The 60,948-nt window shown below is 40.0% G+C and overlaps 2 protein-coding genes and 1 pseudogene across 2 annotated transcripts; 2 read left to right on the top strand and 1 right to left on the bottom strand.

Moving 5' to 3' along the window:
• Positions 1-12,777: 12,777 nt before the first annotated feature.
• On the top strand, positions 12,778-17,586 carry LOC143438729 (prostate and testis expressed protein 14-like). Its single transcript, XM_076924453.1, has 3 exons — positions 12,778-12,895; positions 16,902-17,015; positions 17,462-17,586. Exons 1-3 carry the CDS (start codon positions 12,778-12,780, stop codon positions 17,584-17,586), a joined length of 357 nt encoding a protein of 118 aa, XP_076780568.1.
• A 22,547-nt stretch (positions 17,587-40,133) lies between these two features.
• LOC143438784 (trafficking protein particle complex subunit 2-like) lies at positions 40,134-40,570 on the bottom strand (annotated as a pseudogene).
• A 6,001-nt stretch (positions 40,571-46,571) lies between these two features.
• Positions 46,572-47,992, top strand: LOC143438783 (prostate and testis expressed protein 14-like). The gene is made up of 3 exons (XM_076924473.1): positions 46,572-46,632; positions 47,287-47,400; positions 47,868-47,992. The coding sequence occupies exons 1-3, from the start codon at positions 46,572-46,574 to the stop codon at positions 47,990-47,992; spliced, it is 300 nt and encodes a 99-aa protein (XP_076780588.1).
• Positions 47,993-60,948: the final 12,956 nt, after the last annotated feature.

Raw genomic sequence — 60,948 nt, 5'->3', positions numbered from 1 at the left:
ATGAAGACTGAGCTGCATATCTGCTGCATATGTGCTGGGAGCCTTCGTCTAGCCTGTGCATACTCTGGTTGATGGCTCAGTCTTGGAGGGCCCCCAAGGTTCCAGGTTAGTTGAATCTGCTGGTCTTCCTGTAGAGTTCCTAATCCCTTTGGGGCCCATAGTCCTTCACCCCTTCCCAGCTCTTCTAACTCTCTGCTTTTTTCCCCTTGTAGTTTTCAGTAGTCTTTTTTGGTGTATGTTTAGTGTTTTAATTATTGTGTGGTGAGAGGACTTTTCTTTTTTTAAATTATTTTTTATGTTTTTATGCTTATTTGGTTTTCCCCATTTTTTTCCTGTTTTTTTGAGATAGGATTTCTCTGTATAGCCCTGGCTACTCCTGGAACTCACTCTGTAGACTAGGCTGGCCTTGAACTCAGAAATCTGCCAGCCTCTGCCTTCCAAGTGCTGGGATTAAAGGTGTGCACCCCACTGCCCGGCTGTCCCCATTTTTATTGGTTATTTTATTTATTTACATTTCAAATGTTACCCCCTTCCTGGTTTCCCCTCTGCAAACCCCCTATCTCATCACCCCTTCCCCTTGCTTCTATAAGGGAACTTACCTACCCACTCACCCACTCCTGACTCATGGCCCTAGCATTCTGCTACATTGGGTCATTGAGCTTCCACAGGACCAAGGGCCTCTCCTCCCATTGATGCCAGATCAGGCAATCCTCTGCTACATATCCAACTGGAGCTGTGGGTCCCTCCATGTGTACTTTTTTGTTGGTGGTTTAGTCCCTGGGAGCTCTGAGGAGTCTGGTTGGTTGATGTTGTTGTTCTTCCTATGGGGCTGCAAATCCCTTTAGCTCCTCCAGTCTTTCCCCTAACTCCTATATTGGGGTCCTGTGCTCAGTCAGATGGTTGACTGCGAGCATCTGCGTTTGTATTGGTCAAACTCTGGCAGAGCCTCTCAGGGGACAGCCATACCAGGCTACTGTCAGCAAGTGCTTCTTGGCATCAGCAATAGTGTCTGGCTTTGGTGTCTACATACGGGATGGATCCCTAGGTGGGGCAATCTCTGGTCTACTCTTTGTCTCTGCATTTCCTTTAGATAGGAGCAATTCTGGGTTAATATTTCTGAGATGAGTGGGTAGACCCATCCCTCAACCTGGGCTGTGCTTAACCTCTGAATATAGGCTCTGCAGGTTCTCTCTCACCTTTGTTGGGTATTTCAGCTAATGTTATCCCCATTGTGTCCTAGGAGTCTCTTGCTTTCCTGGCATCTGGGACTTTCTAGTGGCTACCCCCAGTTCCCTACTCCCTACTGATACACACCACTGTTCAATTGCCTGGCCCTCTGTACATCTCCCCAGTCTCCTTCCACACCTGATCCTGCTGCCTGCTTTTTCCTCTTTCTCTTCTCTCTATCTCAGGTCCCTACCTTCCATGATTATTTTGTTTCCACTTCTAAGTAAGAATGAAGCATCCACGTTTTGGTCTTCATTCTTCTTAAGCTTCACATGGTCTGTGAGTTGTATCTTGGGTATTCTGAACTTTTTGCCTAATATCCACTTATCAGTGAGTACATACCATGTGTGTTCTTTTGTGACTGGGTTACCTCACTCAGGATGATATTTTCTAATTCCATCCATTTGTCTGTGAGTTTAATAAAGTCATTGTTTTTAAATAGGTGAGGAGTACTCCCCTGTGCAAATGTAACACATTTTCTGTATCCATTCCTCTGTTGAGGAACATCTGGGTTATTTCCAGCATCTGGCTATTATAAATAAGGCTGCTATGAACATAGTGGAGAAAGTATATTCTTTTGTATTAGGGTGAAATATCCTATAACAGATATATATATATATATATATATATATATATATATATATATATCTGTTAAATCCATTCAGTTCATAGCTTCTGTTAGTTTCACTGTGTCTCTGTTTAGTTTCTGTTTCTATGATTTGTTCATTGGTGAGAGTGGGGTGTTGAAGTCTTCCACTATTATTGTGTGAAGTTCAATGTGTGCTCTGAGCTTTAGTAACATTTCTCTTACAAATGTGGGTGCCTTTGCATTTGGGGGCATAGATGTTCGTAATTAAGAGTTCATCTTGGTAGATTTTTCATTTAATGAGTATGAAGTGCCCTTCCTCATCTTTTTTTGATAACTTTTGGTTGAAAGTTGATTTTTATTCGATACTAGAATGGCTACTTTAGCTTGTTTCTTGGAATTTTTTCCAGCCTTTTTCTTTGAGGTACATTTCCTGTTTGCAGCAAAAGGCTGGGTCCTATTTACGTATACAATTAGTCTATGTCTTGGATTTTTGTGTTTCTGCTCTAAGGGCTTCTATGTGTTCACATACTTCTTAAAGTTCTGTATCATCATCATAAGATGTGATTTTAGTTCGAAATCTTGCTTCTTAGATGTTTTGGTGTATTCAGGGCTTGCTGTGGTGGGAGAACTGGGTTCAGATGATGTCAAATAGCATTGGTTTCAGTTGCTTATGTTCTTTCACTTGCCTCTCACCATCTGATTCGTCTATGGTGTTAGCTGGTCTTGCTGCCTTTGACTGGAGTTTGTCCTTCCTGTGAGCCTGGATGTGTCAGCACTCCTGGGGTGGGGGATGTCAAACTTTGTCCCTGTGGGATTGGGTTACAGAGGGCTGTAGCTCAGGTTCAGCTCCCTGGGTCAGATGGAAGCAGCAAGAAATATATCCTTGGCTTCGCTGCTGTTCCGGCATCCACTGAGCCCCAGGTGGGTCCCATTTGGGTCATATATTGGGGCAGTAGTGGTGGTCTCACCTGTGAGCTTGGGTGTGTCAATACTCTTGGGGGACAAGATTTCTATGGGTAGGATTGGTGTGTGAAGGGCTGGAGCACAAGGTCAGCTCCCAGGCACAGAAGAAAACCAAATGAGGACTTTATGTTCTGGCCAGCTTGGTTTTGTTCTTCTGGATGACTGGCTAGTACCAGACCAGGGGATGTTCATTCTAGTTGGGGGAATGACCATGGCAGTAGGGTGTGGAAGAGTGGGAAGATATGGCAACAGATGAGGTCTTTGGAAACTGCACTGAGGGAATGGAAGAATTCTGGAGAGCAGGTAGGCAGTGTACTTGTTCTTCTGACTCTTACATATCCTTCTTAAATTCAAATGAAACATACACCAAGTCAGACCATATTTTATTTCATAAATACGTGCTAAACAAAAGAAAAACTATATAATGTTCTAAGGAAATTACACTCAAAATAATAACTGAGAAATTACACACACATCTATGTATCTCTCTCTCTCTCTCTCTCTCTCTCTCTCTCTCTCTCTCTCTCTCTCTCTCTCTGTTTCCTATTAGGAAAACACAAATCAAGTTAATAACATGACATAACTCTTTTTTTTTTTTTATCATTTTCAAGTTTCACCTTATTAACTGGGAAGTCAAATGATCTATCTTAACCCTGTAAGCTAATCTGGTTACATCCCAGTCAACATCCCTATAATACTTGCATTTGGGGTCTCTCATTCTTCAGCTGAACTCTCATAAACTCCTTCCTTCCTTCTTGTGGTTCAGTCTAATGACATAACTTTAACATTCATAAAACGACAACAATCTACGACATTGGCCATACTAAATGTCTATATAGATGTGGAGAGACAGGAACACTGGAGTTAGAAATGCAGACTTTTAATTCTTATTATATGCCAACAATCATGCTCTTTGGCAAAGGGATTTATTATTTAAGCCATCCAAACACAATGGTTTTATTGATAATCATTCTCTAAAATAACAATATGTAGGTAAAAAATGGCTGGCTGGGGAACCCAGGTTTCCTCAGCCATGCTGTGTGTAGTCAGCTGGGAACGCCCTGGGTTCCTCCAGCTGGAAGTTAGGCCAGGCAGCTCACTAAAGGCCTCTCCAGGGTTTCTCACAGCATGGCCCCAACACAAGAGGAAGTCCTTGGGTTTCCAAAAGCGGTTTATTGGCATGGTGGATGGTGGATGGATCTGGATGTATACCCCCCTAAAACCCAGGGAGGACCTGAGTTAAATAGGGAGGGGAAGAGGGGGGAGGGGTTGGGGAGGAATGCTTAATTGACTCCACCCTCTGGCCTTCAGGTATCTCATTAGTATGTCAATCTCTCTAGGGCCTGGGGCCTGTCTATCATGCCCACCATGTACTTGACTGAAGGGTGAAGGTTGTATGGAGATCAGACCTCATATCAGGCCTGACAACAATGTCCTTCAGTGGATGACTGGAAAAACAACATCAGATAATGGAATATAGTGTCACCATTCTATGGAGAAAGAGAGAGACAGAGAGAGAGAGAGAGAGAGAGAGAGAGAGAGAGAGAGAGAGAGAACTATTTGTGGATAGAATGAAAAATGTGATATAATGATAAAGGCAGATTTTGAAGTTATATACTTTGAAGATGGAGAAATGTGTCATAAATTAAGGCATATTGAAGGCAGAACAAAGAGCCAATGAAACACCTTCTCCTTCAGTGAAGAGGAACCAGCAAGCTGCTGATGTCTTTATTATAGCCCCAGGAAATATGTCTGTCCTCCGCAATTTTAAGATCGTAATCTCTGTTATATTCTAATACGCATAAATAAATAAACTACAGTTAATTTTTTTTGCCATAGGAATAGGAAACTGATAAAAGTATGAAACTCAAGAAACTTGTGCAATCATGGGAACTTAATCTGTTTCTCAAGGCTTGAGAAATATACAAAAGTGTCACTAATTAGAAAATATTATAATTTCTAAACAGGACAAAATCTCAAATATGAGTCTGTTGCAGACAATCATGGGCTCACATCTGGGCTCACATCCCTAGCAAATTGTTACCTGCTATGTGATCTTGGATATATTTCCAAACCTTTCTGAGATTATTATTTCATTTGAAAAAATGCCAATTATAATTCATACTTCCTAGAGTTGTTAGCATCCAATGTGTGAATAGTATGCAGAAGGAAAGGAAGAATCTTGTCTGTTATGGTCTTAGAACAAGCCACACATCTAATCCCTACAGAGGACAATGCCAACAATGCCAATGTGTGAATAGTATGCAGAAGGAAAGGAAGAATCCTGTCTGTTAAGGTCTTAGAACAAGCCACACATCTAATCCCTACAGAGGACAATGCCAACAAGGAGACAGAAAATACCTTAATGGTTAGTTATTGGTTTTGAACGAAGCTTAGACAATGGAGATGGAAAAAGACAAGATTACCTGGAAAACAAAAGTAATAGGACCTGGTACCACCTAGAATAGGGGTGCGGAGAATGTACCCCACTAGACATGGAACATTAATATGGAAGCAAATCTCCCTTAGAAGTTCATGTGGCTACACAGGTAACAGGCATGAAAATTCTTCCAGAAGTTTGTACTAGAATGGAGCTGAATGGCTCAGAGGGAGGTTGGGACCAGCCTATTTCATTTCCCTAGAGTAAACAGCAGGATGTTATGTGAGACAAGACTGAGTGTGGTGGGGACATGGTTCTAGCTTTAATCCCAGAAAGGGCATGACAGGAAATATCCAGAAACCACTCAGATCCCAAGAAGGAGCTCACTGGTAATGTCTCTGAAAAAGCATTTCCATTTCTTCCTCCACCCTTGAACTGTCCAACTGTAAGATTTGCTGGGAACCTCCAGATATCCCAGACATCCAGCATGATAAGGGGTAGAACTTCCTAAGGAGGGAAAATGGAGGTGTTGGGAGTCAGGAGCCCGGGGAGTTGCACACAGATGATTAGGTTTAAAACTCTTTCTTTCCTGTGACTCAAACTGGAGAATTTTCCAGCATTGGAATAAGCTGTGCAGGAAACCTTCATGTTACCTGTTCCTTCTCTGGAGCCCTTTCGGTTCAGAGTCACATTTCTCATTTCTGAATCCTAGAGTGAGCAGACATTTCCCACTTAGTATAGAGAAAGAAGTTTCTGAAGGACAAGAAAACTACCCCCTACTCCCCCACACACACCCCACTTACAGAGGGAGAGAGAGAGAGAGAGAGAGAGAGAGAGAGAGAGTGAGAGAGAGAGAGAGAGAGAGGGGAGGGAAGTTATCTGACTCAGCTATAGCTAGATAGCTGGGCAGCTTGTACTTCCCACATTATCATACATCTGGTTTCTTGATAAAGAAAAGGGCACTTCCTCCTTGTGCCTATGTTGGAGATTCCTTCCTGTTCTCCAGCTTTATATAGAGAACAAGTGGCCATCCTTTACCTCAAGCCACCTTCTAACATCTAACATGAATCCAGTGATGAAAATCGGTACAGTGCTCATCATGACTTTATCTTTTCTCTGCTATATGGAGGGTAAGTGTCCGCAAAGGGTAGTGGAGGGAGATCTTAGTGTGCTAGTCTCTAAACCACTGTCCTCCAGTCTCACTCGGGCATTGCAGCTCAAATCTGAAGACTGAGGTTCTGGGTATTAGAGAAATCATATGTAATACAGTAATAAAGAAAGAAAACCCAGTAATTGCAATAAATAGGACAGCAATTTTTAGACCTTCAGTTTCTGAGGTTTTAGTTATAGGTTTCCATTTAATTTACCCCTTTTCTTGAAACACTGTTATGCTGTATTATACACAGTGCTCCCTTCCCCACTTTTTCCTCTAGTCGCTTCTTCCCTGGGTGAGAGAGGGGACAGGGAGGGGAAATGATCAGGTATTGGGATGGGGGGGGGACAGGAGTGAAGCCCTGAGGGCCAACAGAAAGAATGGAAACGGGAAACCTCAAGAGGTAAGAGGTGGTGGGGGGGGACTCTCTAGAATGTACCAGAGATCTGGGAGGTGAGAGACTCTCAAGACTCAAAGGGAGAGAGACCTTAGATGAAATGCCCTACAGTGAAAAGAGAGAACTTGTAGAGTCCACCTCCAGTAGAAAGACAGGGCATCAAGTGTAGGAATGGGCTTGCCATCTCACGGTCAAAAACTCTGACCCCGAATTGTCCCTGTCTAAAAGGATTGCATGGACACAAATGGAGAAGAGACTGAAGGAAAGTAGGTTCAATGCCAGCCCAAATTGGGATCCAGTTTAAGGGGAGGCTCCTAGGCCTGACCCTATTACTGATGTTATGGTGCGCTTACAGACAGAAGCCCAGCATGGCTGCCCTCTGAGAGGCCCAGTAAGCAGAAATGATGATTTAGGATCTAGATCTCTGTCTATCAGACTATCTTATGAGTGCATAGCTCGGTATCCCATTGAATGCTCTTCCCAGTGTGGGGTTTCGTATAAAGTGAGTCATGCTGAGGTTGGGCTCTGAATGTTCTGTCCTCTCTCACTGTCTCTAGTGTAGAAGAAATTTAAAGTAATAAAACTGATGTTAATAGATTTGCTTAGGAGACCTTAAACCATATAAGGCAGAATTTAGGTAATGGATCATTGCCACCCCCAGACTCCCCCCAATACCTCCAAAATAAGCATCATGTGAAGCTGGCCTGTTATAGGTGAATGAAATTTAGGATGCTAAAATATGTTTATTTATTGACCATTATGTCTATTCCTATAAAAAAAGACATCATCTAAAGGGCAGTTGAGGAAGATGCCTTAGGTTCACAACCATTATTAAGTTCTAGTCTATCATTAAGTCCCCCTTGTTCTAATGAGGTCTTTCACATGGGCAAGATGATCCTAGATAAAAACTCATCATGAAAGAACAAGATTGGAGTACTTAAGAAATAATTCTGGAAATATCTTTCATGTGTAAGCCTCCCATCCGCACATGTGGCCAGATTTGCAGCCTCCTGTCTCAGTTTAAACTTTTCCAAGTAAAACCTGGGTCCAGGATCTAACAGAGATTTAAAGATAATGGCACAGGTAAGATGCCTAAGCCAAGGTATATGTAAGCTAGTGAGATCTTCCACTCAAGGCTGACTCTTTATTTTGTTTAATTAACATACAAAAGGTAGTTTGTTCTAATTGGCCATAGTTATCTTCTTAAAAAAACCTTTTTATTGATTCTTTGTGAGTTTCACATCATGCACTGTAGTAGTCCCACTCATCTCCCTGGCCCTTTGCCCTTGCAAAGAACATTTGCAAATGGAGATGTGTGGGCAGAGTGGTATGGTGTGGGATACACTGTGACACACTACAGCTTCCACCATGAGATGTATTCGAGGTTGACCTTTATTTGGCCTTAGCCACAGCCAGCCAGGCATTTAAGTAAAGAGCTTTTCCTTCATGTCTAAGTCATGAGGAGTGATTGTTCACTGAGAAGATGTATTATTTCTATAGCTCCAGGACTTTGCTACAACAAGATGGCGCCTCCTTTTACTCCTGCTGTCCCTGCTTGCTGGTGGGCTTCTTTAAAAGTGAGAGATTCTGGCAGTTAGTGGGGCTGGTGCTGACAGACAGATTTTCTGATTGTCACAGATTGCTGTGCTTGAAGTGGTGAAGAACAACAATTAGGACCCTACTGCATTCAGAGGTGATCCCTAAATCCCTCATCCTCGTGTCCTCACATCTCCCCACCTTGCCTCTGCTGTGCCTCATACAATTTTCCTTCCTCTTCACTCTCTGGTGTCGTTCCTCAATTCCTTGTCTTCCTTACTCTTCTTTATTCTTTACCATACTCCATTCATTCAACTTCTCTCTTAAGACTAATCCCTAGCATCCTCAGTTATTCTGGTTTATTTTTGCATGATCTTAGAAGATTCTTCTTCTTCTTCTTCTTCTTCTTCTTCTTCTTCTTCTTCTTCTTCTTCTTCTTCTTCTTCTTCCTCTTCCTCTTCCTCTTCCTCTTCTTCCTCCTCCTCCTCCTCTTCCTCCTCCTTCTTCCTCCTCTTCTTCCACTTCTTCTTGTTCTTGTTCTTGTTCTTGTTCTTGTTCTTGTTCTTGTTCTTGTTCTTCTTCTTCTTCTTCTTCTTCTTCTTCTTCTTCTTCTTCTTCTTCTTCTTCTTCTTCTTCTTCTTCCTCTCTCTCTCTCTCTCTCTCTCTCTCTCTCTCTCTCTCTCTCTCTCTCTCTCTCTCTCTCTCTCCAGTTTGAAGATATAACAACACAGGCTATGATTTGAGAACCATCCTTGCTCTCTTTTTTAAAAAAATTATTTTATTTATTAACATTTCAAATGTTGCCCCTTTAACAGTTTCCCTTCTGCAACCACCCACCCCATCCACCCTCTCCTTTGCCTTTAAGAGGGTGCTCTCTCACTCATTCACCCACTCCCACTTCACCAGTCCAGCATTCCCCTTTGTTGGGCAACAAGCCTTCAACAGGACCAAGTGCCTCCCCTCCCACTGATGTCAGACAAGGCAGTCCTCTGCTACATATGTATTGGGAGCCATGGACCCACCCATGTATACTTTTTGGTTGGTGGTTTAGTCCCTGGGATCTCTGTGGAGTCTGGTTAGTTGATATGGTTGTTCTTCCTATGGGATTATAATCCCCTTCAGCTCTTTCAGTCTTTCTCCTAACTCTTCCCTTGGGGTCCCCAGGCTCAGTCCAATGGGTGGCTGTGAGTATCTGTGTCTGTCTTATTCAGATTCTGGCAGAATCTCTCAGAGGAGAGCCATACCACTCTCCTGTCTGCAAGCACTTCATGGCATCAGCAATAGTGTCAGGGTTTGGTGTCTGTGGATGGGATGGACCCCAGTTGACACAACACTCAAAGAAAATACAAAGGACAAAGATGAAGCTAGTGAAAGCATGTGAAGTATTTTTCAGTCCTATATTGTCAGCTCAGGCACCCTGCATGGCAATTTTGATTTTCCTCTTCACTGCCTTGTCCACTCTCAACATTTCGGCTGAGCAAACATTCCTGCCTGCCTCAGATCATTCCCTTCAGGACTCTAAGGTCATGGCTTCCCTAGAAGGGTCAGCAAAACATTCATGTATTGTATCTCTAGTCTTGCCATTGTTTCTTATTCATGGATCGGAACAATTGGCTCACCTCCTGCCAGAAGCTAAAATCTTGGCTCTGAACAAGATTCTTATGCACTTGCTTTTGATTTCACCTCTGATATATGTTCAATGTTCATTTCAATTCTTAGGGAATTTGTGATAAAGGAGGAAACTCCTGTGAGTATAAAAGTGGCTAAGATGTGATGTGTGGGTAATCTCGCAGGTGTATAAGACCTGGGATATCTCAGGGTGATCCTCTTAATCTGTCAATCACTTCCAGATTCCTGCATTAAAGTAGAGAATGTGGGAGGATATGTTTCCCTGAAAAAAATAGATATTTTAGATATTCTGTATATTGGTTCCTACTGGCTCTTGGTCAGACTGACAAACCACGAAGAGAAACAGAATGCCTTTTGAGGAGTCTCTGGAAGTTCCTCTGAGGATTTTTAGATGAACATACATAGAGATAACAGGATGTGAATTCTAAAGTTCCATTTAGCCTTTTTAGGATGTCAAACCATGCCTGTTGAGAAGACTAGGAAATTGAGGAATGAGGGTTCACAGAGGTGATTTTAGTCATCTCATAGTGGCTGATGGACCTTCTACCTAGGAGCCTTGATCCTACACATTTACTGAGTTACCAAATCTTTCCACAGGTATTTGTATTCTTCTTGTCCTACTTCTCTAGGTGACAGGATGTGGTTTGTGTTGCGGAATTGTACTGGTGGATGATTCAGTCAGGCTGACACTAAGTGAAATGTGACAAAGGAATGTGTGTACTTCCAAGACAAATCTTTCTGTCAAGCTTCGGAAGTCTTGTAATTTTCCCGTTTTACTTTAGGTAAGCCCCCAGCACACTGTCCTCCTATAGCTTGCAAATACTTGACTATCTGGTCCTAAGCCCTGACATCTGACTGTGCTCATCCTCAAAATGCATTAATGTTTCTATGGCTTACCTGGGGATGTCTCAACCAGAGAGATGCTCTATGCTTTCCATCCTTGATGCTCTCTGCTTTCTCAGATTCTGTCTCCCTTTCTACTCTCCATCTATCTCTCCAACATCGACTAACATATAGCATGCTCTCCATCTTGTCTCTTTATTCTTACCTATTTTCAACAAATGTGTTCTGACTAATAAAGACTGAAGTTAGGTGTACACTCTCCAACAGACCTGACCACCTTTCAGTGTAGTGATGCATTGCTTTTGTGGGGGCAGACTGACCAGCAAACAATAGCTTCAATATCTTTTTTCCTAGTTATATAGAATCCACGGCATATGTTAGATAGTTTCTCGTTGCTATGATCTTAGAAAATGCTATGACCTTAGAAAAGCAATAAAATGCAAAGGAGAAAGAACTTATTTTAGCTAATAAATCGAGAAATATGGGTCATCATGATGACAAAATTTATTTATTTTATGTATGTGAGCACACTGTCACTGACACACAAGAAGAGGGCATTGGGTCAAATTACAGATGGTTGTGAGGCACCATGTGGTTGCTGGGAATTGAACTCATGACCTCTGGAAGAGCAGTCAGTGCTCTTAACCTCTGAGCCATCTGGTATATTCAAACTGTTCAACACATCTCATGCAGGTAGCCTAGCTGAACGGAACAGGAAGGAAACAATGCAAGCTATCACTCCCCAATCACCCATTTCCTGAAACCAGGCTTTACTTGCCATAGTCCTGCAACCTGGTAATAATCTGTCCAAACTGTGATTCCATAAATGGCTTAGATGACTGGTTGGCCAGAGACCTCACATCCTAATCATCTCAAGAAATGTCGTCATAGACACACCCAGAGGTGAGCTTGTGTAATCTCTTAGACATCCTCAGTACCACCAAGTGAGGATAGGACATCATTACCTGAAGGTCTCCTGCAGCACAGTGCCCATTTCTTCTGTGTGTTTACATGCACATGGGCCTCACTGTCCTTCTCAAAAGTTCCACTGTTTAGTTTCAGTCTTAACAATTAAATTCTATAGCTTCTGGAATTAGGGTTGTCTGGAAATGTTATTTTCACATTTTTTTTTTCCCCAGTGGATTTCCTATTTAGCCTAGGAAACGTATATAAGATTGTTCTCAAGAAAACCTGCTAGTGATTGTATCTCATGCTGCAGCTTCACAATCCTTTGTTTCAGGTGGATATCAAAGCCTTTAGGGTCATGACTATGTTACACTATGTATTTGAACATATTTAAACATAAACATTTATATATCTATAACCTATGTTTTTTTTTTAAATAGTGCTAATCATTGAATCATGGTCCTAGAACATACCAGTAGCATTCTCTATTGAGTTCTGCACCTTTTTTATATTATTTATCATAGATTTTTTTGTTTACTCTAACTGTATACTAACAATGGAGACACCTTCTCCAGCCTCAGTTTTTATTTTATTTTTTATTTTATTTTTATGTAAAGATAAGTTTATTAAGAACAAAAGTAAGACATTGAAAACAACAAAAACCATCCAGGACAGCATTAAACATAAAATCTCCCGATGAATGTGGCTGCTTGTTTATAATCTCAGCACTCAGGAGACAGAGCCACAAGACCTCAAGTCAGTCTTGGTTTCATAGTGAATTCCAGTCCAGCACTGGACTTGTGTCATCCCAGGTGTGCTTGTAGGCCCAACAGTGCAGCCAATGGCTACTCACCTCGTCCCACACAAGGTTGGTCTTCTTCTTGAGACAGATGCCCTTAAGGCGCGAGAACTGCTGCCAGCCAGTGAGTGGCTATGGCAGGCATGCTGCAGGCTCCGACAAGCTCGCTACTACAGCCTCTTCCACGTGCTTGATCCACAGCAGCCACAGCTGTTGATGAGAACCTGAGCTGCACCAGGGCCTGCAGCTCGGCTTCAGGCAAGGGATTGGCCTGGAGCAGTACCATCGGGGTTTGGGGTCAAAAGCCAGCAGGTTGTCCAGGTTGAACTCCAGCTCTAGCTTCTTGTGTACTGTGATGCCTTGCAGCTTCTCTGCTTCCTACTGCTCCGCCTTGGCCAGCAGCTTCTCCATGCTCTCGTCCTCCAAAGCTCTCACTGTGGCTTGGTTCCTTCACTTTGGGGCAGCAACAGAAAGTAGCTTCAGCTTTTTAAATTATTTATCATAAAAGTAACTTATTTTTGTCAGAGGTAATTACTGTTTCAGAGGCTTACTGCTGAATAAACTCACCCTTTCTAGTTATTTCTGAACTCTGGCTCATTCGTTCAATTCAGCTCTTCTGAAACAAATTCTTCTCCAAGCCCACTGATTCTAACTTGCCTCTCTTGGCTTCTGACTGAATTGTTCTGTTTGGCCTCAAACTACCCTTGACAATTTGTTCTAATCTTCTGGCTTCTCCTTATTCTGTTTTCACACACACCCTGTCTTTATAAAACAGTCCAGGTAAAATTTCCTTCCTTTCCTTTCTCCCTCCCTTTCCCCAGTCTCTCCCTCTCTGCTCTCTTAAGTGACCAGTCTTTACTGTACTGTTCTCTGAAGTAGACTCTCTTTTCTGTGCTGGTGATAGTTGGGCTTATTCTATCTCTGACTCAGTCTGTCCAATCTTCAATTCATCACTTTGCCCCTCAATTAGATGCCACTTTTAAACATGGCTGCTTCCTTTTACAAACTAACTTTACTTTATTAAAGATGTTTACAGAGGGTGTATCTGTATTCCAACCTGATGGATTAAAGATATGTCATTCCAGCTGGATCACACGGACCTAGAAGGTCTTTGGGTTCGATCCCTTGCCAGAGCAGCCATATTGCTGGATTAAAATTCCTATACAATATATTTATTTTTAATTTTGTTTATGAGTGTTTTCCCTAAGAATAATGCTCTTACGCAGGCCAGATCCCCTGAAACTGAAGTCATTGATGATTGTGAACTGCCTTGAGGTTGCTGGAAACTGAACTCAGATTCTAGGCAAGAACAACAAGCATTGCTGAGCCATCTCTCCAGCTCATCTTCAGTTTTTAAAATCAGATGACTAGGGAGCCATGGAGATGATTTATGGATATAGGTGCTTACTGCCAAAACTTATGACCTCATTCAATCACTGGGACCACATGTTGCAAGGAGCATATTGACTTCCACATTTTTTTCCTGACACCCATATACCTGTGATGATGCACACATGCACAGGCATGCACATATGTGTGCATATAACACATGCTAAATGTAATAAAAATAAAACCAGACAATCGCAGCACTATTCACATGCTGTAAAACTTACCCTTTTAGCTGTTCCATGTTCTGTAATGTAGCACACGTTTACCATCTCCCCATCACCACTCTTAAAATAATAATTTCCAGAAATCTTTGATTCTTTGTTATCATGTGATTATGACCTCATGTTAGCCCCCACTAAACACTACCTTTTCCATTTTACTATGTTCTTGTATTTATACAAGAAAGGCTTTGTTTCTCTTTAAGTTTCTCTTTTTTTCTTTCATATTTTTTCTTTCCTTTGATGCTAGAAAGTAAACGCAAAGTCTCATGCTTGCTAGGCAAGTGGTCTATGACAGAGCTAAACTCCAAAGCTAGATGAAAGGGCTTTGTATATATGGTACTGGAACCATTTGTGCCGACTGTTAATGACAGACTAGCTGTTTGTCATTGGGCTGAATTTCCATCACAACTGATGATGTTTTGCATCTACATTACTTCACTTAGGACAGTTCTACTTGGATTTATATGTGTTGTTGTATCTACATAGGTTCTTTTTTTTTTTTTTTACAGCTGGGTAGTACTTATGTTTAGAAGACAATTTAGGCTTTGGCTGGTTGATGGATATTTGGATGGTGTCATAGTTAGGGTTTCTGTCACTGTGATAAAACACAATGAGCACAGCATTGTACACTTCCAGCTAATAGTCCGTCACTAAGGAAATTAGGACACAAACTGAAGAAGGGCAAGAATCAGGAACTAAAACAGAAGCTATGGGGGAACACTGCTTCTGGTGTTTGATCCCCATGGCTAGCCTCATTTGCTTTCTTATATTACTGGAACCATTGGCCCTTGTCTGAGAGTGACCATGGTTGGCTGAGTTCTTTCACATTAAGTGTAATCAAGAAAATACCCTACAGCCCAATGTAGGAGTTAGAGAAAGAACTGAAGGAGCAGAAGGGGTTTGCAACCCCATAGAAAGAACAACAATATCAACCAACCAGACCCCCATCAGAGCTCCCAGGGACTAACCACCAACCAAAGAGTACACATGGGGGGGGGAACCCATGGCTCTAGCTGCATATGTAGCAGAGGATGGATTTGTTGTATGTTAATGGGAGGAGAGGCCCTTGGTCCTGGTAACGCTCGATGCCCCAGTGTAGGGGAATGCCAGTGCAGGGAGGCAAGAATGGGTGAGTGGGTGGGGGAGCACCCTCATAGAAGCAGGGGGAGGGGGGATGGGATAGTGGGTTTCCAGAGGGTAAACCAGGAAAAGGTTTACATTTGCAATGTAAATTAAGAAAATATCCAATAAAAAAGCAAAGAGAGGAGAAAGTGACACATGAACCTTCAAACCTATTGTGTACCCAGAAAAGCCATCATAGATGACTCCTGGGACTTGCCACTGTCACAGCATGCATTCTCTTTGAGACAGGAACAGCCTCAGAGTTCATCATCATACTTCCTTCTAGGCAGATCAAGATTCACAGAAGAATTCAACATAAAATTCATTTTCTCTCTCTTATAATGGTATTACTTAGTCAAGTTATAAAAAAAAAGGCTAATCTGGTGGGATATTTTTTTCAATTGAGATTCCCTCTTCTCAAATGACTATCTTGTATGCAGTTGACAGTTTACTGGTGAGGGCAGGTGGTTTTAAATGTTGTACGATGTGAAAACACTTCTAGGAAGATTTCTGTGCATGAGATATTTTGAAATTTAACGGAAATATAATTTGATTTTTTACTTCCTGTTGTACAAATATAATTCACATTCAGTAGGAGCTTGTGTCACTTTTCTCATTGTCATAATTACATACTTGGCAAATAAAATTTAGAAAAGGAAGGTTTTTTTCTGGTGTGGGGGGGAGGATTATAGTTTTAGGGAAACAGTCCACCATAGTGAGAAGGCATGGGGACAAGAGTGTGAAGAAGTTAGTCATGTTATATGCACAGTCAGGAGGTAGAGAGAGATGACTGCAGATGCTCTGCTGGCATCCTTTATCCCCTTTTTATTTAGAGCAAGACTCCAGCCCATTGGATGGTCCCACCAACATTCTGAGTGGATCATCTCAGTTAAGTCTCCCTGGAAACAGCCTTGGACAATAAATTCCATGAGACTTTTTTGGAATGCTGAGCAGCTATGGTGGGCCCTGCTCCCAGTCAGCTGTACTATCTCATGGCTACTGTACGTCAAATGGCCTTTGTGTTCCATGATTTCCCAACTATAGGTAGATGTAGTTCAAGCACATTCAAGGTAGGCTCAGCTATGGTACTTTTCAGGCTGCAACTGTTAACCATGGTTTATTGGCATACACTCCATTCTCTATTCAAAATTAAGGAATATCTAGAGTTTTTTCCTGGAGCGTATGTTTCCAGTTCTCTTGGAGTGTTATTGATGCATGTCTAATACATGTGTTTTTAATTGTAAAGGAGACTTTAGGACTCTTTTCCTGAAGGAGGAATAAGGCAATGACTTTATGTATAATATCGAAATCACTTGATAAAATTGTTAAGTATATAAATATTCTTTAATTTCTCAAAATGTTTACTTTTAAGCTATGTATAGCTTGCTTTTTCTCTGTTAGCCTTCATATTCAAATACTCCCAATCCCACCAGCCCACTACAGTTGACAGGATAAAGATAAGGAGGTGCTGGAATGAACTGCCTCATCATGGATGGTGGGCTCAAGCATCTGCATCAGAGCTTTGCCTTTCCTTCTCATTGCCTCTTTTGTTCCCAGGATTCAAGGTGAAGGAACCTTCTGGCTCTCCTCAAATTATGCCTTTGTGAGACCAAGTTCATGGTCCTCCTTGTAGTGTCCAGTCTTCACACAGCAAACACCTTCCCTTGCCATGATTTTTTAAAAATTCATCAGCACCACAGGTCTAATACCCTAAAAAAGCATCTTACTCTTGCCTTTTCTCTTTCAGCTTTGAAATGCTTCCAGTGCACTTTGTTTAACTTTAAGGGGATATGTTTGTACCAAAACCCCCCCTGCGAGACACAAAATAATCAAGTATGTGTTTGGTGGGCAAAGTCTGCAGGTATGTAAAGCAGGAAGTGTCTGGATGATGGCTACATTTCTCTCTGCTTATCCCTGAGGGTAGAAGTGGATACTGTGGGAGGATGCGCTAGTCTGTTAAAGTAAAGAAGTCCCCTCTGTATCTCTGCTAGCTGCCATTGGATGTTACTCAGAGGAAGAAACCTAGAAAGAGAAAGTATGCATTCTAGTGGTTCCCTGGGTGGTTTTCATAGGACCTCTAAGGGAACATAGTCAGGTAGACAAGATTTGGACCCTATGACTCCACTCAGCAATTTTGGGACTGGAGTCCTGGCTGTCAGCAGATTAGGGCTTGAGGGATGATGGATAGAGAAGCAATTTTAGTCATCTCAGTGAGGATGCTGAAACACGGGAGCCTGACTCCTCATTTACTGAGTCACTGATTTGACAAACACTCACATTTTGACCCTTGTTCTACTCCTTCTCCAGGTGGCAGGATCCTGTATGGGTTCCAGGAATGTTCTCACATATGCAGTAATCAAACATTGATCTTGGGAAATAGTACAACTGAAATGAAATGTTGCAAGGACAAAAATTTCTGTAACAAGTTTTAGAAGCCTGGCCCATCTTGGCCTGTTCCAAGAACAGCCTTCAGCCCTTCATCATCCTGCTGTGCCCTCACAACACAGCATCATCTATTCCAGCACAGCCCAAGCCCTGACACCAGCTTGTACTCTGCATCTGGAGTGGATACTTGGACAGTTCAGCTGGGCATAGAGCAATGCCCTTTTGTAGATTCCAATTTCCTTCTTTCTCTCCCTCTATCCATCCAGGACCATCAAATTGCATACTCTTCTTCCCCTGATGTTCATACTGACCTTCTTTTCCACAAATGCATCCAGATTGATAACTAACACTGTAGTTAAGTGCTGGTTTTCCAGCAGTGACTATGGCAGAGCTGACATCTGCCCTTGATGACCAGTTCAGTGATGCATTTTCCATTAGATCAGCCATTAAACAGTAGCTCTAGCATCTTACTTCAGTTTTATTCATAGCATTTCAGGTGTATGTTGGGTAGTTTTGCACTGTCATGGCCTGAGTCTCTACTCAGTATAAGGGGTACCTAGGTGAGGTGACACATGCTTTAAATCCCAGCACTTGAGAGGCAAAGGCAGGAGGATTTTTGAGTCTGAGGCTAAATTGTTCTACTTAGTGATAGTGCCTCAACACACACACACACACACACATACACACACACACACACACCACTACCACCAGCACTATCACCACCACGACCACCACCACCACCAAACCCAAGCAATACATGGGAGGAAAAATTTATTTTGTTCCTCTTTCTCCCCCTCATCTCAGTATTGCTCTTTCCCACCACACCCAAATAATCTCCCTCTTCCATTTTCACCTTCATAGCCCCCCTTTCCTATTATCCACATCTCTGGAAAGTACTCAAGTTCACATAGTTTCAATTGAGCTCTTTTTATGTTGTGAATATTTTTCTCCAGTTAATAACTTTTTAGATGTTCAACAGTGCCTTTCCAAGAGCAACAAACATCAGTTTTAATAACATCTTTTGTAGTTTCATTAAGTTGTTTTGGTAAAACACTGTGATGAAAAACAATTTAGAGGTGAGCTTGTTTATGTCACCTTAGAGTCTAGAGTGCACCACCAGCTTCTCCTATGAGCTGGATGAGCGAATTGCCAGAGATACGTATGCTGAGTTTAGTCCCTGAGGTGGTAGAATTTGGAGGTGAGGCTTTGGGGAGGTGATTAGGTCAAGAGGGTAGAACCGTAACAGATGAGACTCATGCCCTTATCTAAGAGACAAATTCAGAAATTTCCAGTTTCTTCTCCTATATGTCTATACACAGAAGAGGGTCATTTAGAAACCAGGTACTGCCTTCATCAAGCCACCAAATCTGCTGGAAACTTCACACTGTACTTCTAAGCCTTTGAAACCATGAGAGAAATGTCTCTTTTTCAAGACAGAGGCCGTTTCAGAAAACCACAACAAATTGAAATGTGTTATGGAGCCCAGTCCCAACAGATACATTTACAAAGCAACTCCTACCCACAAGGCTCAGCAGTCATGTGTAATAGCAGCATGCAAGATTTTAAGAGCCAGAAGACCTGGGAGTTTGCTGTGAGATTGTGTCTCTGGGAATTTTAGAAGATACACTCATAAAGTCCCACAAACATGACTGTCTAAACATGTGCTGAACAAGGAAAACAATGATAGAAATGCCAATTTGGATGTGGAGGTACTGGGGGAGAAGACCAAGAAGGTCTCAGCCCTATAGTAACAACCACAGGCAACTAAAGGATGGTGAGAGCAGGAGAAATACACTTCCCCAGGAAAGAGCTCATCAGTTGGTTAGCTAATATCAAATGCTCAATCCTGAAAGCATACATACAAGTAACAATATACAGAGTGGTCAGGTTGTATTTATGTGTTTAGGAATATATATATATATATATATATATATATATATATATATCTCCATATATGTATGTAACAATAAAGAAAAGAGGTTGTGAATTTGAAAAGAAGCAAGGGGCATATATGGAAAAGTTTAGAGGAAGAAAAGAAAGACAAAATTATAATTATAAGAAAAGTAGCCTTCTGGTCTGGGCCCAAGCACTGAGCAGATCCTGGGCAGCAGCTCTGCCCTCAATCTCACAGAAGCCAGAGGAAGCAGGCCTCCCAGGAGCTCTAACCTGAGTAGCATCTTAGGTAAGCAGACAGCAATGCCTGCCCCAAACATGAAGTAACTGGGACCCACTAGGACCCAGGAAGTCACTCCTGGCCCAGAGCATTGGTTCTTTCCTGTCTGCACCTGAGCACTGAGCAGATTTTGGGCCTTAGTTCTAACCCCAGTAGTAACATCCACCCCACACAGTTTTGATACAACCAAGATAATAGGAAAGGCAGACTTCAGTCAGAGACAGGGTAGGTAGCACTAAGGAGATCCAGATGGTGAAAGGCAAGCACAAGAACATAAGCATCAGGAACCCACGGCAACCCATAGGCATCATTAGAACCTAGTTTTCCCATACAAGAAAGTCCTGAATTCCCCATATCATTAGGAAAACAAGATTCAGATTTAAAATCACGTCTAATGATGATGATAGAGGAGTCTAAGAAGGACATAAATAACACTCTCAAAGAATTTGAGGAGAACACAGGCAAACAGGTAGAAGCCCTTAAAGAGGAAACACAAAAATCCCTTAAAGAATTACAAGAGAACACAACCAAACAGGTGAAGGAATTGAACAAAACCATCCAGGACATAAAAATGGAAGTAGAGACAATCAAGAAATCACAAAGGGAGACTACCCTGGAGATAGAAAACCTAGGAAAGAAATCAAGAGTCATAGATGCAAGCATCACCAACAGAATACAAGAGATAGAAGAGGGAATCTCAGGTGCAGAAGATACCATAGAAAATATTGACACAACTGTCAAAGAAAACACAAAATGCAAAAAGTTCTAAACACAAAATATCCAGGAAATCCAGGACACAATGAGGAGACCAAACCTAAGGATAATAGGTATAGATGAGAGTGAAGATTCCCAACTTAAAGGGCCAATAAATATCTTTAACAAAATTATAGAAGAAAACTTCCCTAACCTAAAAAATGAGATGTCCATAAACATACAAGGAACCTATAGAATGCCAAATAGACTAGACCAGAAAAGAAATAACCCTGTCACATAATCAAAACTCCAAATGCACAAAACAAAGAAAGAATATTAAATACAATAAGAGAAAAAGGCCACATAACATATAAAGGCAGACCTATCAGAATTATCAGAAGATGCTGGACAGATGTCATTCAGACCCTAAGAGAACACAAATGCCAGCCCAGGCTACTATATCCAGCAAAACTCTCAATTACCATAGATGGAGAAACCAAGATATTCCACAACAAAATCAAATTTACACAATATCTTTCCACAAATCCAGCATCACAAAAGATAATAGCAGAAAAACTCCAATATAAGGAGGGAAATTATACCCTAGAAAGAGCAAAACAGTAATCCTCTTTTAACAAATCCAAAAGAAGATAGCCACAGAAAGATAATTCTACCTCTAATAACAAAAATAACAGAAATCAACAATCACTGTTCCTGAATATCTCTTAACATCAATGGACTCAATTCCCCAATTAAAAGACATAGGCTAATGGTCTGGACACATAAACAGGACCCAGCATTTTGCTGCATACATGAAACCCACTTCAGTGACAAAGACAGACTCTACCTTAGAGTAAAAGGCTAGAAAACAATTTTTCAAGCAAATGGTCCTAAGAAACAAGCTGGATAGCCATTCTAAAAATCTCCAGCCCGAGAACACAAAGGTAGGGACTCATGGCTCCACCTGTGTAGGTAGTTGAGGGCAGCCTTGCCAGGCATCAGTGGAAGTGGAGGGTCTTGGTGCCTGAAAGTTTGGATTCCCTAGTGTTGGGGAATCCGAGAACAGGGAGGCAGGAATGGGAGGATGGTGGGAGCACACCTTCATAGCAACTCCCAGAATTATATAGATTAGACATGACAGAGGCAGGCTGCCAGAAGACTAGATTCCAGCATTCAAACAAAAAATTATCTTGATACTAAAATTTGTTTTGAGAATTGTATATTGTAGAATACACAGCCTTGGTGTATCTATTCATCAAGCAAGCTGAGCAGACCTGCTCAAACCTCTGATGTCCTGGAATTCCATCTGGATGCAGTGAAGACACAGACATCAGAGGCTTATCAATTTACTCTTCCCCCAACCCGACTTCTAATATCTCAACACCCATAATCAGCTTGAAGAAGTTAATGAAGAGTCAGCGCCCCTATTCCCTGGGCTTGGGGACTGAGGTGGTTAATATTGGGCTGTCTTTCTAGGGAAAAGTAGTGGTTTTGCTGGAACAGGGAGGATTAGCTAGGATTTATTGCATAGCCATAACCTACTGGTAGAAGTAAGTATATTGTAGATACCTGGGAAGTTTTCCATTTCCATTGAAAGTCAACCTTGTTAAATGAGTTCCCCTTTATCCTTGTCTGATGTCTCTGTATCAGAAGAAAAATAATTCTTTTAGGTAAATCTCATAAGATATATCAGCCATCCACAGGAATAACACTGGTATATGCCTTGAATTTATATTTGAATATTGGGCCCAAGGCATCTTATAAATTTCACCCCAGAAAGAAAGTGAAAACATTGTAATTAAAACCTTTTCTATCGCCATGGAACTTTTCTTATCCTAAGTTCTTTTTTGTTTCATTTTGCCTTTGAAACATTTTCTATCAACATGGGTCTTTTTTTATCCTAGGGTTTTTTTTTTTTTGTTTGTTTGTTTGTTTCATTTTGCCTTTCTCCTGTTAAAGAGACTTCTATTTCTAATCACTTAGAACAATGCTCTAAATCTTGCTTACCAATTACTCAATGGCTCTAATACTGAACGAGCAAAAAGTTGCTGGCTGCATCTTTCCTTTTCTACATCAGCATGCATGTCTATCCCAGCTCTTGTGCTAATTCAACAGATTCACAGGCATTTCTCTGGACCCCAAACCAAAGTGGACTTACTCTTGCTGATAGAACTTCCAAACTGACACAAATATCCAGATCATGAACACTTGCTCTGATGTTTCTTTGTTGTATCACCACAAAAAGTAATATGTAATTATTAATTTCCCTTCTTCTTTCAATGTAATCATCTAGAATATATAAAGAACTCCAAAAGCTAAACATTAAGAAAAAAACAGTGAAAATATGAGATATGGAAACAAACAGAGAATTCTCAAAAAATGAAATACAAATGGCTGAGAAACATATTTTTAATGTTCACCACCCACAGCCATTTGGAAAATGCAAGATAAAACTGCATTGCAATTTCATCTTGATCCACTAAGAATGGCTGAGATCCAATAAAAAATAACAGCAAATATTGCCTTGAATGTCAGAAAACACTAAACACTTATTCACTGTTAGTGGGAGTGCAATCTTTTATGACTGCTATGGAAATCAGAGTTAAAGTTTCTCAAAAATTTAGAAATCCACTGCATTATTCAGCCATACCACTATTGGGCATACACACTCTGCTATAGTAATACTTGTGCATCCAAGTTCATTGCTGTTCTCCTCCTCCTAGTCAATAAACAAACACAGTCTAGATGTCCATCAATTAATGAATGAGTAATAAAAAGATGGTATATCTTCATAGTGGAAGATTATTCATCTATTTTATATTTGAAAATGTTAGTATTAAAAATCCCTTGCAAATTCAAAACAGCATAACACATCAAAAATTAACCAAACCCAAAGTCTACACAACTTAATGAATTTCTATACACTTGGGATAAGCATTCAGAACAGAAATTCGGGAGCTTCACACAGATTTTGCACTATCAGTATCAAATATATTTTATATAATTATCTACCACCCAAAACAAACAAACCAAACCAATGACAGTATTAGAGCCAGAATAACAATTATCTCTATTTCCTCTTTCATAACTAGTGTCCCTCACCTGCAATTAGTTCTTCCTTATCCTCTAATATTTAGTCTTGCTTGTTCTTTTTTCAGTGTATACTGCACCCCAAGTACATGTGTGAACATATAAATATAAATATAAATATAAATATAAATATAAATATTACTGGATAGATTCTACATATAAAAAGAATATGCTTTTTTACTAAGAATATGTGACTTAAATTAATATTATATGTTCTAAGTTTATCAATTTTTCTATAAGATTGATAACTTCATTTTACTTTACATATGAATAATATATATGTAATCTTTATAAATACATATATATGAATATATATACCAAATTTTCATTTTTCATTCATTTGTTGATGTATAGCTATAATAATTCCAATCTTTTGTTACTGTAAACAAACCATCAATGATCATGGAATTAAATAACTGGGTCATATGTTAGTTGTATTTGTAATTCTTGAGAAATCTCCAAACCGATTTCCACAGTGACTATATTAATTTCCGCCCTCTCCAACAGTGCATGAGACTTTTTCTCCATATTCTTTCCAACATTTATTGTTAGGTTCATTGATAATAATCACTTTGATTGAAGTGAGATAGTATTTGAAAATAGCTTAATTTTATTTTCTTGATTAATAAAAATATTAAATACTCTTTAACCCCTCTCTCTCTCTCTCTCTCTCTCTCTCTCTCTCTCTCTCTCTCTCTCTCTCTCTCCCCTTGCAAGGGCCAGAATGTGGAATTAGAAAAAACTAATTTCCTTCCATGTGAGTCTTAGGAACTGAATTCAAATCATCGGGCTTAGTGTCAAATAATGTTATGCACTGGTACTTTAGTCACATAATTTTAAACTTGAGGGGAGTAATATGACACAGAGTGTGGGGCACTGAGCTATGAGAGACAACCAGGTGCCTGGTTGAACGAGCTTCTGAATCCCGGAGACCCTTTGGGATGGCAGGCATTCAGCTCTGTTCCTGGTCTCCTGGCTCTCTCAGCTTCCGCCCTTCACAGCCCCTCCCACAGAGAGAGGTTTATGGCCATCGGGTCACATAGGAATAGTGCCCCAGGATCTCCTCATGCATATGAGGCATCCCCAAAACCTCAGACCAAGCCAATAGGATCACCTGCTGCTAAAACCTTCACCCACCCCAAACTGTATATATTGAGCTTAATTGAGAAGTAAAGGCACGCAAGAATCATCCTGTGTTGTTTGAGAGCTTCTGTCATGGACCCTCCCCTCTTCGCCAGCTGGGGGGGGGGCTCTTACCGGCTCCAGAGCTATTAACACTGGGCAAGAGATCTGCTCTCTTTCCCTGCTACCTAGCCGGCACTTCCCAGCTTAGCAAAGAGCTGTAACACTTCAGAAGATGCAGGCTCTCTCAGAGCGCCTTCGGGGTTCTCCTTTCTCTGCTGCAGAGAGAGCAACAGGCAGCAGCAGACCTTCCCTGCTGACACTCTACCCTGGACCACCTGTGGGCAGGGGCAGCAGCAGCTACAGTGTTGGTGGGGTTGCAAGCTGGTACAACCACTCTGGAAGTCAATCTGGCAGTTCCTCAGAAAATTGGACATAGCACTACCTGAGGACCCAGCTATACCACTCTGTTGGGGGCCGACTTTTAGCAGAAAGTGGCTATCAGCTTTGCAGCCATCTTGAGCCATATACCCTGACATGAGACTTGGATTACAATAGCCTACAACAGCTGAGAACACTCCAATAATCTTGGCTTAGATACCTTGAGATTAAAGGTGTGTGAGATTAAAGGTGTGTGAGATTAAAGGTGTGTGACTTAAGAGTATGACTTAGAAGTATAGAGATCAGAGTTAGAGAGACAAGACATAAGGGCATGATTAAAGGTGTAACTTAGAGGCGTGGCTTAGAAGATATATAAAAGGCAGAGACAGAACAGATCAGGAATCAGACTATAGAGGGAGAATCAGACAGGAGACACTTAGAGGAAGAGAGACTGAAGAATAAACGGGATTGAATCACACCCTGTCTGGTCTCCATTCTTTGAGTCTGCCCTCACCCTCGCCCTTACTGAACCCCGACCCGCAGACCAGAGCATCAGCTTGGGCTGGGATACAGTGGCCACCCAAACGTGGGTCGGCCCAGGCCTCAACATTTTGCCTAGGCTGCAACATTTATTTTTGCCTCCCGAACGTGGGGCTAGTGTGGACCCCAACACCACTCCTGGGCATATACCCAGAAAATGCCCCAACAAATAACAAAGACATATGCTCCACTATGTTCATAGCAGCCTTATTTATAATAGCCAGAATCTGGAAAGAACCCAGATGCCCTTCAACAGAGGAATGGATACAAAAAATGTGGTACATTTACACAATGGAATATTACTCAGCTATTAAAAATAATGAATTCGAGAAATTCTTAGGTAAATGGATGGAACTAGAAAATATCATCCTGAGTGAGGTAACCCAATCACAAAAGAACACACATGGTATTTACTCACTGATAAGCGGAGATTAGCCCAAATTTTGAAACAACAAAGATTCAACTACCAGACGACATGAAGCTCATGAAGAAGAAAGAACAAGTGAGGATGCCTAGGTCTTTCTTAGAAGGAGTAACTAAATACTCAAGGGAGCAAATATGGAGACAAAGTGTGGGACAGAATCTAAAGTGGGGGTTGTATGGAGACCATTCCATCTGGGTATTCATTCCATGGGGAGTCACCAAAAATAGACGATGATAGGGATGTCAGGATGGGAAAGCTGACAGCAGCCTGATAAGGCTGTCTCCTTAGAGGTCCCCAGAGTCTGACATACCCAGAGACAGATACTCACAGCTATCCATTAATCTGATCAAAGGTTCCCAATGGAGAAGTTAGAGAGTAAACTGAAGGAACCTTAAGGGCTGGTGGCCCCATGAGGAGAGCAACAATGCCAACCAGCCAGAGCTCCCCAGGGTTTAAACCACCAGCCTAGGAGCACATACAGAGAGCCACATGACTCCAGCTGTACATGTAGGGGAAGATGGCCTTGTTGGGCATAGGTGGGAGACAAGGTCATTGGTACCTTGAAGGCTGAGCACTGGGGGGAGTGGGGGAATCTGAGGGTGGGGAGGGGGATTGGGAGTAGGTGGGTAAACACCCTCATAGAAGCAGGAGGAGGGGGGATGGGATAAGGGGTTCCTGGGAGGTGGGGGGAATGCTGTAAGGGGATAAAATTTGAAAAGTAAATATTATATCCAATAAAAGAGGGGGAAAATAGAAAAGCGGTTAGAACCAACATTCTTAATAAAATGTCAGCCCTCTTAAAAAAAAAAACTATCTTGATACTAAAATTTGTTTTGAGAATTGTATATTGCAGAATGATCAGCCTTGGTGTATCTACTCAACAAGCAAGCTGGGCAGACCTGCTCAAACCTCTGAGGTCCGTGAATTCCATCTGGAGGCAGTGAAGACGCAGCATCAGAGGATTGTCAATTTGCTCTCCCCCCCACTCCTCTTCTAATATCTCAACGCCCATAATCAGCTTGAAGAAGCTAATGATGAGTCAGCGCCCTATTCCCTGGGCATGGGGACTAAGGTGGTAAATGTTGGACTGTCTTTCTAGGGAAAAGTAGTGGTTTTGTCGGAATAGAGAGGATTAGCTAGAGGTTAATTGCATAGCCATAACCTATTAGTAGAAATCTGTATAATTAATATCAAGGTGAAGATATAAATTCTTAAATGGCACCAATTTACTTTGATTACAAATTTTAAGGTTTTCATTGGCATGAGCTTCTTAGTGATATAAGAGTGAGATGAATATTGTTACTCTCATAGGCATTGTACCAGTATAACACATTTAGGAATACAAAGCTTAGACCCAGTCCTTTTTTAATTTTTTTAACTGATTTGAGATGGTAAGCATGTGAGTTAAGGGACTATAGCAAATTCATGCCTTGGAGTTTATTATAAAGGTGTTCTCTATGTTTTATTTAGAAATAGCTGAGTGGAGTTAATAGGCAACAGTCCAGATTACCTCACATGGATATTTGGTTTTCAAAACATCAGAAATCCTTAGAATTGACATGACAAACATTTCTGTATTAATGTTCATTTTCATTAGAGACCTGTCTGCTCTGGACAGCTTCCTATATTGAATTCTAAGAAGAAATTGAGTATCTTTGGAGTTACTCCAGTTGTGGTGACAGCCACCAGGCAAGAATTGCCTCTGTCCTTCTACAGACAAATTACTGTCCAGAAAAGGACACACTTGCAGAATAGTCGACTGATTATATCTGCCTAGACAGAGTAATCAGCCCTTAATAATTCTGCAGCACTAAGGTCTGTCAGATGATCCTGGGCCAGAAGGCAGAAGAACAGATGGTCCAACGTTTTGAAGTAGAGCGAGTGTCCAGGAGTTCAGAGGTCTCTATAAATTGGCTAAGTTTTAGAAGCTATGCTTTGTGCTTCCCACAATTATAGTTAACCTAGTCATTCTGGATTTCTGACGGGGTTGAAAACTTATAGCTATTTACCTTGAGAGAAAAGATTTGAGTGGATTGTCGTCGGCTGACATTCATCCTAAAGCCAGGTTCAGAACTAAATGTTTTAGTTAGGATAGACGACAGAGGTGCTGGTTAGTCAACAAAAGGATGGACTGGATGTTAGGACTATCTTGTACCTCACTGGCACAAATTGGCATAATTATGCTCTAATTGTATTTTGTGAGAAAAGTTTCATTTTAATAGGAAGGGTGATGTGTAGGAGGAGCTAAGGTAGGAGGAGTACTGAGAGGAAGAAAAGGAGTAAGAAGAGGAGAAGAAGGAGAGGAGAAGCTAGGTGATGAAAGGGGGGGGGGGAGACAGGGAGGCAGATGTTCATGTATCTCCACCAGTCAAAGATAGTTGTTATATCTAGGTTGGGTAGTGGGTTACACCTCTGATTGAACAATACCAAACTTATAAAGCCTATGATTAACATTTTTTTAAATGTATAAATGCAAAAAAGAAAAAGGGGGCATGGGATAGGGGCTTTCTAAGGGGGGGAATGGGGAAAGGGGATAGCATCTGAAGTGTAAATAAAATATCTAATAAATAAATTTAAAAAAAGATTTTATTGTTCACACAGGTTATATACTCCGAAAACAAAATGTGGAGAAGGGTAGGAAAGGAAAGAGGGCTTTGCAGATAGAAGAAGTTAGCTGCATCTGTGGGGTCTGAGTTATTACAAAGCCTTGCCGTTACCAGGGGTTCTAAAAACATCTATTTAGCAGGATGTTGGCTAAATCTAAAGATCAGGAGGAAGGGTTACTAAGGTGGGTTGCTATGAGGCCTTGTTTGAAGTTCTGATAACTGACAAGTAAATCATGGAAGGTAAGCAGAAAGAATAGTAGATAGGAGAGCCAAGGGTGAGTGTTTGACAAGAGTAAGGCCTTGCCATGGCTTCCCACAGTTGGAAAATCAGGGTACAGTGTGAAGTACCTGCCATGCTCATCAGGTACCAGATCTAAGAATTCTTTTAGTCTCATAGCCATAAATCCTCACTTTAAAATTAGAAAAAAATGAAAACATTTGCGGGAAGAAAGCCAGAATGTTGTGGGAGTGAAGGGGGCTACAGCTAGTTAGAAATATAGGATAATTAGCACATAGACTTACTTCCTTGAGGCTATCCACTCAGGTCCTGACCTGGAATCCTAGTGGACCTCCCTCCCTGCCTGAACTTTTGTAGTTTTAGGACCACGTAAGGCTGGCCATAAGCTCTGTCCTGTCTTCTACTGCTTACTTACCCTAGGGTCCAACTGCCATGTGGTGTATCTCCTTTGGCTCCTACTAGACCTCTCTTTGCTAGCAGGCTTCTTGCAAATTCAGATCCAGGTAGATGATAAGAGCTGCTGCTGGTGGTCAGACACATTGATGATACAGTGGGTTGTTCTTTGCAAATGTGAGGAGCAGAAGATAAGACCTGACTCCCTAAACAATGATCCTTGTGCTCTTTATTCCCACACCTCTCTACCCCCTTTGTCACCTTTCCTCTGCTGTAAACAACATTGTTTCCCTTTCCTCTTCCTTGTCCTCAAGTTCCTCACCTTCCATCTCATCCTCTCTTTTACTTCCCATTCTAATTTTTTTTTAAAATTTCTTTAGCTTCCTTGGTCATGGACCTAAGTTTGGGTTGAAAACTGGAAGGAAGGTTCTTGACAGGATGATGACAATGAAAGAATAGGAGGGTTTTTGTAGTCCTTAGGATAATATCCCTGTATCAGTTTTTCTCTTACTCCCTATAGTCTGTCCTTCCCCAGGATTTAGGGTAGGAAACCCTCTGGCTCTCCTCAAACCATCATGGGGAACCCTGTAAGGGTCAACTCTACATGCAACAGATACTTCGTTGACCATTGTGTCTTATTCTTTGATCAGAGCCACAGGTTTAGCTTCTACATGATGCTTGAGGCTGGGCCCTGAATAAGTCCATTATACTTGCTTCTGTTTTGCAGCTTTTACAAGTATCCAATGTGATCTGTTGAATTCTTCTAAGTTTGTAAGTAAAAGGAAAAATGTCAGTTCAGAGTATACAAGACAAAGATCTCAGACTAAGTTCTCAGCATGAAAGAGATTTGTTCCAGACGGACAAATAGCAGGGAATAGTGGGAAGGACTATCAGATAGAAGAAGAAGAGGGGGAAAAACAATGGAGAGTGGAAAGGGGGGCAAGGGAGAGGGGTCAGGGGTGTTTGTCCTGGGGCAGAGGCAAAAAACTGCCTTTAGATAGAGAGCAGACAGATGTAACACACAGTAAAATGATAGTTTATAAAGGAAAAATGGGAAAACCCATGTCAGGATGAGGTGTTTAATATTAATTGAGGGTCTTAATTAGGTGATCCAATGGTGACTTTTGTTTGCTAGACTTTAATAGTTTGATTACTGACCCTCACAATCCCTCACAAGGGGAGATTGGACAAATAAGAGAATGGACCTTTGGGGCTAGCTTTAGAAATGTAATCCTAATGCAATGCAATGTAATGGAGTAGTTTTATGGTAGAAAATTGGGGAGAAGTACTAGGCCTGTCAGATTCATGCTCACCCTGATGGACATTGCAAGTGTCCCTTCAGTGGGGAGTCCACACATGTAAAGACAACCTGGAAGGTTTCAAGATAATCACTTATCTTGAGGGAGGCGGCCCTGTCTAGGGCCTGGGGGTAAAAGCAAAGAGTGTGAATGGATAAATTTTTATGTAGACATAGTCTTGTCTACTTTTGTTAGTCGCTGACTTTAGGTCAACCCAAAACTTCTCTGTAGAGGAAAAAGAAAATGCATCTTTAAGGGTCTCTGACTGGTCCTCAGGGGTCTTGTAGGTGAACATTCTCAGAGTTGTCAGGATTTAGACTCTAAACTTCTACTCTGCACCCTTGGGAACTGGGCTAGATTAAGGGTGAAGCCCTGATAATCCAAAGAGGTCACTTTTGTCATTTCAATATGGATGGTGGACCTTTCACCTGTGAGCCTGACTCTGTTCATTTACTGACTCATTGATTCTTTCTACAGATATTTAGGATTTTTCTCTTGTCCTTCTTCTTTGTCATTCAGTGAACTCCACTATGCTGTTCAGGGATGTGCTAGTGTGCTTTATTGACACAAATGCATAGTGGAATATGATAAAGGACTTTATATGTTGTCATAACAAAAATTTCTGTAACAGACTTCAAGAAAAGACTTTTCTTGTCCTGTTCTAGTTTAGGTGAGCCCTGTGCCTTCTTCTGTTGTCTTATATTGGGTTATTATTGCTGTGATGGAACACTGTGACCAAAAGAAACTTTTGGGGGAAAAATTTATTTCGCTCACAGGTCCATATAATAGTTTGTCATCAAAAGCAGTGAGAACAGGAACTGGGAGGCAGGAGCTGATGAGCAAGACATGGAGGGCTGCTTCTTACTGACTTGCTCCTCTTTGCTTGCTCAGATGATTTCTTATACAAAATGAGATGACCAACTCAAAGATGACACTATCTGTAATGGTCTGGTCACTCTCCCATGGATCACTATTGAAGAAAATGCCATATAGCCAGATCATATGGAACCATTTTCTCAATTGCTCCTCCATTCACTCTAATAGCTCTAGCTTGTGTCAAGTTGACATAAAACTAGTCAGTATACTTCTACTTCTGTATTGCGGCTATAAAGGGTCAAATTTTCCAGCACTGTCCAAGTCCTGACATGCCTGGACTAACAAATGGGTGTTAATACTTCACCAGCTCAGTAGGAGATAGAGAGATACTCTCTGTCTCCCAACACACTCCATGCTTCCCCTTTTCCAGCTTCAGTTTTCATTCCTTTTCTTCTTCCATGCTTCTTTTGTTGACTGATTTGTAAAACAATCTCTGACTTCTTTTCTTCATTATACAAATGAGATGTTCAGTAAGCATTGCCATGAGATTGGTTTTCCAACAGTGACTATGACAGAGCTCATACCTACACTTGCTTAAGCTTCAGTTTTTAGTGATGTAGTTTCTGCCGGGCTGTCTAGAAAATAATAATAAAAAAATATTTTACTTAGGGGCTATGTTAGATAATTTCTTATGGATGTGACCAAAGCAAAAAAATGCAAGGAAAGAGATTCCCTTCACCATTCTGGGGAGGCTGTAGTGAATAGATATGTTTGACTCATAGCTTGCAGAAGAATGACCAGGACACTGACACAGGACAGGAAGTGAGTCAGATGGCCCCAAAGGCACATCTTGTGACCAATATCCTTCTAACTGCCTCTATTGTCCACAGTTCTGCTACCTCTTAATATTATGCATTAATCTTGAATTTTAGAAAGATTTTGCTGTTTATCATTATCATAGGAAACTCTACAGTTTTCAAGTTGAAATTGCTTGAAATTTTTTCATATTTTGCAGCAGAGTACATGTTAAATCTATAAAATGCGAACATTGCTGTCCACTGCATTGCTTGTAACTATATCCTACCTTGCAACAGAACACACACACACACACACACACACACACACACACACACACACATATATATATATATATATATATATATATATATGTATGTATGTATGAGGACAGATAAATCAGCATTTGAATAGCACAAGAATAACATTTACAACATGCACATAAACATTATGCCTACATTTCCCCCTTTTGTCCAATAAAAGGCTCTTTCTCCTATAATTATAATCTCTATACAATATAACGAGAATGATGAAGACTATCAGCTAAGAATTACAATTTAATGTCTAGTCCATATATATTTGAGAATTGTAGACAACACACTCTATTATCTATCCTATCTTGGTGAGTTTAGAGTTCTGTACCTAAGTAAATTTGCATTACTAACCTAAAAACATCTTTCTAAATCCTAAAAAAAAAAATAAATTTAATTATAAGACTAGAACTATTTAGTCTTCAATCCAATAAAAGACTTGAGAAGTGATAAAAAAAAAATCACCAGAATGTGCAGGTAGCAGGAAAGCAGCCTCCAAAATTATACACATAATAAAGAAAATTGGTTGTCTGGACAGTCTTTCAAAATTATCTCTATAATGTTGGACCATTCTGTCTTCAGCATTCTGGACATATATATCTGACAGAGTTTTTGTGAAGCAGGAATTATTAAGGACTACTTGCCTTGTATTAGCAAAATTCAGCAATCAAAGTCCTGCATCTGTTTTAATCCATTTCAACAGATCGTTGTCTACAGTTGAAGCAAGGTTAGCTTTTTGCCCTGTGGCAGCTTGCCACATATAAAGCAAGCTCCATATGGAGGTTCTTTGATGCTCAAATTTTCTTTGACATGTGCTGGGAGTACTCAAAGGAGCAGACGTGACTCATTGTCAAAAAAGATCTTTTAATAATAAAATATCTCTAAATGATAGATTCCTGTGAATCTCTGTGGTTTTTGAAGATCAGCTTTCTATAATATATCTGAATTGTCAGATGCTATTTGTTCTTAGCTATTTACTATTTGATTTACCTTCAAAACATTTACTGTAATTAACTAAACTAGTAGCTAACATGACCATGAATTTGATTGTCTGACTACTAACTTGCATTTCTTATTTATTCTTCACAGTTTGCAATAGCGGCTTTCAAAAAGACTAAAACTTCGCATTCCAGTTTTTAAGAATTATATAGTACTTCCAGTCCACACTTCGAGATGCAATCCTTGAGGCCCGCGGCCATCAAAGATCACAAGCAGCGAGTCCTGCCTGTCTCTTCTGAACTTTATTCCCTAGATCAAAGTTCTGCCTGCAACCCTCGAGTTCTGCTGCTACCCAGGACTATCAGGTGAGATCACCACACTGCAATTCCCTGCCTACTGGTTCCTCCAGCAGTCCCATCAGCCATGAGGATTGCCCTGTCATGTCTGCACTCTGTCTTAGGCTACACACCAAAACCTGCAATTCCATTAGACTACAGTCACCAGGGAGTAGTATCATCTTTTAGTAGTAGTAAAACCCTACTGCCACACTGGACAAACCAGCTCTGCCTGCAATCTGAGAAGCCTACTGTCATCAGAGACTACTAACTCTGCCTGAATTACCAGAGACCTGTTGCCATCAGTGAAAACAAACTCTATCTGCAATCCCAGAGAACTACTTTATCAGGGACCACCAACTCTACCTGCAATCCCAGAGGCCTGCTGCAATCAGAGACTACCAGGCCTGCCAACACCATGTGCAACTAGATAGCTGAAGGCCAGCATAAAAACACAAACAACAAAAGGCAAGACAATATGGCACCATAAGAACTCACCTATCCTACTACAACAAGCCCTAAATATCCTGGATAACACACAAAAACACAAGAAGATGACTTTAAATCTAATCTTATGAAGATGATAAAAGTCTTTAAAGAGAAAATTCATAAATCCTTTAAAGAAATATAGAAAAAATACAATTGAACAGTAGAGGCCTTTAAATGGGAAACAAATAAATCTTTTAAAGAAATATAGAAAACTACAATCAAACAGATAAAGAAAATGAAGAAATATGTTCAAGACCGAAAAATGGAAATAGAAACAATAAAGAAAACACAAACAGAGGCAATTGTGGATGTGGAGAACCTAGGAAAGGGAAGACAAACTACAGACACATATGTCACCAACAGAAATGAAAGAGAGAATCTCAGGTGTAAAAGACACAAAGGAATAAAATACATCATTAAAGAAAATGCTCAATCTAGAAAGTTTCTAACACAAAAAAAAAAATCCAGGAAATTTGAGAGATTTTGAAAAGACCAAACCTAAGAATAATAGGAATAGAAGTAGAAGACTCCTATCTCAAAGCCCCAGAAAAATATCTTCATCAAAATCATGAAAGAAAATTTCCCTAACCTAAAGAGACACCTATAAACATACAAGAAGCTTACAAAACAATAAATAGAGTTGACTAAAAAAGATCTTCCCAACACATAACAATCAAAACACTAAATGTACAGAACAAAGGTAGAATATTAAAATCTGAAAGGGAAAAATGCAAAGTAGCACATGAAGGCAGGCTTATCAGAATTATACCTGATTTCACAAAAAAAGATTCTAAAAGCCAGAAGGGACTAGGTAGATGACTTGAAGACCATAGAAAACAACAGATATCACCCCAGACTATTATACTCAGCAAAACTTTCAATCACCATACATGGATAAAACAAGATATTTTGTGACAAAACAAATTTAAACAATATTTTTCCACTAGTCCAGCTCTACAGAAGACACTACAAAGAAAACTCCAAGAAAAAGAGGGCAACCATAGACAAGAAATAAATAATTTCACATCACCAAAACCCAAAAGAAGGTCATCATAAACACACACTACCATTACCACCACCATCAAGATAATGATTAACTATCATTGATAATTAATGTGTCTCAAAATCAACAGTCTCCCCAATAAAAAGATACAGACTAACAGAGTGCATGCATAAAGTAGATCTATCATTCAGCTGCATGTAAGAAACACACCTCAGCAACATAGATATTACCTCACAGTAAAATGCTAAAAAAAGGTTTTCCAAGCAAATAAACTCAAGAAACAAGATGGAGTAGCAATTCTAATATATAATAAAATAGACTTTGAACCAAAAGTAATCAAAACAGATGAGGATACTTCATACTCATTAAAGGAGACATCAAAAAATCCATCAAAATTACATGTCAATTCTGAACATCTATGCCCAAAATGTGAGAGTACCCTCATTCATAAAAGAAACATTGCCAAAGCTTAAACCACATATTGAACCTCAGTATTAATAATGAGATACTTCAATACCCGATCCTACCAATGTACAAAGTTATCAAAACAGAAACTAAAAAAGGAATAATAAAACTGACAGACATGAATCAAATGGACCTAATAGATACCTAAAGAAACATTTCACTCAAACACAAAAGAATATTCCATTTTCTCAGCACTTCATAGAACCTTCTCCAAAATTGATCATATAGTCCTTTACAAAGTAAGCCTCAACAAGTACAAGAATATTGAAATAACCCCCTTCTATGTTATCAGATTACCATGGATTAAAGCTGGGCTTTAATCAACAAAAAGCCTACAAATTCATAGAAACTGAATAACTCTCTACTCAATGACCACCAGGTCAAAGAAGCAATTAAAGACTTTTTAAGAGTTCAGTGAAAATGAAGGCACATAATATTAAATGCCTTCCTAAAGAAACTGGAGATCTCATAATTAGCAACTTAACAGCATACCTGGAATCTCTAGAACAAAAACAAGCAAACACACCCAAGGGGAATAGAGGGCTGGAAATAATCAAACTCAATGCTGAAATGAATATATTAGAAACAAAGAGAACAATTCAAAGAAACAATGAAACCAACAGATGGTTCTTTGAAAAAACTCAACAAGATAGACAAATCCTTAGCCAAACTAACTAAAAGGAAGAGAGACAGTATCCAAATTAAGAAAATTAGCAGAGAAAAAAACAGTTTGGATGTAATTAAAGTTAGGATGTAAAAAAGTAATTAGATCCTAAGTCAAAAGCCTGTACTCCATAAAATTGGAAAATCTAATAAAATTAATGATTTTCTTGGTAACTTCCACTGACCAAAATTAAAGCAGGATCATGTAAGCTATCTAAATAGTCCTGTAAGTTCTAAGGAAGTAGAAGCAATAATTAAAAGTCTTCCAATAAAAGAATCCCCAGGCCAGATAGTTTCAACACAGATTTCTACTAAACAAGAAGACCTAACAACAAAACTCAAACTATTCACAAAAAAGAAATAGAAGAAACATTTCCAAACTCATTCTATGAGACTACAATCATCCTGATACCTAAACCACATAAAGACTCAAACAAAGAAAAAGACAATTTCAGTCCAATTTCCCTTATGATGCAAAAATACTCATAAAATACTCGCAAACCAAATCCAGGAACACATCAGAAACATCATCCATCATGATCAAGTAGGCTTCCTTCCAAGGATGTAGTTTAATATATGAAAATCCACCAATGTCATCCACAATATTTAAAAAGTGAAAGAAAAGTAGATATTTTGTCCATTTTTCATCTATACCAGAAAAAATTATCTATCCAAAAATGTTTGTTTTCCGCAACTTTTGCATGCTGAATGCTGTTGTCTTCTTACTTTATATACTTGTGAATTAATCTGAAATTATTTATTTATTTATTTATTCATTTATGTATTTACTTATTTATTTACTTACTAAGGAAGAGTTTTATGTAGCCCAGGCTGCCCTCCTACCTCCTGTATAACCAATAATCACCTTGAAGTTATTGTTTTTTAGCATCTAAGTCAGTTCTGGTGTTACATGTTTACTTTGTCACCCAAGTCTATGTGGTGATGGGGATTGAACTCTAAATTACATTCTCTCTCCCCATCCTTTTCTTCATATGTCAGGGTTTTTTTTTCCAGCTGAGATTCAAGGAGCACAGTGTAAGAGGAGATACGGCGGGAGGAATAAAGGGAGGAAGAGGAGTAAGGGAGGAGGAAAAGAAAAAGGAGGAGCTAAGAGAGAGATGGAGAATGAAAGAGGGAGACATGGAGGCTGATGTTCACTTGTCTGTAGAAGTCAATGGTAGTTGGTACATCTAGGCTGGGTATTGGGTTATACCTCTGATTGTAAGGGCATCTTGTTATTGATCATTACTAAATATATAAGCCTTTGGATAATCTAAGCATTAAAGTCTCATTTTCTTACTGGGCCCACGTGGTTGGCAGGATGGTCTGGGCATGGTGCAGGTAGGTCAACAAAAGGATGGACTGGGTATTAGGACTATCTTGTACCTCACTGGTACAAATTGGCATAATTATGCTCTAATTGTATTTTGAGAGAAAAGTTTCCTTTTAACAGGAAGGGTGATGTGTAGGAGGAGCTAAGGTGGGAGGAGTACTGAGAGGAAGAAAAGGAGTAAGAAGAGGAGAAGAAGAAGGAGAGGAGAAGCTAGGTGATGAAAGAGAGATAGAGGGGGGAGACAGGGAAGCAGATGTTCATGTATCTCCACCAGTCAAAGATAGTAGATATATCTAGGTTGGGTAGTGGGTTACACCTCTGATTGAGCAATACCAAACTTATAAAGCGTATGATTAACATTTTTTAAAAAATGTATAAATGCAAAAAGGAAAAGGGGGCATGGGATAGGGGTTTTCTAAGGGGGGGAATGGGGAAAGGGGGTGGCATCTGAAGTGTAAATGAAAGATCTAATAAAAAAAATCCAGCTGTAAGGCATTTTCTTAATTAGCAATTGCTGACAGAGGGCTTGGCCATTGTTTGTGGTGCCGTCCCTAGACTGGAGGTCCTGGGTTCTATAAGAAAGCAGGTTGAGCAAGCTAGGAGAAGCCAGCCAGTAAGCATTCCTCCATGGCCTCTGCATTAGCCTATGTCTACAGTTCCTGCCCTGTTTGAGTTCCTGTCCTGACTTTTTCCATAATGAACAGCAATATGGAAGTATAACCCAATAAAACATTTTCCCCCAACTTGCTTTTTGATCATGGTGTTACATCATAGCAATAGAAACCCTAAGCTGGATCTGTTGTTGGTTTTTTTTTTTTTTTTTTTTTTTTTTAATGAAAATTGGCAGTTACATCTTCCAATAGATATTCTGTTCCCTTTTCTTCTCTACCAGAAAACAAATAATCTATGACAAAATATTTGGTGCTTTCCACAACTTTTGCATGCCGACTGCTGGTTTCTCCTTCTTTTTAAAAATCTATTTGTGATCTATCTATCTATCTATCTATCTATCTATCTATCTTCTATCTACTTATCTCTATTCATTTATTGAGGTAGAGTTTTATATAGCACAGACTGGCCTCCTGCCTGCTGTGTAAGCAATGATTACCTTAAAGTTTTCTACCCACTAACTCAGTGCTGGGTTTTACATGTGTGCTTTATCACCCAGTTCTAGGTGGTGCTTGGGATTGAACCCTCCCAACTGAATTACATCTGCTGTCCCCCATCCTTTTGTTCTTATGTTGGAGCCTCTTTTCAGCTGAGATTCAAGGAGCACAGCATAACTGACATTTGCTAGGAAGCCTGCAGAGTGTGAGATTATTTTATTTTATATAGGAAGCAGACTATAACCAAGGAGCCATTTTTCTTATGCTTTAACACATCTCCCCATATTTCCTATTTTTCTATCTAGCTTTGAGAAAACAACTTATCCTGAATGGAAGATACAGTTTTTTTTTTCTTAAGGGTAGAAGATAATGTCATAATTGACTTTTATGCATTTTGCCACCAACAAGGCTCAGATGATAATTTTTTTGATCATATATCAGGAGGTCATAGAACAGCACAAACATAAAACTGAGGTCAATGACATGGGTAGCACACAAGAAGAGAGCAGTCAGTTCATAGATTGGCCTTATATTTACAAAATGGGGAAGCCAGTGTGGATCCTGTCCTGATAGAGCCATATTTAGTCATGCAGAACTGTCTTTCTGATTCCATAAGACACCTGTTCCTACTATCCTATTGTCCTTCATATCAAGTCACCCGAGGTCTCAATCCACTGAGCACCATTTTGATTTCATTACATCTAAAGCCATGAATTCAGGGACTCTGTGGTGAATGTACTTTGGATCTATATGAGGAGAGGACAGGAATTTCTCTGACCAGAGGATTTTAAAACCACTTTTGTGTACCAAATCAGCATTCGAGCAGCCATCTTTGCCAAATCTGTATGCCAGGGACCTTCTGCAGGATTGTATATTAAAGATTGCTTCATTTATTTTATTCTCTTGAATTTGTTATTTGTAACTTCCAACAACTGTATACATCTCCAAAGCTTCCCTTAAAGAATGTAATAACACTCTACATGGCAAAAAACTGTTATATTTAACTCTACTCTGGAAACAAGGTTATCTAATTTTGTGTGTCTATCCTACCAACCTTTGTGAAAGCAATTGATTTAAGTGAAAATGCTCATTTTAAAGTGTTAAGACATTTTAGAATTACTTTTTCAGTTTTCTTTTTTTTAAAGGAATCTAAGATTGTTTTAATTATCTTAATCAGTAAAGTTATAGGCTTACTAATTTTTGAAATACACTATTACTGATAATTGTTCACAGGAAAATACTAATAGTGATAACATGAAAAGATGAGATTTCTAAATATACGAGATATTTATATATCTCATATATATATATATACAGGCAAGCTGAGACACGTAGAGTTTGCAATACACACACTCCTGAGCGAACCCTACTGTGATTCTGAAGTTTTCTGCATTTAGCTTAAAAGATGTTTCTTCCCAAGGAACTGAACTTTTCCTTCGAATGCACTTGATCGGATAGGAGAACTGGGCTCATAGAAGGGATTCATGGAGAACTTGATATATAAGTCGTAAACATCAGTGAAGAAGCTCTTGATGCCATCTTCGTGCCTCACGTCGTGAAGCACGATGAACCTCATGTGCCCAGTGGTGACAAATGCTGAGACAAACCACTCATTGAATTTGTCCACAGTTTTTAAGTACATGTTGTTGGAGAGCCACATGTTCTCATCAACGAGGTCCAGAACGGCATGAACTATGAACTGGTTTAGATGATGATATTCATCTTTGGATTCTGCTTTCCCAGCTACCAAAAAAATCCCTTTTCAAAAACTGGATTATCATGGTGGCCAACAATTATGAAGTAGAAGCTTCCAGACATTATCTTCTGTCTATGTATGGCTCTTCACATAAGTCGACTTCCCTCTAGTTCAGGAGAAGACGTGCTCAAGGCAGAGAACAGGTCAACCCTCAGTTTTATTTTCTATGAATAGATTGTCTATGAAAATCTCAAGTTCCTTCAGTTCTAGATGATGTCAGAAAAGTGTGGCAGACTGAACTATTGGGAAGAGATATTTTGGCAGAGTGATTGATGCCATAAATGGACAGATAGACTCCAGTATTGAAAGGACTGTGAGAAATGTCCAGGCACACATGACAGATAGCAAGGACTTGTTTGCTCTTTGTTTCTAAGACTCAGGGAGGTCCTGAGCCATGTGAGTGATGAGTTACTAGTCAGACTGTCTCTGATGCCTTTAGGGAAAATAGTAAGTCTGGATTCTATATGCAGAGTCATCTCTGAGGGTCAGAGAGACAGAGCTGCAGACACATATGACTTGAGCATCAGCTGATGTGGGATCTTACCAACTGATGTGTCTAGATAACTTGGTAGGAAATCAGGTAACAGGATGCAGTGAGCCCAATGCTTTGACCATCGCAGGGAGATGTGTAACCCTCTGTCTGACTATAGCTTTGTTCAAGGGAACACATTCAGAGAACAATGTTGGTTCCCAATCTGGAGAGATGTACCCATAGAATTGAGGAAATTCATTGTGGGCTCCAAGGACTGTTACGAGAGCTGATTCTTTTTAAAAAGAACATTAAGGTTAGTTGCTTTCATAACACAGAGTTTATAAGTGGAAAGGTAACGGTACCTTTGTTTGGAGATCTAGGGACAAAGGAATACCACAAACCCTTAGAGGATGAATTTTCCACAGAAGGGAAGATAGAAACTTTAGTCTGTGGGCAGCTTGTTAGCCATTGCCTTTTCAGAGAAGGGAGTACATTTGAGGTATCTATGGGTAGCAGAATGGGGAAAGATCTGTCTTGAGATCTGTGTGATGTCTGCTATTGTACTAGGAACAATGGGACAAGTTTCATTGGTAAAAATCTTTACCAGACACAAATTTATAGAAACTTTAATAAAAGATATGCATTGTAAGAAGACAAGATCAACACACATACACACACATACACACATACAGAGTAAGAGAGAGAGAGAGAGAGAGAGAGAGAGAGAGAGAGAGAGAGAGAGAGAGAAGGAGGGGGAGAGGAATTGGTTACTTGGTCTCATCTCAATGATATTTGAACAGATAAGGAGTTAGAATCTCACAAATTTCTTGTGTAATACATTTTATAACATTATGTGTTATTTTCTGAGTCTGCTCATTTGGGGAGCAGCATCTATGGGCATTAGGAATTAGATTTCAATTATTTAGAGGATGAATCACAAGTTATCATATTAGGCTCCAAGCTGTCTGAGTCAGAGTTTGATTGTTAGACAACAGGCATATAGTCTTTGAGTTTTAGCCTTTTTTCATCTCTACATTTCTCCTTGTGGTGTCAGTGATAAGATAAAGGTCTCATTTATTCTGGTATTGTATTCCAGCTGAGAAGGGATATTTGAGGGCTTTGGTTGGTATTGCCTTGACATAGGGTCACAAGAGCTGTAAGCCGAAAAGCCTTGAGGTATATATTTTAAAGGAAGGGAGTGTCTTTCTGTGAGTGTGGAAAGCCAGCAGGTTAAACAAGCAGGAGCTGAAGACACATAGAAGAATGAAAAATAAGAACAGAGTGACTATGGGAACTAAAAGAGCTCAAACTAATCTGAAGAGCTTCCTAGGGATGGTGCTGTTCATGAAGTCAGGATTCTCTTGAGAGACTGACCTTATAGAACTTACAGAATGGAGACTTAGTAGAGTGGCTTACAGGATGTTGTCCATGTAGTTAAACAATGGCTATCTACCAATGAAAGGTTCAAGAGTCCAGTAGCTGTTCAGGCCACAAGGCTAGATGTCTCAGTTGGTCTTCAATGTACAGCAGAATTCCAAAGAAGTAGGCTGTAATACCAGTGAATGAATGGACTTGCCAGTGAGAGTGAGGGCAAGCAGGCAAAGAACAAAAGCTTTTTTAAAATGTCTTTTATATAGGCTACCCCAGAAGGTGTGGCCAAGATTAAAAATCTTCCTGCCTCCAAAGATTCAGGTTAAAAGTAGGTCTTCCCACTTCAAATGACTGAATTATAAAAAATCCTTCACAGATCTACCCAGCCACCAGGGACTGAGTTAATTTCAGATGAAGTCAGGTTGGCAACCAAGAATAGCTATCACAAGTTCTATATAAAATTTTGATTTAACCTCTTGAATAGTTTGATATTTTCTGATTTTGGGGGAAGATTTTCCTCTACTTCTCCTGAGGTTGTGGCCTTGAAATGAAATACCAGGTCTCCTGTAGAAAGGCACATGAAAGAATGTATAGGTTTGAAGGACCATTTCTGTCAGGGAGTTGAGGCATTGTTGATGGTCCACTTTAGTAGATATTGTAGCCTTCCCAACAGATGCATGATGAGACAGTTCTAATATCCATATAGGTGAAATTCCCCTTGTCCAAATGAGTACTGTAAGAATATGTAGCACCAAATAGGTGCTTTTTTATTGTTTCTTTTTTTATTGTTGGTTTGTAAATTTCACATCATGCACTCCAATCCCACTCATCCCTCTTTGCCCTTGCAATCTTCTCCCCAAAAGAGAATAAAATAAGATAGAATTAATAAAAAAAATCTTGTTTTATAAGCTGCAGTGTATCACACATCTTTTTTTGTCCACATATAGTCTACACATCTTTACTTGCAAATATTCATTGCAATGAGTCATTGGTCTGGTTCAAGACCTCTGGCTTCTGCTACATTATCTATACTGGATCCTCACAGGGACTCATCTTGGATATCCTGTTGTTGTCTTGTGTCATGAAGATACTGCAGTTTTGGATCTGTTGAACAGGCTGTCATGCCTTTTGGGAGCTCATAGATCGGGTAGATGTTAAGGTGGGCCAACTCAAAGCCCTGGATCTGGACCTGAGGTCACCTATTTCTTACTAGGTTGTGATAACTGCTGCAAAATCCAGGAGATTTTGTTTTTGTATATTTGCAGCTAGGGCATGAAGAGGAAAATTCTTTTTTATGAAAGGACCCTATGTTAGAGAAAGCATAAAAAGATGAGAAATCTGACAGCTCACAATCTGCTTGTTAGAGATGGTAGTCACCAGTATATCAGCAGTGCTAACGCATGGTCTCTGAATCCAAGCATGGAAGAGGTTGGTCTTTAAGATGTTGTAGTTGGCTAAGTTAGAGAAGTGTCAGGAGAGGAAAAGGACACCTACAAATTGTTGGTGTGAATGTAAGTTCACTCAGACAATATGGAAATCAGTGTGAAACTTCTTTAAAAACTAACAACAGGATGACTACATAATCAGCTATCACTGGTATGCATTTGTGCATACATGCAGAATGTGTGTGCATGTGTGTAGTTGTGTGTGTGTGTGTGTGTGTGTGCGCGCGCGCGCACACACACTCATTTGTACTCTTCCATCAGCCATGGGAGAACTGGGTTTACCTGGAAGGGGGGCTGGAAATGAAAAAAGGTGGGGGGGGGGCGAGAGAAGAATGAAGCCAAGACAAAGTTCTAATCAAGGCTCCAAGTTTAATAATAAGCACAGTATATATAAAGGGAAAAATCACAAAACACATCCCCTGCTTCTGCTAGAGTATGTTGCAGAGCAGGGTCAGCGCAGGAAGCCAAAACAGTTAAGTTCCCATGGGAACCCGCAACTGCATCCAAGGCAGATGTCTCTGTCCAGGTTGATAAGACCTATTGAGGCAAGTGTTCAAGGTCTGTTTAGCCTGCTCAAGGCTGGGAAGGCCACACTCATTCATGGAGTACAAGGCTGAAACATTAGGTATAAAATACAGGTAGTTTATTAGAGTTGTGTGTTTCTTTTTGTATGTGTATGGTATGGTATATACATGAGTACATGTGTAGAAATATATGCATGCACAGATATATGCAGGTAGGTATGTTAGATCAGAGACTCATCATGTGTCTTACTCCATATTTTGTATTGCTTTACATAATGTCCTTCCTCCTATCTCAAGGTCCACTTGTGACTTTCATGTTCTGTTATTCAAGTAAATGGCACCTTATTTTTGAGAAAATGTCTCTCTTCCAACCTGGAGATCCTTGATTGTCTAGCCCTAGCTTGCTTGCAAGCCAGGGATCCCCTCATCTCTACCCCTGAGTGATGGCATGAAAATTCCACAGGCATACCCAGACTTTGCTGTGTTTTCTGGCAATCTGAACTCAGGTCCTTGAATTTGTGTGGCAAAAGGTTTGCTGTCTAAGCTATCTCCCCAGCTCTGGTCGAGGTTCTTGAAGGTGAGCTTGAGCAGTACTTAATTAATTAGGTGACCTCCAAAGTGTCTTTAGCAAGAATGTACTAAAAGTTTGAGTGAGACACCAAACCTGGCTCTAACAACATTTTTCAAAGTTAATAAATTGTTTTCTAATTTAATTTTTATTCTTAAAAGCTCCATATATATAGATTTTGAATTTTAGCTCTCATTAATTCTTTTTAAAATCCTCTATTTCTGTTGTCCCCATGTAGTTCAGCTGAAACCATTGAACATGGGCTTAAAGAAATGTTGAAGCAAATAATAAGACATACCTGTTAAAAAGTGAACAGATATTTGGGAAGGAGATGCCATGAAATTAAGAAATATGCTTTGTTCAGAGAGAGAGAGAGAGAGAGAGAGAGAGAGAGGATCCATGTCCACAAGAAGTGGGGCCATTACTGGACCTTGAAGTCAGAGAGCATTACATTATACTAAAGGCAACATGATGGGCCTGTGAGTTTGGAGGATTAAAGATATCATGAAATTGCTAGGAGAGTCAACTCGAAAGAGTAGGAGAGATAGCTACCATTGACCTGTCTTAAAAACAAGCAAACAAAACACCAAACCCAATTCAATCAACTAACTCAAAAAAAAAAAACCAAGTCTTAAAAACAAACAGTAGTTTCTGGGGTTGGCATCAGTGTAGTTTATTTGTAATGGCAGAAAAACTGAAGCACATATAGGAATTTCTGTTATGTTGTAGGAGACAGAGACTAGAGCAGCACAGTGGAGGCCATCATATGATTTTCTTGTCTTTAAATGACAGGACTGTGATCCTACAATACCCAAGTGTGGTTATGGGCTTCCCAAGGGAGAGTCTTCTCTGTATTTACAATGGGTGTATATACTATTTGGGTGGCTCCAAAGGCAGTTTTATATGAGAGGCATTCCTTCAACTTAGCAGCATTGAGAGAAGATATGAGAAGTGTTACATGTCTTTGGTACTAAGAAAGCAGTTTATTTTTGTCTTTGCACCTGTTTGAGAGGTTTCTAGAAAACAAATATGGGCTCTGTATAGTTTTGGTTTTATCAGTGGTGCTTTAAGCTTCCTGACTCCATCAGTATGACTGAAGAACTGGATCCTGAATGAACATTCTGTTTTCCTACCATGCTTTCCTTATATGGCCCTGTAGTTTCCTTGTCTTTCTATCTGGCCCCAAGGAAGATGACTGTAGTCTGCATGGACGATGAACAAGAGCCTGCAATTTGGGTTTCAGTGAATTATTGAGCAATTAAATGTATTCCTAGATGTATATATCACTCACACAAAGTCCAGGAATTTAAAATCTGGGTGTAGAGGCTGAGGCTAATAGTTTTCTTCTGTGTGTAAGCCATAGCCTAGTGTGCAGCACCCTCTAGGCTCTTCAGTTACCCAGTCTCAAAAATGTCACAGCAATTAATCCCCATTGGAAAGTTAGTGAAATAAATATGTAGACAAGACTCCAAAAGAATTTGAACCATTGTCTAGTGGGGTAGAAGTGAGTAGACAGTGAAGCACGTAGGATCCGTGCTTCCCCCAGGCTATATGCTCAGCCCATTGTCTTGGGATCCTATTGGCTTTCCCTTCTAGCCTCAGCTCTTATATAGGCATGCATAGTTGAGGCTTGAGTGATCTGTCCAGCTCTCTGCTGCTCTCTTTACCTGGGAAATCACTGCCATGGGGAAGAATATCCTGCTCCTCCTGCTGGGCCTCTCCTTTGTGGTGGGCTTCCTGCAAGGTGAGATCGTGGCAGATGGTGTCAGCAGGCAGACAGTCTATCGAAGGATATTGGGTTTTGGGAGGTGAGGAGTAAGATACAAGACTGGACTACTTTAATAAGTGACTCTACACACTTTATCTCCATGTTCTCACACTGCCTTTCTTCCTTGCTCTTTCTTATACACAGTAGGGACTTCTCTAATTCCTTGTCTTCTTTGTCACAACTCTGGTCCTGGAGTTCTTTCTCAAAGTCCTTCAGTTCTCCTTCTCAGGTGTTAACAAGCTAATATTCTCAATTCCTCCAGCTGGCCTGTGCACAGGCCTATATTTGCATTGGGAATGATGCAGGAAGGTCCTTGACGGGATGCAGATAATGAGGTGATGGGGAACCCCTGTCTGCTCATAGATGATAGGCTCAAGCTCCTACAACACAGCTCTGGTCTTCTGCCCTGCATCCCTGTCCATTTACAGTATTTGAAGTGGAGAAACCTGTTTCATCTTCACCTTTTCTTAGGTTCCAAGGTCATGTGCCACCCTGTAGGGGTCAGCTCAGTATTCATACAACTCTTTCCTCGGTCACTGTTTCCTATTCATTGATTATAGTTACAGGCTCAGCTCTGGCTGGAATCTAGGCTATGTGTGACTCTCTTACCCTTGATTTTTGCCTTTTCAGCTCTGAGATGTTTGCAGTGTGACTTGTTAAACTCTGATGGCATTTGTGAGAAAGGAAACTCCACCTGCGAGGCTAAAGATGACCAGGAATGTGGCATATTTGTACTTTCTTCAGGTGAGTCAGCCTGTGCAACCTCGGGGTGGTCCTGCTTGCTGCAGGCAAATGAAGTAGCACTTGGTACACTCCTAGGGCCAAAGCAGAAACTGTGTGGGGGACTGTGTTTCTGTGTAAACTCAGGACAAGCCTCTTTAGTACTTGGTACTGGTTGTCTTCTGTTCTTGGCCAGATGAAAAAACGTTTTTTTTGGGGGGGGGTGGGGGGAGAGTGGTGGTGGTCTCTGCAGGGTCTTGAAAAACTCTCTTGGGAAACATTCAGCGATGAGAGGGTTTGAACGGTAAAATTCTACCCAGCAATTTGGGGGAGAGGAGGCTTTCCTGCAGGCCAGATTACAGATTGATTGATGGTAACTACAGTCATCTCAATATGGCTGGCATAGATTACACTGGGGAGGGTGGCTCTCCTCATTTACTTAGACTCTGATTTCACAGATGTTCATGTTGATTGTTTTTCTTCTTGGGCAGGTGTTGACATCCTCATGGGGATGCAAGATTGTTCCTCCTTCTGCTTAAATAAGACTTTCAACCATTATAATCTAACACTGGATTTTTCATGTTGCCATGATGAATCATACTGCAATGAGTTTTAGAAGCCAGGCTGTTTCTTGCTCAATTCTACTGCAGGTGAGTCCTTACCCCTTCCCTGTGCTCTCACATCTGTTCCCTGCACCACCCAAGTCCTGACATCAGCCTGAGCTCAGCATCCTCTGCTGATCTGTCAGCAGTTCAGCTAGGGACAGAGAGACACTCTCTGCTTCCCACTCCCCAGTGCTTCCCCCTTTTAGATTCTTGTTCCTTCCTTTGCTTCCTCCATCCTTCCATCAGGAAGCAACATTTTCCACACCTGTCCATATTCCTTTTCTGTTACCTGTATCAACACTGGTTTTTATATTAGTGAATATGACAGATCTCACACCCACCCTTTATGAACCTTCAGATTATTGATGCCTCTTCTGCCAAGGTTGCTAGTCAACATTAGTTCCAGTACATATCTGATGTATTAAATATTAATAAATAAAGCCTGATATGGGTTACTCCCCCCTCAGTAGTTTATGTTTCCAAATAAAAGGCACATACACAGCTTTTATATTTTAATATACCCCAAATAGCACAATAGCTGGACCACTGCCTAACCTCCATGCAGTTAATCCTGACTTATTACTTACTAATTCTATGTTCTATCTTGACTTCTCTGGATCCAATTGGGCATCCCTCTGGGCCATGCTCTTCTGGCTTCTTCACAATGGTGCCTATGCCTCTCTGTCCTGCACTCTTCTCAGGCATGGTATCTCTCCTCTCCTCTCCTCTCCTCTCCTCTCCTCTCCTCTCCTCTCCTCTCCTCTCCTCTCCTCTCCTCTCCTCTCCTCTCCTCTCCTCTCCTCTCCTCTCCTCTCCTCTCCTTCACACTCTCCCATTCAGGCATGGCAAATCTCCTTCTCCTCTCAGTCCCAAGCTGGGAATCCTAAAATCCTGCCTCTGTCTGTCTTCCCCAACTATTAGTTGTTGGCATCTTTATTTACCAATCAGAACCAACTGGGGGCATGTTCCCAGAAGCTACTTGAAGATCTTATGCACACATTTTTTTTGGGGGGGGAAACATAACTAGCATTGCTAATACACACAGCTACAAATATCCTCATTCTTATTCATTGAATGAAAGTCATATACTATCTGGTTTATCACTACTGTGACCTGAGTAAAGCACTAAAATGCAGTAATGATCTATTTTATGTTATGATTTTGGAGGCTTTCATTATGTTGGGATTATGTAGTAGAACACTATTCACATCATGACATGTAGGACACAAAGCTGAACATAGAACTAAGGGACAAGGACAGGGTAGAGCCTCCTCCAAGGCAACAACCCTAGTGACTGCTTTCTTCAACCCAGCTTGTAACACTGTTAATAATCTTTTTAAAATATGAAGGAATCCAAGGCTTAAATCATTAATTGGGTCAGAGGCATCATATCCTAATCAAGTCTAGAAATGTCACAGACACTTCCAGAAAGGTGTTTGAGGGATGTCTTGGACATCCTTGATACAATGAAGTTCACAGTAATATTAGCCATCACATGGGCTGAAGACACTTCAGCATCAGAGAATCTAATTCTATTTTGTGTAGACATGGAAAGATTGCCAGTTTAGCTTTATTCCTAGTAAATTACACAAGTTTGAAGTTGATGTTGTTTACATCTTTATTTTTATAATTTTTTTCTAGCACATTGCATACTCAACTGAGAAAATACAGACAATATTGTCCACAGGAAACAAGGCCAGTAATCCCATCCCACTCCACAGAGATATAGCTTGTTTATCTGTTCAAATAATTAATAAATTCCAAAGCTTTAAAATCATTAATAAATTATAATGTGTATTTATATGTATTTATATCTGAGTATTTATATACTTACAAATATTAAAATCATTATAACTTTGCTTTTCAGTGCTGTTCATTGAATCCTGGCTCTGGAGCATGTCAGCAAGCAATCTACTACTGACCTTGTCTTGAAGCTGATACCTTGTCTTTCCATCATATGGCTTAGATGTCTTTGGTAGTCTCCATGTAACTTAATATATTAGACTTGATGCTCTTTCATTCACTGTATACCTTTACAGTTTTTCATCAGTCCTGCGTGGTTGTCTAGATTACTTTCAATTACACAATATTTGCATTTATTTATTTTGTGTGTGTTTCTATGTTGTCATGCCATGACACTGTGAGAACAAAATTTGAAAGCAGCATTGTAACAATAACAAAAATTCATGGTCAGCAAAGACCACCAACAATTTGTTAAATGTAGTCATAATAAAATATTAAGGCCCTGCAGGGTCAGGGTGACCAAAAATGAAAAGGCATGCAAGAACGTGCCCAGACAAGTCCAAACAAGTCATCTTGCCAGCTCACACGTAGCCGCTTCTGCAAGTTGCTGATGTTTGAAATATCCAACCATATGTAACCATGCCAAATTTTCCCACTCTCCCCAACCCCTACCCATAAATATTCCAAGTTTTCTGGGTTCTGGGTCGGAACCTCTATCTCCTGCGTGAGATATGTTCCGGCCCAAGGGCCCTTGTCATTAAACCTCCTCTGCAATTGCATCAAGAAGGTCTCTCGTGTGTCCTTGGGGCGTGCAGGTCCAGACTTGGGTGAGGGTCCCCTTGGGGGGGGTCTTTCAACACATGTGGAGGTTCAAGATGAACTTTCAGGGATAAGAACTATCCTTTTATGATGCTGGTTCTGAAAGCTGAACTCAGTAGTCAGATGTTGAGAAACACTCTGACCCCCATTGGGGGGCCAAAATGTCAGGGACCGTTTTATCAAGGCACTGCCAAAATCCTTGGGAGCTAAGTTGTTAGAGCCTTTACTGCCCCAAGCTGCTCCAGTCTTTGGGTTGGGGTTCAGCAAGAGAGAGAGTGAGGACAGTCCCAAAGAATGGAGACAAGAGAGTGCGATTCAATCTCGTTTATTCTTCAGTCTCTCTTCTTCTCTCCAAGTCCCTAGTTCCTAGTACCAAGTCTCAGGTCCTAATCCTAGTTCCAGTTGCTAATCTTTCTCCCAGTTCCAAGTTCTCTTCCAAATGCCTGTCTCTAGTACAAGTGTCTAATCCAAGTTGCCTGATGAGAGTCTCAAGTGCCTACTATTTAATAATTTCTTCTGTCTGCCTCTAGCTTTTTATATGTCTCACTTCTAAGCCACACCTTTAAGTCACCCCTTTAAGTCATGCCCTTAGGTCTTATCTCTAAATCACACATTTAAGTCATGCCCTTAAGTCTCGGCTCCAAATCACACCTTTAAGTCTCACACACCCAGGGGAAAATCCTGGGTATCTAAAACAAGATGTTATCAGAGTGTGCTCACCTGTTTTAGGCTACTGTAAACGAGTCTTTTGTCAGGTATATGACTCAAGATGGGTGCAAGTATGATAGCCGCCTTCTGTTGGTCCTCTATAGTCAGACTTAGTGGTCAATGCCTTCACACTCTGTGTCACCTTACTTCACCTCAAGTTTGAAATCAGACAATTAGGGGGCCAGTGGGTAAAGTTATTTGTCACTAAACCTGATGATCTGAGCTCAGTTCCTCAGACCCACATGGTAGAAGGAGCAAATGGATCTATTCATGTTTTGCTCTGACCTCCATATACTGAACGTTGCAGGGTGCACATACATTTCCCCACATTCACTATTGAAACAGACAGATATACAGTAAATGTAGTAAAAATAATACAATTATAGCATTATTTATCCCTCTCCACATTCCTTCCTCTACCATACTCTTCCATTCTCCTCCCCATTTAACCCTTTCTGTACCATTCTCCTTTAACCCCTGATACCACTGCATTCTAACTTTCCTCTCTTGGAGTACCCATCTCCCATGACCCTTTACTAATTTCTTGGTATTTGTAGGTATTCCAAGCGGAGTACACATGCCTGAATAATCAAAGCTAACTCCCCGAAATGAGAGAAATTAAATACCAAGGAAATAAAAATGTCATTCATAAATGGGTAACTGAAATGAATAGTTTTCAAAAAAGATGAGGAAAAGGAGGAGGAAGAGGGGGAGGAGAAGGAGCGAGAAAAGAATAAAAAGGAGAAAGAGGAGAATAAGGAGGAGGAGAAAAGAAAAAAGAAATGGAAATGGCCAATAACTATTTTTGAAAGTGTACCAGACTAGGTGGCAGGGATGAATTTTACTAGGAATGGAAAATAGAATAGATAGTTATTGATGAACAGGAGTGTGTACTGCTAGAATGTGAGAATCAAATAAGGAGGTGGGAGTAAGAGTTAGCAAGGGAGGGAATACTGGGAGGGACAGCTGAACTAAGGGCCCCCTGAGAGGTCTTCCAGAATCCTGTTATAGTAGAAGCTTCTTATAATATATAAATATATGGAAGCGAGCTAAATGACATTGCCAAATAGTGGAGTAGACAGAGCTTCAAGTGGACATTTGAGAAGCACCAAAAGAAGTGTTCAACATTCCTAGTCATCAGAGAAATGCAAATGGGTATTTTGTTACTCCTTCTAAGTAAGACCTAGGCATCCACACTTGTTCTCTCTTCTTCATGAACTTCATGTGGTCTGTTAGTTGAATCTTTGTTGTTTCAAACTTTTGGGCTAATATCCGCATATCAGTGAGTAAATACCATGTGTGTTCTTCTGTGATTGGGTACCTCATTCAGGATGATATTTTCTAGTTCCATCCATTTACCTAAGAATTTCTCAAATTCATTATTTTTAATGACTTAGTAATATTCCATTGTGTAAATGTACCACATTTCTTGTATCCATTCCTCTGTTGAAGGACATCTGGGTTTTTTCAAGCCTCTGGCAATTATAAATAAGGCTGCTATGAACATAGTGGAGCATATGTCCTTGTTATATGTTGGAGCATTTTTTGGGTATATGCCCAGGAGTGGTTATAGCTGGGTCCTCAGGTAGTGCTATGTCCAATATTCTGAGGAACTGACAGACTGATTTCCAGAGTGGTTGTGCCAGCTTGCAATCCCACCAACAATGGAGGAGTGTTCCTCTTTCTCCACATCCTCGCCAGCATCTATTATCACCTGAGTTTTTGATCTTAGCCATTCTGACTGATGTGAGGTGGTATCCCAGTGTTGTTTTGATTTGCATTTCCCTGATGACTAAGGATGTTGAGCTTTTCTTAAGGTGCTTTTCGGACATTCAGTATTCCTCAGTTGACAATTCTTTTTTTAGCCCACTACCCCATTTTAAATGGGATTATTTTGTTGTCTAATGTCTAATTTCTTGAGTTCTTTGTATATATTGGATATTAGCCCTCTATCGGATGTAGGATTGGTAATGATCTTTTACCAATTTGTTGGTTTCCATTTTGTCTTATTGACAATGTCCTTTGCCTTACAGAAGCTTTGCAATTTTATGAGGTCCCATTTGTCAATTCTTGATCTTAGAGCAAAAGTTATTGGTGTTCTGTTCAGAAACTTTTCCCCTGTGCCTAGGTATTCGAGGGTCTTCCCAACCTTTTTTTTTCTATTAGTTTCAGTATATCTGGTTTTATGTGAAGGTCCTTTATCCACTTGGACTTGAGTTTGTACAAGGGGATAAGAATGGATTAATTTGCATTCTTCTACCTGCTGACCTCCAGTTGAGCCAGCACCATTTATTGAAAATGCTGACCTTTTTCCACTGGATGGTTTCAGCTCCTTTGTCAAAGATCAAGTGATCATAGGTGTGCAGGTTCATTTCTGGATCTTCAATTCTATTCCACTGATTTTCCTGCCTGTTTCTGTACCAATACCACGCAGTTTTTATCACTGCTGCTCTGTAGTACAGTTTGAGGTCAGGGATGGTGATTCCTCCAGAAGTTCTTTTATTGTTGAGAATAGTTCTTGCTATCCTGGGTCTTTTGTTATTCTAAATGAATTTGCAAATTGCTCTTTCTATCTCTATGAAGAATTGATTTGGAGTTTTGATAGGGATTGCATTGAATCTGTAGATTGCTTTTGGCAAGATGGCCATTTTTACTAAGTTAATTCTGCCTATCCAAGATCATAGAAGATCTTTCCATCTTCTGAGATCTTCTTTGATTTCTTTCTTCAGAGACTTGAAATTCTTGTCATACAGATCTTTCACTTGCTTGGTTAGATTCACTCCAAGATATTTTATATTATTTGTCCCTATTGTGAAGGATGTCATTTCCCTAATTTCTTTCTCAGCCTGTTTATCCTTGAGTAGAGGAAGGCTACTGATTTGTTTGAGTTGATTTTATATCCAGCAACTTTGCTAAAGTTGTTTATCAGGTTTAGTTCTCTGGTGAAAGTTTTAGGGTCACTTAAGTATACTATCATATCATCTGCAAAAATTTTGACTTCTTCCTTTCCTATTTGTATCCCTTTTACTTCCTTTTGTTGTCTAATTGCTCTAGCTATGACTTCCAGTACTATATTGAAAAGGTAGGATGAGAGTGGGCAGCCTTTCTAGTCCCTGATCTTAGTGGGATTGCTTCAAGTTTCTCTCCATTTAGTTTGATGTTGGCTACTGGCTTGCATTATATTGCTTTTACTATGTTTAGGTATGTGCCTTGAATTCCTGATCTTTCCAAGACTTTTGCCATGAAGGGATGTTGAATTTTGTCAAATGCTTTCTCAGCATCTAGTGATATGATCATGTGGTTTTTTTCTTTGAGTTTATTTATGTAGTGTATTACATTGATGGATTTCCAAAATTTGAACCATCCCGGCATTCCTGGGATAAAACCTACTTCATCATGATGGATAATTGTTTTGATGTGTTGTTGGATTAGTTTTGTGAGAATTGTTAGATTTGGTTTGCAAGAATTTTATTGAGTATTTTTGCATCAATATTCATAAGAGAGATTGGTCTGTAATTCTCTTTCTTTTTTGGGTATTTCTGGGGTTTAGGTATGAGCATAATGGTAGCTTCATAGAACGAATCCAGTAGTGTTCCTTTTGTTTCTATTTGATGGAATAGCTTGAATAGAATTGGTATTAGGTTTTCCTTGAAGGTCTGATAGAATTCTGCACTAAAACCATCTGGCCTCGAACTTTTTTTGGTGGGGAGACTTTTAATGAGTTCTAGTTCTTTAGGGTTTATAAGACTGTTTAGATGCTTTATCTGCTCCTGATTTAATTTTGGTATCTGGTACCTGTGTAGAAAATGGTCCATTTGAACCAGATTTTCCAATTTTTTTTGAGTATAGGCCTTTGTAGTAGGATCTGATGATTTTTTAAAATTTTGTCAGTTTCTGTTTTTATGTCTCCCTTTTCAGTTCTGATTTTATTAATATGTATACTGTCTCTGTGCTCTTTGTTTATTCTGGCTAAGGGTTTAGCTATCTTGTAGATTTTCTCAAAGAACCAGCTCCCAGTTTTGTTGATACTTTGTGTAGTTCTTTCTGTTTCTACTTGGTTCATTTCAGCTCTGAGTTTGATTATTTCCTGCCGTCTACTCCTCTTGGATATATTTGCGTCTTTTTGTTCTAATGCTTTCAGGTGTGCTGTCAAGTTGTTAATGCATGCTCTCTCCAGTTTCTTTTTGTAGGTACTTAGAGCTATGTGTTTTCCTCTTAGTACTGCTTTCACGGAGTCCCACAAATTTTGGTATGATGTGTCCTCATTTCATTAAATTCTAAGAAGTCTTTAATCTCTTTCTTTACTTCTTCCTTGACCAAGTAAATTGAGTAGAGCATTGTTCAGTTTCCATGTGTATGTGGGCTTTCCATTGTTTTTGTCATTATTAAAGACCAGCCTTAGTCTATGGTGATCTGATAGGGTGCAAGGGATCATTTCTATCTTTTTGTATCTGTTGAGGCCTATTTTGTGACCAATCATAGGGTCTTTTTTGGAGAAGGTACCATGAGGTGCTGAGAAAAAGGTATATTCTTTTGTTTTAGGATGAAATGTTTTATATATATATATATATATATATATATATATATATATATATATATGTATATCAGTGAAGTCCAATTGGTTCATAACTGCTGTTAGTTTCATTGTGTCTTGGTTTAGTTTTTGTTTCTATGATCTGTCCATTGCTGAGAGTGGGGTGTTGAAATCTCCCACTATTATTGTGTGAGGTGTGATGTATGCTTTGAGCTTTAGCAAAGTATCTTTTATGTATGTTGGTGCCCTTGCATTTGGGGCATAGATGTTCAGAATTGAGAGTTCATCTTGGTACATTTTTCCTTTGACAAGTATAAAGTGTCCTCCTTTATATTTTTTGATTATGTTTGGTTGAAAATCAATTTTATTTGATATTAGAATTGCTACTCCAGCTTGTTTCTTGGGACCATTTGCTTGGAAGATTGTTTTTCATCCTTTTACTCTGAGGTAGTGTCTGTCTTTATCACAGAGGTGTGTTTTCTGTATGCAGCAAAATTCTGGGTCTTGTTTATGTATCCAGTCTGCTAGCCTATGTCTTTTTATTGGAGAATTGAGTCCATTGATATTAAGAGATATTAAGGAAAATGATTGTGCTTCCTGTCGTTTTTGTTATTGGAGGTAGAATTATGTTTTTGTAACTATCTTCTTTTGGCATTGCTGGGAGACTACTTTCTTGTTTTTTCTATGTTGTAATTTTGTTCCTTGTGTTGGAGTTTTCCATCCATTATCCTTTGAAGGGCTGGATTTGTGGGAAGATATTGTGTAAATTTGCCTTTTTCATGGAATATCTTAGTTTCTCCATCAATATTGATTGAGAGTTTTGCTGGGTATAGTAGTCTGGGCTGGCATTTGTGTTCTCTTAGGGTCCGTATGATATCAGTCCAGGATCTTCTGGCTTTTATAGTGTCTGGTGAGAAGTCTGGTTTAATTCTTATAGGTCTGCCTGTATATATTGTTTTACATTTTTCCCTTACTGCTTTTAGAATTTTTTCTTTGTTTTGTTTATTTGATGTTTTGATTATTATGTGAAGGGAGGTATTTCTTTTCTGGTCTAAACTATTTGGAGTTATCTAGGCTTCTTGTATGTTTAAGGACATCTCTTTCTTTAGGTTAGGGAAGTTTTCCTCTATAATTTTGTTGAAGATATTTACTGGCCCTTTAACTTAGGAGTCTTCACCCTCATCTATAACTATTATCCTTAGGTTTGGCCTTCTGATTGTGTCCTGGATTTCCTGGATGTTTGGGTTAGGAGCTTTTTGCATTTCACATTTTCTTTGACAGTTGTGTCAATGTTTTTTTTTTCCTTGCAATTCTTTAAGGGATTTTTGTGTTTCCTCATTAAGGGTTTCTATCTGTTTACGCGGGTTCTCCTCAAATTTTTTGAGAGTGTTATTTATGACCTTCTTAAAGTCCTTTAACATCATCATGAAAAGTGATTTTAATTCTGTATCCTGCTTTTCTGGTGTGATGTGGTGTTCAGAGCTTGCTATGGTGGGAGAACTGGGTTCTGGTGATGCCAAGTAAGTTTGGTTTCTGTTGTTTACATTCTTGTGCTTGCCTTTCACCATTTGGTTAACTCTAGTGGTACCCTCACTTACTGGTTCTGACTGGAGACTGTCTTTCCAGTTATCTTGCTTGTGTCAGAACTCCTCAGGGTCCAGATGTCTCTGTGATTCTGTGATCCTGAGCTCCAGCTGCTTTGAGTGCAATGTCTCTTCTAGGATGTCTCAGGATATGGTGTCTGCTGCTCTGGGTTCTGTGGCTCTCTAGGATGTCTCTGGGTATGGTGTCCCTTGCTCTGGGGTTGGTGGCCTCCCTAGGATGTCTCAGGATACCCTTTCCACAAGGGTGCAGACCTGCTGGGTGCATGTCTCTCTGAGAACATTGGCCTCTCTGGGATGTCTCAGGATGTGGTTTCCACATGGATGCAGACACGCTGGGTGTCTGCTACCACCACCGGGATCCAGAGAGGGGGCGGAAGGGGAGTGGAATTCCACAGGGGTGGGGTTTGGGTGCCTGCAACTTCCTGCTCCCAGATATGGCTCTGGGGCATAGGGTAGTGCATGACTGACCTTACCTGCCTCTCTGAGAGCACTGGCCTCTCTGGGATGTCTCAGGATAAGGTTTCTACAAAGGTGCAGACCCACTGGTTGTCTGCTTCTGCTACCAGGATCTGGAGAGAGACTTGTGCATTTTTTGTTTTTTGGTGTTGTTTTGTTGTTGTTTGTGTGTGTGTGTGGCCTTGACAATGTTGGGAATTCCAGGAACAAATTGGCATACCTTAAGTTGGGCTTAAGACCAAACTAATCTGAGATAATAGTCTATTCCCCCTCCCCACGTAAACAACTAGAGCTGTGCTCTGAAGTAGCAGGGTGCATAATAACATCCAGTGGGACTAAGGGGTCTATTGAGAGCTGATAAGCTCCCTCCCTAAGCCCTAAGCAAATTTCAGCAACCAGAGCTGGGACATAGGAAGCACCAGTGCCTAAAGAAGGACCAAGGACCCCAGGACATGACTGCCTAAGATGCGGCTTTCACACCTGAGGATCAACAACTGAGAAAATGGCAGCCAACTTTAGCCTTCTCACATGCTGATTTGGGCATTTTTTCCTGGAGCCAGATTTCCAGTGCTTCGTTTCACATATGGCCAGATACAGGACAGCCAGACCCAGTCTCTCAACTGCTGATACTGCAGGCTGCCTGAGACAAGTGCACATGCTGTGGGCTGCAACCCAAACAAAAGACAGAGATGGCTCAGAAGCACAGAAGGGGCAGATGTTTCTTCAGTTAGCCCCTCCCTGTGAGTCAAAGAATCAGAGAGGGATGAAGTGTCCTGAATTGAACACCAGAGGGAGACAAAGAAACTAGAAGCTCTAGATCAGGTAATGGATATTTTTGTGCACAAAGTAAGAAATTAAAAACCTACAGAGAAAAAGTTTTCTGAATTCGACAATTAGCTGGAATGGATCGGGGTGAGATTGTGGTACCTTTTACTAATTCTGAGATTGCCTCATTATAGACACAAAATGTATATTGGCAAAAAGCTTGCAGTAATTTTTTGGGGAAATATTAACAACAAATACTCTAAAAGCAAGTGATTTCAGTTTATAAAAAGAACTAATCAAATTCTACCTTGTATAACAAAAGGAATTCCAATATCTGGAGCCCGTACATTTTACACTGATGCAAATAAATCAGGAAAGGCAGGATATAAATCAGATGTAAGTAATGTGGTAAAGAGTCCTTATAAATTGGTTCAAAAATCAAAATTATATGCAATACTTATGGTATTATTAGATTTTTAAGAGTCTCTTAATTGACTTTCAGTATGCAGAAAGAGTTGTTTTTCACATAGAGACTGCTGAAGCTGACAGGCAAATTTCAAAGCTTGGGGTCTCTCTCTCTCTTTCTCTCTTTCTCTCTTTCTCTCTTTCTCTCTCTCTCTCTCTGCTCACTCAAAGCTTGAAGCTTCAGTGGTTAGAATCAATTAACCCTTAACTCAGCAATCCCTCTAGCTTTCTGTTTCTGTATATTGCACACAATGACTTTCCTAAAAGCCCCAGTGTTTTGACTTAGTATTATTAATGTACAATTCTATGCATTCTATACTTTCTTATCCATACATATACAAAGGAGACCAGGAACCACTCTCAAATGATTGTGCAAAACTTATTTTATAACTTCAATAGCGTTTTCCTTTCTGAATTAAAGTATCCTGTGTTTGTGTTCTCTTATTCCATTTTTCCCTTATCCCATGATTTTGTCTCTTGTACTAATGCTTTTTCATAATCCTAGTAAATTCCTTGACTTTCTGGTAATGAACCCTGTATGACTCTAGCAGTACATGGCTCTGTTTCATTTTCTAATATTTCATTTTCTAATATTTTTAAACATGATTCATTCAAACTTTCTGTACTGGCTGGTTTTGTGTGTCAACTTGACACAAGCTGTAGTTATCACAGAGAAAAAAGCCTCCTTGAGGAAATGCCTCCATGAAATTCAGCTGTAAGGCATTTTCTCAATTAGTGATCAAGGGTGGGAGGGAAATTGTGAGTGGTGCCATCTCTGGGCTAGTAGTCCTAGGTTGTATAAGAAAGTAAGCTGAGCAAGCCAGAGGAAGTAATCCAGTAAGCAGCACCCCTCCCCCATGGCTTCTGCATCAGCTCCTGCTTCCTGACCTGCTTAAGTTCCAGTCCTGACTTTCTTTGGTGATGAACAGCAATATGGAAGTGTAAGCTGAATAAAATCTTTCCTCCCCAACTTGCTTCGTGGTCATGATGTTTTGTGCAGGAATAGAAACCTTAACCAAAACACTTCCTTTACAAGTCAAACATTAATCTAGAACTATAACTGTGCAATTCATACATTGTTTCTAAGATGAGAACACACAGCATGCACCTGGACCATTATAACTGTGCTGTTCTCCTATGCCTCAATTGTTTAAGAATTATTACATCAAGGAACATCTAGTTTTAGGGAACTAGAGCAGAAGGAGAAAGAAATAGGAAAGTCAGATATAATCAAGTATTTATGCACACCAAGAACAATTGAAAAGCAGTCACACACAAATGAAATCTGTACAGCTGTTGTTTCAGGTTGGACTGGAACTTGAATGGAAATATCCAGCTGTGGATAGTGGGGGCAGGGGAAGAACTTCTAGTATTTCCTAGAGACCTTGTCCAAAAAGAACAAACAGATGCATGATAGTCAACTGCTAAGCTCTGCCAAGACAGAGTAACCTAGTATTTCATAATTCCTGCTTCACTTAAGGTCTTATAGCTGTTTTGGCAAGATGGCTAAAGATAGATGATTCAATATTCAATATTGGGGACTGTTCAGGTAGCCAGCCATCTCAGCCACTTGTTTAAGTTTTGGAAGCTATGTCTTTCTGCTTCCTACATACTTGGGTAATATTTAATTTCTTGCCAAAGTTCGGACAGGGTTGAAGACTAGCTATAGTCTCACAATTGAATTTAAGTTGTTTAACAGTGAAGTTTTTCTAAATTTAAAAGGATGGTTTAAACACAAGTTAAAATCAAGCATGATTGAGGTGCAGAATTGAAAGACATTATAAGTATAATTTATATTTAATAATTTTCAGGATTGTTTCAAAATAGCTTCTACTATGTACTATTGATTACTATGAGAGAAAGAACCATTTTA

The sequence above is a fragment of the Arvicanthis niloticus genome, chromosome 26 (genome assembly GCF_011762505.2).
Source record: "Arvicanthis niloticus isolate mArvNil1 chromosome 26, mArvNil1.pat.X, whole genome shotgun sequence".
NCBI classification, from domain to species: Eukaryota; Metazoa; Chordata; class Mammalia; order Rodentia; family Muridae; genus Arvicanthis; species Arvicanthis niloticus.
Note: the sequence above shows the minus strand (reverse complement) of the source record. Positions and strands in the feature narration are given on the sequence as shown.

What these genes read in the sequence shown, in the direction of transcription:
- LOC143438729 (XM_076924453.1), top strand. Translation starts at nt 12,778, where the DNA reads ATGCCTTGCAGCTTCTCTGCTTCCTACTGCTCCGCCTTGGCCAGCAGC. An exon ending in CTTTGGGGCAGCAACAGAAA is followed by an intron (nt 12,896 to 16,901) that starts GTAGCTTCAGCT and finishes TTTCTCTTTCAG; the next exon opens with CTTTGAAATGCTTCCAGTGC. An exon ending in TTGGTGGGCAAAGTCTGCAG is followed by an intron (nt 17,016 to 17,461) that starts GTATGTAAAGCA and finishes CTCCTTCTCCAG; the next exon opens with GTGGCAGGATCCTGTATGGG.
- LOC143438783 (XM_076924473.1), top strand. Translation starts at nt 46,572, where the DNA reads ATGGGGAAGAATATCCTGCTCCTCCTGCTGGGCCTCTCCTTTGTGGTG. An exon ending in TGTGGTGGGCTTCCTGCAAG is followed by an intron (nt 46,633 to 47,286) that starts GTGAGATCGTGG and finishes TTGCCTTTTCAG; the next exon opens with CTCTGAGATGTTTGCAGTGT. An exon ending in CATATTTGTACTTTCTTCAG is followed by an intron (nt 47,401 to 47,867) that starts GTGAGTCAGCCT and finishes CTTCTTGGGCAG; the next exon opens with GTGTTGACATCCTCATGGGG.